We start from the raw sequence: 72,089 nt of genomic DNA, 5'->3' as shown, positions 1-72,089 counted from the left end.
TGTTTCTTTGGTTGAGCTTAAGACATTTAGAAACATTATGGCCTGTAATGAAGCTGTCCCCTCTTGCCCTCTTGTAGTAATTAGACAGGTAGTGTTCCTGTGCGCGCATTTGTGTCCCCACAGATGAGCACATTTCCCTGGGCTTGGAAATGGCACGTCTTGTCACGACTTCCGCCGAAGTCGGCTCCTCCCCTTTTTCGGGCGGCGTTCGGTGATCGTCGTCACAGGCTTTCTAGCCATCCCCGCTCCATTTTTCTTATTACCATTTGTTTTGTCTTGTTCCATACACACCTGGTTTTCATTATCTAATCACACTGATTGTATTTAGTCCTCTGTTCCCCTCCATGTCTTTGTGTGAAATTGTTTTGATGTTATGTGGGTATTGTTACGCGCCAGACTTTTGTTTATGTTCCGTGTTTTGGGCACGTTATATGTACTTATGTACTTTCGTTTGGACTGGAATAAAAAGTGCGCCTGTTAACTACACTCTGCTCTCCTGCACCTGACTTCGCCTCCAGTACACACCCGTAACACGTCTCTTGCTCAAGGGTGGTGAAGATCTCCTCTGAGTAATATGGGGATTCTGAGGGGTGGATATATATTGTTTAAAGGAACACATATTTTTCAGTTTTAACCAAATGCGAAATTTAAACATTTTGAGGGGATCAATTAGATTTTGTAGTTCGGATATGTACCAAATGATCAATCCTCCAGAGTCTCTGCCTCTATTGACGGGGCTGTGTTTCTGTGATGGCACATTTACCTCTCTGTAGCCTGTGGGACAGTGAGTGACAATGTCAGCCTTACACCATGTCTCCTGCAGAATGATGACGTCAACATCTTTAAGATTTTTGTTGAACTCCAGTGCTAAACTCTTCAGTCCAAAGGTTGATGAGTTTAGGCCCTGAATCGCCAGCAGCATACCACCCTGCATACCACTGTTGGCTTGCTTCTGAAGCTAAGCAGGGTCGGTCCTGGTCAGTCCCTGGATGGGAGACCAGATGCTGCTGGAAGTGGTGTTGGAGGGCCAGTAGGAGGCACTCTTTCCTCTGGTCTGAAAAATATCCCAATGCCCCAGGGCAGTGATTGGGGACACTGCCCTGTGTAGGGTGCCGTCTTTCGGATGGGACGTTAAACGGGTGTCCTGACTCTCTGAGGTCATTAAAGATCCCATGGCACTTATCGTAAGAGTAGGGGTGTTAACCCCGGTGTCCTGGCTAAATTCCCAATCTGGCCCTCAAACCATCATGGTCACCTAATAATCCCCAGTTTATAATAGTTTATAATTGGCTCATTCATCCCCCTCCTCTCCCCTGTAACTATTCCCCAGGTCGTTGCTGCAAATGAGAACGTGTTCTCAGTCAACTTACCTGGTAAAATAACGGTAAAATAAATAAATAAATAAAAAATGTTCCACATGCTAACTAATAGTGATTTCATGTTGCAAAAAGAAAGAATAGCATATTCAGAAATACAACTACTAACTTTTAAGTTGTTAAGAGTGAGATAAATATGTTAAAAGCAAAAAAAAAATATATTATATATTATATATATACAGTGGGGAGAACAAGTATTTGATACACTGCCGATTTTGCAGGTTTTCCTACTTACAAAGCATGTAGAGGTCTGTCATTTTTATCATAGGTACACTTCAACTATGAGAGACGGAATCTAAAACAAAAATCCAGAAAATCACATTGTATGATTTTTAAGTAATTCATTTGCATTTTATTGCATGACATAAGTATTTGATACATCAGAAAAGCAGAACTTAATATTTGGTACAGAAACCTTTGTTTGCAATTACAGAGATCATACGTTTCCTGTAGTTCTTGACTAGGTTTGCACACACTGCAGCAGGGATTTTGGCCCACTCCTCCCTACAGATCTTCTCCAGATCCTTCAGGTTTCGGGGCTGTCGCTGGGCAATACGGAGTTTCAGCTCCCTCCAAAGATTTTCTATTGGGTTCAGGTCTGGAGACTGGCTAGGCCACTCCAGGACCTTGAGATGCTTCTTACGGAGCCACTCCTTAGTTGCCATGGCTGTGTGCTTCGTGTCGTTGTCATGCTGGAAGACCCAGCCACGACCCATCTTCAATGCTCTTACTGAGGGAAGGAGGTTGTTGGCCAAGATCTCGCGATACATGGCCCCATCCATCCTCCCCTCAATACGGTGCAGTCGTCCTGTCCCCTTTGCAGAAAAGCATCCCCAAAGAATGATGTTTCCACCTCCATGCTTCACGGTTGGGATGGTGTTCTTGGGGTTGTACTCATCCTTCTTCTTCCTCCAAACACGGCGAGTGGAGTTAGACCAAAAAGCTCTATTTTTGTCTCATCAGACCACATGACCTTCTCCCATTCCTCCTCTGGATCATCCAGATGGTCATTGGCAAACTTCAGACAGGCCTGGACATGCACTGGCTTAAGCAGGGGGACCTTGCGTGCGCTGCAGGATTTTAATCCATGACGGCGTAGTGTGTTACTAATGGTTTTCTTTGAGACTGTGGTCCCAGCTCTCTTCAGGTCATTGACCAGGTCCTGCCGTGTAGTTCTGGGCTGATCCCTCACCTTCCTCATGATCATTGATGCCCCACGAGGTGAAATCTTGCATGGAGCCCCAGACCGAGGGTGATTGACCGTCATCTTGAATTTCTTCCATTTTCTAATAATTGCGCCAACAGTTGTTTCCTTCTCACTAAGCTGCTTGCCTATTGTCCTGTAGCCCATCCCAGCCTTGTGCAGGTCTACAATTTTATCCCTGATGTCCTTACACAGCTCTCTGGTCTTGGCCATTGTGGAGAGGTTGGAATCTGTTTGATTGAGTGTGTGGACAGGTGTCTTTTATACAGGTAACGAGTTCAAACAGGTGCAGTTAATACAGGTAATGAGTGGAGAACAGGAGGGCTTCTTAAAGAAAAACTAACAGGTCTGTGAGAGCCGGAATTCTTACTGGTTGGTAGGTGATCAAATACTTATGTCATGCAATAAAATGCAAATTAATTATTTAAAAATCATACAATGTGAGTTTCTGGATTTTTGTTTTAGATTCCGTCTCTCACAGTTGAAGTGTACCTATGATAAAAATTACAGACCTCTACATGCTTTGTAAGTAGGAAAACCTGCAAAATCGGCAGTGTATCAAATACTTGTTCTCCCCACTGTATATACACACTACCATTCAAAAGTTTGGGGTCACTTAGACATCTCCTTGTTTTTGAAAGAATAGCACATTTTTTGTCCATTGAAACAACATAAAATTGATCAGAAATACAGTGTAGACATTGATCATGTTGTAAATGACTATTGTAGTTGGAAACGGCAGATATTTAATGGAATATCTACATAGGCGTACAAAGGCCCATTACAGAAAACCCTTTTGCAATTATGTTAGCACAGCTGAAAACTGTTGATTTGATTAAAGAAGCAAAAATACTGGCCTTCTTTAGACTAGTTGAGTATCTGGGGAATCAGCATTTGTGGGTTCGATTACAGGCTCAAAATGTCCAGAAACAAAGAACTTTCTTCTGAAACTCGTCTGTCTATTCTTGTTCTGAGAAATGAAGGCTATGTGAGAAATTGCCAAAATACTGAATATCTGGTACAATGCTGTGTACTACTCCCTTCACTACTCCCTTCACAGAACAGCGCAAACTGTCTCTAACCTGAATAGAAAGAGTAGTGGGAGGCCCCGGTGCAAAACTAAGCAAGAGGACAAGTAAATTAGAGTGTCTAGTTTGAGAAACAGATGCCTCACAAGTCCTCAACTGGTACCCGCAAAACACCAGTCTCAACATCAACAGCGAAGAGGCAAATCCGGGATGCTGGCCTTTTAGGCAGAGTTCCTCTGTCCAGTGTTTCGGTTCTTCTGCCCATCTTAATCTTTTATTTTTATTGGCCAGTCTGAGATATGGCTTTTTCTTTGCAACTCTGCCTAGAAAGCCAGCATATTCCTATTAATTGAACATTTAAACGTTTAGTACAATAGGTGTGTGTGTGTGTTTGTGTGTGCTTGTGTCCGTGTGTGTGTGCGTGTTTAGTGCAGTCTAGTGCAGTTTAGTGTAGAAGTATTGAAGGAGCTGTTTAATCTCACTCAATGAGATTAAAGGGATGAAAGTCTTTGCGGGGCAGTAGAGTGGAGATGGTGATGTGGGAGTTGGGGAACTGCTCAGAGGCCCTCTCTGTTACTCTGTTGACCAGGCTGCCTACTCTCTCCTGCTCCTCTCTCTGTTACTCTGTTGACCAGGCTGCCTACTCTCTCCTGCTCCTCTCTCTGCTACTCTGTTGACCAGGCTGTCTACTCTCTCCTGCTCCTCTCTCTGTTACTCTGTTGCCCAGGCTGCCTACTCTCTCCTGCTCCTCTCGCAGGTTGTTGGTGCCGGTGTGAATAATAATGTGGCCTGGTGTGTCAAAGTCAGGCTGGGACAGGATGTGGAGTGCATCCTGCGTTTTTGGGCACCATATTTTGGACACCTTGTGGTCGGGGAAGAGTCTATCCTCTTGGATGAATTTCCCATTTGGGTCAATGAGGATGGCCACCTCAGTGGGTTTTACCAGAGTAGTTGGTTTACGGTCTGGGGTACACAGGGCTTGTGTAGAAGGAGGGGTGTGTGTGGGGGGCCGGAGAGCTTCTCTCTGTAGTAGGTGTCGCCATATGAGCCCCCTTGTTGACTGGGGGTGTGGTTAAAGGGTTGTCGGTATGGGGGGGGGGGGGGGGGGGTAAAGGTGGGTCAGTTAGGGTGTTAGGGGTGGTGAGGGGCTGCAGTTTCTCTCTCGGAGTCTCTACAGTCTGCTCTATCTGCTGCAGCACCCTCTTGATGACAGACAACTCCTTTGCCATCTCCTTCTTTACCCACACTAGCTCTCTCCTCATGGTGGCTTTTACCCCCTCAAGCGCTGTGGAAAGGCTCTCTCTCAGCTCCTGGACAGAGTTCTTCAGCTGGGACCTGCACTGGTTGATCTGGTCCTGTAGAAGCTCTGTGTCTGGGCTGGAGGTGGTGTAGCTGAGGGGCTGCTCCTTGAGCTCAGTAACCCGTACCTCTAACTCTAACAGAGAGAGCCTGTATCTCAACAGGCTGATTGTGGTCTTGGCTCTGGTGGTTGTAGGCAGGCAGGGGGGAGGATAGACCTGTTGTGTCGGAGTAGGTCTGGGCCAGGGCTCCTTCTGTTGGGGTGCCTGAGGAGAGATGTCGGGGGGCTGTCCTTGTCTTTTTGGATTTTGCTATCTTCCTTAGGGTGGGGTAGTCCTGCACAAAAGAGCTGAGTGCAGCCTCACTGCCCTGGACCATGACAGTGCCGTTCTGGTACATGTTTACCATCAGAAACATGTTTTCCTGGTCCTTCTCGCTGTCCTCAAAAATGTGTATTTGCCTTCCCTTGCAGATGCCTTTCTTTGTCGTATAGCTGAAATGCCTGGTTACAGCTGTATGCCAGGCAGTAGTGTGGTCTGTGTAAATTAACAGGTTTGTAACAGTCCTGTTGTGTGAGCAATCGGCAAAGAAAGTATCCGTGTTCTCCCTCAGAGTGCCGTGTTTAAAATTAATTCATCCCTTCTCTGATTTGATTTCTGCTGGAAATTCAAAAAAAGGGGGGAAAGTCTCAGTCTCTGCTGCTGCTGGTGTTGCTATGGTTACCACAAGTAAACAGTTGGAGTTAGATGGTAAGCTAGCTGACACATTTGAACTTGGCTAGCTAGCACGATTAAGATTGGTCTTTTAACTCACTCTCTGTCAGTCTTTTCCTCCTGTGTTGATCTTCAGTTGTCCAATTTGGTTATCTATACATTTATTGCTAATTTAAATGTGTTAATCTCACTCTTAACAACCAGAAAGTTATAAAATGTCAGGAGCTGTTCTTCTGCATGACTCTCTCTCTCTCTCTCTCTCTCTCTCTCTCTCTCTCTCTCTCTCTCTCTCTCACTCTCTACCCATCTCCTTAATCCATTTAGCCACAATTATTAAAATAATTTATAGTACAGTATGATGTAATATCTGTCTGAATGGATCCATCAGATGTTGTTGAAGAACAGATACTGTATCTCCTGTACTACACATTACCTTCAATAACATCACCCTCACAGGCTTCCTCCAATTACCCTCAATTACCTGCTCCCCAAGTTATCCTCCAATAACAAGTCCCAATTAACCCCCTCCTGCCCCTCCTTCCCTACAAGCACCCCCTGGTGGCCATGTGCTTGTTTTTTAGCCGGGGGCTCATTTCTCCCTATATCAGCAGCTCCCCTTCTCTCCTCTTCCTCTCCCTCTTTCACTCTCACACTCTCTGCAGGAGATGCCAGACTGACAGACACTCATCCTCTCTCTCTGTCTGTCTCTCTCACCAGGATAAGATTTACTGTTGCCAGGTAGGGCAGAGGTAGAACAAGGTTTTGTGTGTCAATCGCTGTTTTTTCACTTCTGGTTACAGGTGTCTGTGTTGTATGGTGTATCTCTTCATTGAAAGCAATTTTTGTTAATATCATTCTGTCTACAGAGTGTTCTGTCTGCAAGGTCTTGGTTTGGTCTCTCTCCAACAGGTGACGGAACTCTCCCAGTCTTCGGCCTTGTCTCTCTCCAGGTGATGAGCCTCTGGGGCTGGCTGTGGCTGCTCTACTGTCTCCATGTCCCTGGGTCTGTCTGGGGTCTGGATGGAGGTGGAGAGGGAGCTTGTCGGCTAATAGCTAAGCAGGTCTCCGGCAGTGTTTATCGGGCAGGAGATGTGGTCATTGGGGGCCTGTTCCCCATCCATGTGGAAGCCCCTCTGCCAGAGCAGGAGTTCAGGAGCATTAAGGGAAATTCTACCTGTACAATGTACGCAGCTTGTGTGATAACAGCTTTTTGTCATTGTGTTTTCACCTAACAGTAATGTGTATTCAGTTACCTCCTATTTCTCTGTTTTATCCTTTCTTCCGTCTGTCAGTTTCAAACAGCGTGCTTACCGTTGGCTCCAGACTATGATCTTTGCTGTGGAGGAGATTAACCGTGACCCAGCCCTCCTGCCTAACCTCACCCTGGGGTTCCTGGTTGCTGACACATGCCGGTCAGAGGGCACCACCCTGGGGGCAGCCCTAGCCATGGTGACCGGAAAAGAGGCCTCAGTGGTGGGCACAGAGTGTGGCACAACCCCCGAGGTTCCCGTCATCATCGGGGATGCCCACTCCTCAGCCTCCATGGTGGTGGCACAGACCCTTGGGCCATTTGATTTACCCATGGTGAGGCAGGGGTTGGATTACAGGTTGGGATGAGATGATGCCTCTTTTCACATTACATTTCAATCTCTATCTAGATTTCTCTCTCTCTAAAATTTACTTTCATTCTCCCTCTGCTCTCTGCCTCTTACAAGTTATAATTATCCATGACTCTCGCTCTCTCTCTCTCTGTCTCACTGTCTCTCTCACTCTCTGTCTCTCTCTCTGTCTCACTGTCTCTCTCACTCTCTGTCTCTCTCTCTCTCTCTCTCTCTCTCACTCTGTTCTCTGCCAGGTGAGTTACTTAGCCACCTGTGCGTGTTTGAGTGACAACTTGAGGTACCCCTCGTTCTTCCGTACGGTACCCAGCGATGCCTTCCAGGCTCGGGGCATGGCCAAGCTGCTGCGTCTGCTGAGATGGGTGTGGGTCGGGCTAGTGTCAGAGGATGATGACTATGGCAAGTTTGGGGTTCAGCTGCTTCTCCAAGAGCTCCAGGGATCTGGGGTGTGTGTCGCCTACTCTGAGGTCCTCCCCAAGGTACGACCTCACTCTGATGATCTGACAATATACTCTCTCTTTTGCTCTATCTTTCTCTCTCTCTTTCACTCTGACTCCCCCTCTCTTCTAATCTAACATAAATGCTCTCTCTGATATTCTCTGACTCTATTCCCTTTCTCTCACTAATGGTCATCCCCAAGTTACCGTCTAAGAGAAAGATCAGGCACATTGCGGACACCATCAGAGGATCTACTGCCAAAGTGGTGGTGGCATTTGTAGGATTCACGGGTCATGCAGAGGTGAGCAGTTACAGGTCAGAGTATTGTTAATGATTTGTAAAACAGTGTCCTTGTGTCTTACCATGTCTTGATGCCCTTTATAGACACAATCATTTCCTAATTGATAGTCATGCATTTCAGCTCGACTATCTTGATCTTTTTAACGATTTCATTCTCCAGGCCCTGATGGAAGAGGTTGTCCGTCAGAACATTACAGATAAGCAGTGGATTGCCTCAGAGGCCTGGGTCACCTACTCTACTATCGCCGCCCCGAAAAACCTGCCCTCTTTTGCCGGGACAATCGGTTTTGCCCTGAAGAAAGCTGACATTCCCGGCCTGGGGCCTTTCCTCACACGCCTCCATCCAGACGGGGACTACCAGAAGTCCGACCCCTTCCTGAGGGATTTGTGGGAGGAGATGTTTGTGTGTTCTCTGGGGGTTGACCTCAGCATGACGCTGTCGTCCAGGCGACAGTGTACTGGGTCAGAGGTCATACGTGAGGGAGACTTTACACCTAAATCTCTGTTTTTTGTCCAGATTCCCAATGTTATCTCAGTAAAATGAAGTGTCAATCCTAGGTGAGGGGGAGAGCCAGTATGCTGACGTGTCTCAGCTGAGAGCCAGCTATAATGTGTACAAGGCTGTGTACGCCATCGCCTACGCCATACAGGATATGGTGGCCTGTCGACCAGGGGACGGAGTCTTTAATGGTGGACAGTGCCCTGATATCAGGAAGCTTCAGCCCAGCCAGGTGAGAATAACATGTTGATCTGTTTTCAAGTTAACAACACTAATGTTTCCAGTCAGGATACAGTGAAACACTTTGTAAGGTTTGAATACTAAAGAACAAAAGCCACAACTGGTTCTAACCCTTAATCCTGTTCCAATGCCCTTTTCTCTTTGAGATTGTTCATTATCTGAGGGGAGTGAACTTCAGTACTCCTGTGGGGGAATCTTTCCACTTCGACATGAATGGTGATCCGCCTGCCTCTTATGACATCATCAACTGGCATGTGACCCCCGAGGGGACGGCAGAGTTTGTCCAGGTCGGACAGTTTCTGTCCTCTGAGGGATCGGAAGACCAGTTCCACATCGACATGGATAAAGTGGTGTGGGGTGGGGGCAGCGGAGATGAGGTGAGAACAGTTCAGATTAGTTTCATTGAGGCAGAGAGGAGTGTGTGTGTGTGTGTGTGTGTGTGTGTGTGTGTGTGTGTGTGTGTGTGTGTGTGTGTGTGTGTGTGTGTGTGTGTGTGTGTGTGTGTGTGTGTGTGTGTGTGTGTGTGTGTGTGTGTGTGTGTGTGTGTGTGTGTGAGTGATAGAGAGAGATTTATTGAGTTTATCACCCTGAAGCTGACATACAGAAAAGAGAAAGACATAAAGGACACCAAATAAATAACAGGGGAATGTTATCTCAGACAGAAAGTCAACATGACGCTGAACGGTATTTTTTTTAACTAGGCAAGTCAGTTAAGAACATATTCTCATTTACAATGACGGCCTACCCCAGCCAAACCCGGTAGACACTCTGAATCACTGCAGAATGTGAAACAGCCTGGATTCGAACCAGGGACAATAGTTACACCTCTTGCACTCATATGCAGTGTCTTAGACTGCAGCGCAACTCTGCAGTTAAATTACACTGAATGTGAGATATTTGTGTGGTCATATTCCTGACATAGTCCCTAGAGGGGCCCAGCGAGCCTGCCTGTGAAATAATGATGATAATAGCAATGATGATGATGATGATAACTTCCTCTCCCCTCTCTGGTAGGTCCCTGTGTCTGTATGCAGTGCTGACTGTCCCCCTGGTACCAGGCATGCGGTACAGAAGGGGAAGCCTGAGTGCTGCTTCGACTGTCTGTCCTGCGCTGAGGGAGAGATCAGCAACACAACAGGTAGTCTATCTAGGGTTCTGATTCCAATTCATATTTTTCCTCAATCCTGATTGGTCCTGATTTGTACTCCTCATTCTTCTTCCTTCTCTATCAGGGTCAGTTGAGTGTATTAGGTGTCCAGAGCGGTTCTGGTCCAACCCTGATCGTACGGCCTGCATCCCCCAGCTGGTGGACTTCCTCTCCTACAGCGACACCATGGGCGTCATCCTGTGTGTCATCTCAGTTTCCGGGGCAACACTCACAGCCGGTGCCCTGGCCACCTTCCTCTACTACCGTCACACGGCCCTGGTGAGTTGAATCATATGATCATATATAGAGGTACAGAGATGAGATTGTGTCATATAAGGATGTGATTTGTGACATCCCTCATTCTAATTTATCATTCTCTGTCTCTTTACAGGTGAAAGCCAACAACTCTGAGCTCAGCTTCCTGCTCCTGCTGTCGCTCAAGCTCTGCTTCCTGTGTGCGCTGGTTTTCATTGGCCAGCCAAAGCCATGGACGTGCATGCTGAGACACACCCTGTTTGGTATAAGCTTTGTGTTCTGCATCTCCTGTCTGCTCAGCAGGACTGTGGTGGTGCTGGTGGCCTTCAGGGCCACTCTGCCTGGAGAGAACCTGATGAGATACTTCAGCCCCACCCAGCAGAGGATGGGTATCTCACTCTGCACACTCATCCAGGTGAACATCTAGTTTTTACTCTTTGGGAATGTAATTGTTTCCTTCATTGACCAAATTATTTGTTATTATGGTAACTGTGCTTGCGTTTTCCTTCCACCTCCGTTCCCATCCACAGGTGTTGATCTGTGTACTGTGGCTGGCCTTAGCTCCACCCCGACCTGCTGAGAGGAGGGGCAGAGAGGGTCGGGGGCCGAGGGTTGTCCTGGAGTGTGAGGTGGGCTCTGTGGTTGGCTTCTCTCTGGTGCTGGGCTACATCGGCCTGCTGGCCTCCCTCTGTCTCCTCTTAGCCTTCCTGGCCAGGAAACTCCCAGACAACTTCAACGAGGCCAAGTACATCACCTTCAGCATGCTGATCTTCTGTGCCGTGTGGATCTCCTTCATCCCTGCCTACGTCAGCTCTCCTGGGAAGTACACTGTAGCTGTAGAGATCTTTGCCATCCTGGCCTCCAGCTTTGGGCTGCTGTTCTGTCTGTTTGCTCCAAAGTGTTACATCATCCTTCTGAGACCAGAGAGAAACACCAAGAAACACATGATGTCCAAATAGAAACCACCAAGAAACACATGATATCCAATTAGAAACCACCAAGAAACACATGATGTCCAATTAGAAACCACCAAGAAACACATGATGTCCAATTAGAAACCACCAAGAAACACATGATGTCCAATTAGAAACCACCAAGAAACACATGATGTCCAATTAGAAACCACCAAGAAACACATGATGTCCAATTAGAAACCACCAAGAAACACATGATGTCCAATTAGAAACCACCAAGAAACACATGATGTCCAATTAGAAACCACCAAGAAACACATGATGTCCAATTAGAAACCAACGAGAAACATATGATGGACAAATATTATCTTAAACATGCTCATATCGGGATTTAGGGCTCGTTGATCTTCATTTCAACAGGGGAATGTCAATTCTGTTTGTTAACATTAATTTCCTGCTTTACCGTCACTATATTACTTTGTTAATATTAGTATGTGTTCTTATAATGTGTCAGAATGAAATATGTCTATATGAACAATACCAATAAAGATTACGTAGTGTCTACTCATGCTGGAAGAGTTAGTATTGAGTCTGTCTGACAGAACTTAGACCTCCTACACATGATTCCTTCATCACCCAGTCAGTGTGTGTGTGTGTGTGTGTGTGTGTGTGTGTGTGTGTGTGTGTGTGTGTGTGTGTGTGTGTGTGTGTGTGTGTGTGTGTGTGTGTGTGTGTGTCCCTCTTCGTATACCAAAATGATAACAGAAACATTCCACTGTCTGCTTACCCACTGTGGGAACCTCTCCACTCCCCATCACTCCCTCTTTATACCCAAGAAGACTCAAGGCTGTAATCGCTGCCAATGGTGCTTCAACACAATACTGAGTAAAGGGTCTGAATACTTATGTAAATGTGATATTTCAGTTTCTTTATTTTATATACATTTACATAAGAGGAAAAAAAAGGAAAAAAAAGACGTTTTTGTCTTTGAGCTCCAGTCATGAAACCTATGCAGCCTACTCAATCACTTTTTATAGATACTGTTTACAGGCCTCCTGGGCCATATACAGCTTTCTTCACTGAGTTCCCTGAATGCCTATCGGACCTTGTAGTCATAGCATAAATATTCAAATTGTTGGTGATTTTAATATTCACATGGAAAAGTCCACAGACCCACTCCAAAAGGCTTTCGCAGCCATCATCGACTCAGTGGGTTTTGTCCAACATGTCTCTGGACCTACTCACTGTCACAGGCATACTCTGGACCTAGTTTTGTCCCATGGAATAAATGTTGTGGATCTTAATGTTTTTCCTCATAATCCTGGACTATCGAACCACCATTTTATTACGTTTGCATTCACCACAAATAATCTGCTCAGACCCCAACCAAGGACCTTTAAAAGTCGTGCTATAAATTCTCAGACAACCCAAAGATTCCTTGATGCCCTTCCAGACTCCCTCTGCCTACCCAAGGACGTCAGAAGACAAAAATCAGTTAACCACCTAACTGAGGAACTCAATTTAACCTTGCGCAATACCCTAGGTGCAGTTGCACCCCTAAAAACTAAAAACATTTGTCATAAGAAACTAGCTCCCTGGTATACAGGAAATACCCGAGCTCTGAAGCAAGCTTCCAGAAAATTGGAATGGAAATGGCGCCACACCAAACTGGAAGTCTTCTGACTAGCTTGGAAAGACAGTACCGTGCAGTATCGAAGAGCCCTCATTGCTGCTCGATCATCCTATTTTTCCAACTTAATTTAGGAAAATAAGAACAATCCAAAATTTATTTTTGATACTGCCGCAAAGCTAACTAAAAAGCAGCATTTCCCAAGAGAGGATGGCTTTCACTTCAACAGTAATAAATTCATGAACTTCTGTGAGGAATTGATCATGATCATTAGATAGCAAATTACGGACTCCTCTTTAATAAATCTGCGTATTCCTCCAAAGCTCAGTTGTCCTGAGTCTGCACAACTCTGCCAGGACCTAGGATCAAGAGAGACACTCAAGTGTTTTAGTACTATATCTCTTGACACAATGATGAAAATAATCATGGCCTCTAAACCTTCAAGCTGCATACTGGACCCTATTTTAACTAAACTATTGAAAGAGCTGCTTCCTGTGCTTGGCCCCTATGTTGAACATAATAAACGGCTCTCTATCCACCGGATATGTACCAAACTCACTTAAAGGGGCAGTAATAAAGCCTCTCTTGAAAAAGCCAAACCTTTACCCAAAAAATATAAAAAACTATCGGCCTATATCGAATCTTTCATTCCTCTCAAAAAAATGTGAAAAAGCTGTTGCGCAGAAACTCACTGTCTTCCTGAAGACAAACAATGTATACGAAATGCTTCAGTCTGGGTTTAGACCCCATCATAGCACTGAGACTGCACTTGTGACGGTGGTAAATGCCTTTTTAACCTCTCTGGGATATGTGGGACGCTAGCACCACCGGCCAACATCCAGTAAAAATGCAGAGCGCCAAATTCAAATAAATTACTATAAAAATTTTACTTTCATGAAATCACACATGCAATACACCAAATTAAAGCTACACTTGTTGTGAATCCAGCCAACATGTCAGATTTCAAAAAGGCTTTACGGCGAAAGCAAACGATGCTATTATCTGAGGACAGCACCCCAGTAAACAAACACAGACAATCCTATTTCAACCCTCCAAGCACGACACAAAACGCAGAAATAAAGATATAATTCACGCCTTATCTTTGACGAGCTTCTTCTGTTGGCACTCCAATATGTCCCATAAACATCACAAATGGTCCTTTTGTTCGATTAATTCCGTCGATATATATCCAAAATGTCAATTTATTTGGCGCGTTTGATCCAGAAAATAACACCGGTACCAACTTGCACAACGTGATTACAAAATATCTCATAAGTTACCTGTAAGCTTTGTCCAAACATTTCAAACTACTTTTGTAATACAATTTTTTTTTTTTTTACGTAAATAATCGTTCAAATTTAAGACGGGATGATCTGTGTTCAATACCGGAGTAAAACAAAGTGTAGCTAGCTTTCAGGTCACGCGCCTCTAACAAAGAGTACACTTCCCTCAAGCCTCATTCTAAACAGTGCTACTTCTTCAATCTCAAAGGAAAAACCTCAACCAATTTCTAAAGACTGTTGACATCCAGTGGAAGCGATAGGAACTGCAAGAAGGTCCCTTAGAAATCTGGATTCCCAATGAAATTAACTTCTCTGCACTACGAATCCCGTTTGCGGGATCACTTTCCTAAACAACTGCTAGAATTGCAGGGCGCCAAATGCATAAATATTACTAAAAATATTTATAATCATGCAATCACAAGTGAAATATACCGAAACACAGCTTAGCTTGTTGTTAATCCACCTATCGTGACAGATTTTGAAAATATGCTTTACAGTGAAAGAAATCCAAGCTTTTGTGAGTGTATCAATCAGTGCTAGAACAGTTAGCCTTATATTAGCTTGGTTAGCTTGGTCACGAAAGTCAGAAAAGCAATAAAATTTAACGCTTACCTTTGATAATCTTCGGATGTTTGCACTCACGAGACTCCCAGTTACACAACAAATGTTATTTTTGTTCGATAAATATTACTTTTATAACAAAAAAACGCCATTTGGGTTGCGCGTTATGTTCAGAAAATCAAAGCCTCGTTCCATTCGACGAAAATTCCAAAAAGTATCCGTAATGGTCGTAGAAACATGTCAAATGTTTTTTATAATCAATCCTCAGGTTGTTTTTAACAAACATAATCGATAATATTTCAACCGGACCGTAACCTATTCAATAAGAGAGAAAAAGAAAATGGAGAGCTACCTCTCTCGCGCGCAGGAACTATTCAGAGGACACCTGACCACTTTTGAAAAATCTCTCTAAATTTTCAAAATAAAAGCCTAAAACTATGTCTAAAGCCTGGTCACAATCTGAGGAAGCCATTGGAAAAGGAATCTGGTTGATACCCCTTTAAATGGAAGAAAGACGGTCCAGGAAACACAGATTAACTTCTTGTCAATAGGGGGGCGCTGTTTTCACTTTGGAAAAAATCGTGCCCAAATTAAACTGCCTCGTACTCTATTCTAGATCGTACAATATGCATATTATTATTACTATTGAAAAGAAAACACTCTCAAGTTTCTAAAACTGTTTGAATTATATCTGTGAGTAAAACAGAACTCATTTTGCAGCAAACTTCCAGACAGGAAGTGAAAAATCTGAAAACGAGGCTCCGTTTCAGTGGAATGGGGTGTCTAGCTTGATCTGAGGTCGAACACGAGCTTTTTGAGTGGCAGGTCAGGAATTTCCTTTCTCTACCTAGGCGCGCGAAGCACCTCCATATTGTCTTCTGATAATATAATATAATATAAATTGTTCTTACTTTTGCTGAGCTTCCATCAGAATTTATTCCTAGGTCCAGAATAAATCGTTGTTTGGTTTTAGAATGTCCTTTTCTCCTGTCGAATTAGCAACCTTAGCTAGCCATGTGGCGCGAACATGCCCATCTTCTCTATACGCAAAGAACGGAAAACTCCAAAAGTCCCAATAAAATTTGAATAAACTGATAAAACTCGGTTGAAAAAACCTACTTTACGATGTTATTATCACATGTATCAAATAAAATCAGAGCCGGAGATATTCGCCGTGTAAACCGAACGCTTATCAGAAGACAATATCGAGGGTCTTCGCGCGCCTTGGTAGACAAAGGAAATTCCTGACCTGCCACTCCAAAAGCTCTTGTTCGACCTCAGATCAAGCTAGACACCCCATTCCACCTTCCACTGCCTGTTGACATCTAGTGGAAGGCGTATGAAGTGCATGCATATCGATAAATATAAGGCAATTGAATAGGCAGGCCCTGAAACAGAGCCTCGTTTTCAGATTTTTCACTTCCTGCATGGAAGTTTGCTGCAAAATGAGTTCTGTTTTACTCACATACATAATTCAAACAGTTTTAGAAACTTCTGAGTATTTTATATCCAATAGTAATAATAATATGCATATTGTATGATCTAGAAAAGAGTACGAGGCCGTTTCATTTGGGTACGATTTTTTCCAAAGTGAAAACAGCGCCCCCCTATTGACAAGAAGATAACAAAGTATTGAGATAAACTTTTGTTATTGACCAAATACTTATTTTCCACCATAATTTGCAAAAAAAATCATAAAAAATCCTACAATGTGATTTTCTGGATTTTTTTTCCTCATTTTGTCTGTCATAGTTGAAGTGTACCTATGATGAAAATTACAGGCCTCTCTCAAATATTTTTAAGTGGGAGAACTTGCACAATTGGTGACTGACTAAATACTTTTTTGCCCCACTGTATATGATAACAACATCCTGAAGATTGATTCTCTACTTAGTTTGACCAGTTTATTCGACCTGTTATATAACTATTTGAAGTTTTCGTCCGAGTTCGCCTGTATCTGCGCAAGCGTTTGGACATGTGCACTAAACATGCTTATTAAAAGTAGCTACTTAGACATAAGTAATGGACATTATCGAACAGAACAACGATTTATTGTGGAGCTATGATTTCTGGGACTGCATTCTGATGAAGATGATCAAAGGTAAGGGATTATTTATGATGTAATTTTGTAATTTTGTATTTCTGTTGACTCCAACATGGCGGAGAAATGTTGTTATTTTTGAGTGCCGTCTCAGATTATTGCATGGTGTGCTTTTTTCGTAAAGTTTTTTTAAAATCTGACACAGCGGTTGCATTAAGAACAAGTGTATCTTTAATTATATGTAAAACATCTATCTTTCATCACATTTACATTTACATTTAAGTCATTTAGCAGACGCTCTTATCCAGAGCGACTTACTTCAAAGTTTATGATGAGTATTTCTGTTATTTGACGTGGCCCTCTGTAATTTCTCAGGATATTTTGGAGGCATTTCTGAACATGGCGCCAACGTAAACCAAGATTTGTGGATATAAATATGCACATTATCGAACAAAACATAAATGTATTGTGTAACATGATGTCCTATGAGTGTCATCTGATGAAGATCATCAAAGGTTAGTGATTCATTTTATCTCTATTTCTGCTTTTTGTGACTACTATCTTTTGCTGGGAAAATGGCTGCGTTTTTCTGTGGCTATGTACTGAGCTAACATAATCGTTTGGTGTGATTTCGCCGTAAATCCTTTTTGGCTGGATCCTTTTTGGCTGGATTCACAACATGTGTAGCTTTAATTTGATGTCTTTCACGTGTGATTTCATGAAAGATTGATTTTTATAGTAATATATTTGAATTTGGCGCGCTACATTTTTTCTGGCTTTTGACCAAGTGGGACGTTAGCGTCCCACATATCCTAGAGAAGTTAATTGAAAAGAGAGTGACCTCAAAAACATAAATTCTGAATGGTTTGTCCTCGGGGTTTCGCCTGCCAAATAAGTTATGTTATACTCACAGACATGATTCAAACAGTTGTAGAAACTTCAGAGTGATTTCTATCCAAATCTACTAATAATATGCATATCTTAGCTTCTGGGCCTGAGTAGCAGGCAGTTTACTTTGAACACGCTTTTCATCCGACGTGAAAATACTGCCACCTATCCCAGAGAAGTTAATGGCGTCAGACCAAGGCTCTGCATCTGTCCTCGTGCTCCTAGACCTTAGTGCTGCTTTTGATACCATCGATCACCACATTCTTTTGGAGACATTTGACACCCAAATTGGTGTACATGGACAAGTTCTGGCCTGGTTTAGATCTTATCTTTCGGAAAGATATCAGTTTGTCTCTGTGAATGGTTTGTCCTCTGACAAATCAACTGTAAATTTCGGTGTTCCTCAAAGTTCCGTTTTAGGACCACTATTGTTTTCACTATATATTTTCCCTTTTGGGGATGTCATTCGGAAACATAATGTTAACTTTCACTGCTATGCGGATAACACACAGCTGTACATTTCAATGAAACATGGTGAAGCCCCAAAATTGCCCTCGCTAGAAGCCTGTGTTTCAGACACAAGGAAGTGGATGGCGTTCTACTTTTAAACTCGGACAAAACAGAGGTGCTTGTTCTAGGTTCCAAGAAACAAAGAGATCTTTTGTTGAATCTGACAATTAATCTTGATGGTTGTACAGTCGTCTCAAATAAAACTGTGAAGGACATCTGCGTTACTCTGGACCCTGATCTCTCTTTTGACGAACATTTCAAGACTGTTTCGAGGACAGCTTTTTTCCATCTACGTAACATTGCAAAAATCAGAAACTTTCTGTCTAAAAATTATGCAGAAAAATAAATACATGCTTTTGTTACTGCTAGGTTAGACTACTGCAATGCTCTACTTTCCGGCTACCCGGATAAAGCACTAATTAAACTTCAGTAAGTGCTAAATATGGCTGCTAGAATCCTGACTAGAACCCCAAAATATGATCATATTACTCATATTACTCCAGCCTCTCTACACTGGCTTCCTGTTAAGGCAAGGGCTGATTTCAAAGTTTTATTGCGAACCTACAAAGCATTACATGGGCTTGCTCCTACCTATCTTTCCGATTTGGTCCTGCCGTACATACCTACACATACGCTACGGTCACAAGACGCAGGCCTCCAAATTGTCCCTAGAATTTCTAAGCAAACAGCTGGAGGCAGGGCTTTCTCCTATAGAGCTCCATTTTTATGGAATGGTGTGCCTACCCATGTGAGAGACGCAGACTCGGTCTCAACTTTTAAGTCTTTACTGAAGACTCATCTCTTCAGTAGGTCATATGTTTGAGTGTAGTGTGGGCCAGGAGTGTGAAAGTGAATGGAAAGGCTCTGGAGCAACGAACCGCCCTTGCTGTCTCTGCCTGGCCGGTTCCCCTCTCTCCACTGGGATTCTCTGCCTCTAACCCTATTACAGGGGCTGAGTCACTGGCTTGCTGGTGCTCTTCCATGCCGTCCCTAGGAGGGATGCGTCACTTGAGTGGGTTGAGTCACTGACGTGATCTTCCTATCTGGGTTGGCACTCCCCCTTGGGTTTTGCCGTGGCGGAGATCTTTGTGGGCTATACTCGGCCTTGTCTCAGGATGGTAAGTTGGTGGTTGAAGATATCCCTCTAGTGGTGTGGGGCTGTGCTTTGGCAAAGTGGGTGGGGTTATATCCTTCCTGTTTGGCCCTGTCCGGGGGTATCATCAGATGGGGCCACAGTATTCCTTGACCCCTCCTGTCTCAGCCTTCAGTATTTATGCTGCAGCAGTTTATGTGTCGGGGGGCTAGGGTCAGTCTGTTATATCTGGAGTATTTCTCCTGTCTTATCCGGTGTCCTGTGTGAATTTAAGTATGCTCTCTCTAATTCTCTTTCTTTCTTTCTTTCTTTCTTTCTTTCTTTCTTTCTTTCTTTCTTTCTTTCTTTCTTTCTTTCTTTCTTTCTTTCTTTCTTTCTTTCTTTCTTTCTCTCTCTCAGATGACCTGAGCCCTATGACCATGCCTCAGGACTACCTGGCATGATGACTCCTTGCTCTCCCCAGTCCACCTGGCCGTGCTGCTGTTCCAGTTTCAACTGTTCTGCCTGCGGCTTTGGAACCCTGACCCGTTCACCGGACGTGCTACATGTCCCAGACCTGCTGTTTTCAACTCTCTGGAAACAGCAGGAGCGGTAGAGATACTCTTAATGATCGGCTATGAAAAGCCAACTGACATTTACTCCTGAGATGCTGACTTCTTGCACCCTCGACAACTACTGTGATTATTATTATTTGACCATGCTGGTCATTTATGAACATTTGAACATCTTGGCCATGTTCTGTTATAATCTCCACCCGGCACAGCCAGAAGAGGACTGGCCACCCCTCATAGCCTGGTTCCTCTCTAGGTTTCTTCCTAGGTTTTGGCCTTTCTAGGGAGTTTTTCCTAGCCACCGTGCTTCTACAACTGCATTGCTTGCTGTTTTGGGTTTTAGGCTGGGTTTCTGTACAGCACTTTGAGATATCAGCTGATTTGAAAGCGCGAACCACTGCTTTTAATCAGGGCAAGGTGACCGGAAACATGACCGAATACAAACAGTGTAGCTATTCCCTCCACAAGGCAATCAAACAAGCTAAGAGTCAGTATAGAAACAAAGTAGTCGCAATTAAACGGCTCAGACACAAAAGGTATGAAGCAGGGTCTACAGTCAATCACGGATTACAAGTAGAAAACCAGCCCCGTCGCGGACCAGGATGTCTTGCTCCCAGACAGACTAAACAACTTCTTTGCTCGCTTTGAGGACAATACAGTGCCACTGACAGAGCCCGCTACAAAAACCTCTCCTTCACTGCAGCCGACGTGAGTAAAACATTTAAATGTGTTAACCCTCGCAAGGTTGCAGGCCCAGACGGCATCCCTAGCCGCGTCCTCAGAGCATGCGCAGACCAGCTGCCTGGTGTATTTACGGACAAATTCAATCAAACCATATCCCAGTCTGCTGTTCCCACATGCTTCAAGAGGGCCACCAAAGTTTCTGTTCCCAAGAAAGCTATGGTAACTATGACTACCGCCCCATAGCACTCACTTCCGTCATCATGAAGTCCTTTGAGAGACTAGTCAAGGACCATATCACCTCCACCCTACCTGACACCCTAGACCCACTCCAATTTGCTTACCGCACCAATAGGTCCACAGACGACGCAATCGCAACCACACTGCACACTGCCCTAACCCATCTGGACAAGAGGATTACCTATGTGAGAATGCTGTTCATCGACTACAGCTCAGCATTTAACACCATAGTACCCTCCAAACTCGTCATCCAGCTCGAGACCCTGGGTCTCAACCCTGCCCTGTGCAACTGGGTACTGGACTTCCTGACGGGCCGACCCCCAGGTGGTGAGGGTAGATAACAACATCTCCACCTCAACACTGGGGCCCCACAAGGGTGCGTTCTGAGCCCTCTTCTCTACTCCCTGTTCACCCACGACTGCGTGGCCATGCACGCCTCCAACTCAATCATAGAGTTTGCAGACGACACTACAGTGGTAGGCTTGATTACCAACAACAACGAGATGGCCTACAGGGAGGAGGTGAGGGCCCTCGGAGTGTGGTGTCAGGAAAATAACCTCACACTTAATGTCAACAAAGCAAAGGAGATGATCGTGGACTTCAGGAAACAGCAGAGGGAGCACCCCCCTATCCACATCGACAGGATAGTAGTGGACAGGGTAGTAAGTTTTAAGTTCCTCGGCGTACACATCACGGACAAACACAGACAGCGTGGTGAAGAAGGCGCAGCATCGCCTCTTCAACCTCAGGAGGCTGAAGAAATTCGGCTTGTCACCAAAAGCACTCACAAACTTTTACAGATGCAAAATCGAGAGCATCCTGTCGGGCTGTATCACCGGCTGGTACGGCAACTGCTCCGCCCACAACTGTAAGGCTCTCCAGAGGGTAGTGAGGTCTTTACAACGCATCCCCAGGGCAAACTACCTGCCCTCCAGGACACCTACACCACCCGATGTCACAGGAAGGACAAAGAGATCATCAAGGACAACAACCACCCGAGCCACTGCCTGTTTACCCCGCTATCATCCAGATGGCGAGGTCAGTACAGGTGCATCAAAGCAGGGACCGAGAGACTGAAAAACAGCTTCTATCTCAAGGCCATCAGACTGTTAAACAGCCACCACTAACATTGAGTGGCTGCTGCCAACATACTGACTCAACTCCAGCCACTTTAATAATGTAAAAATGTATGTAAAAAATGTATCACCAGCATCTTAAAACAATGCCACTTTTATATGTTTACATACCCTACATTATTTATCTCATGTGTATATACTGTACTCGATACTATCTACTGCATCTTGCCTATGCCGCTCTATACCATCACTCATTCATATATTTTTATGTACAGATTCTTTCATTCCTTTACACTGAGTGTATAAGGTAGTTAGGTTAGATTATTCGTTGGTTATTACTGCATTGTCGAAACTAGAAGCACAAGCATTTCGCTACCCTCGCATTAACATCTGCTAACCATGTGTATGTGACAAATACAATTTGATTTGATTTGATTTGAGGTGATCTAGAGTTGCAATCCTGGAGTGGCATTGGATGCGTGTCCATCACATCCGCCAGTGTCACACTTCCGCATCTGCGGTGAAAGGTGGCAGAGCTAGAGCGGTGTTTGTCAGACCATGAGACATCCCAAAAATCTGTCTTCTCAGGTAAAGGTCTGTAGCGTCTAATCGGTTTGACCTACAAACTACAACTTCTTGGAAAGAGGAGACTCTCGCGAACAAGTTGGTGTTCTCCGTTTTGCTCTACGACCCCCACAAGAATCAGGAGACACGTCTGAAGCCGGTACCGTCGACGTGCCAATTTCTGCTTCTTATGACAATTTTTTTTGACGGTCCCTTTTGTTATTTATGAATGTGTTATTCAATGCGTTTCTATGGGCAAAATCTATATTTTATCAATAGATTTGTTATAAAGACCACCAAAAACTCAGAAATCTCCATCCCTAACTACAACAATTTCAGACAGCTGCAGTCTACTGCAGAGATAGCCTGCAGAGTTCTGTCCTACTATCCAGGTCTGTACCCAAACTATTTGAACTTCTACTTTTAAAAATCCACCTCTCTAAAAACCAAGTCTCTCACCGTTGCCGCCTGCTATAGACCACCCTATAGACCACACCCCCAGCTGTGCTCTGGACACCATATGTGAACTGATTGCCCCCATCTATCTTCAGAGCTCGTGCTGCTAGGTGACCTAAACTGGAACATGCTTAACACCCCAGCCACCCTACAATCTAAGCTTGATGCCCTCAATCTCACACAAATTATCAATGAAACTACAAGGTACCACTCCAAAGCCGTAAACACGGTCACCCTCATATATATCCTCCTAACCAACTTGCCCTCTAAATACACCTCTGCTGTTTTCAACCAAGATCTCAGCAATCACTGCCTCATTGCCTGCATCCGTAATAGGTCAGCGGTCAAACGAACTCAACTCATCAATGTCAAACACTCCCTGAAACAATTCAGCGATCAGGCCTTTCTAATCGACCTGGCCCGGGTATCCTGGAAGGATATTGACCTCATCCCGTCAGTAGAGGATGCCAGGTTATTTTTTTTAAATGCCTTCCTCACCATCTTAAATAAGCATGCCCTATTCAAGAAATTTAGAACCAGGAGCAGATATAGCCCTTGGTTCTCTCCAGACCTGACTGCCCTTAACTTCTTATGGCTGCAGGGGCAGTATTGAGTAGCTTGGATGAAAGGTGCACAGAGGTGCCCAGAGTAAACGCCTGCTCCTCAGTCATAGTTGCTAATATTTGCATATTATTATTAGTATTGGATATAAAACACTCTGAAGTTTCTAAAACTGTTTGAATTATGTCTGTGAGTATAACAGAACTCATATGGCAGGCAAAAACCTGAGAAGTTCCACTTCCTGTTTGGATTTTTTCTGGGGGTGGCAGATTTTCAACCAAGCTCTCATTGAAATTACAGCGAGATATGGATGAGTTTTCACTTCCTACGGTTTCCACTAGATGTCAACAGTCAATAGAACTTTGTCTGATGACTCTAATGTGAAGGGGGTGGGGGGGGCGAAGGAGACAGGAATTAGTCACCACTGCCACGAGCCGGCCATGCTTTCACCATGCGCGTTCACATGAGGAGGAACTCCGTTCCACCGCTCATCTAAAGTCAATCTAATTCTCCGGTTGGAACGTTATTCAAGATGTATGTTAACAACATTCTAAAGATTGATTCAGTACATCGTTTGACATGTTTCTACTGACTGTTACGGAACTTTTGGACATTTCGTCACGTTATAGTGGACGCGCTTTGTGACTTTGGAATTGTTTGGTTAGCGCCCACGTTATAGTGGGCGCTAACCAAAGTAGCTCATCGGACATAAATAACGGACATTATCGAACAAATCAAGCATTTATTGTGGACCTGGGATTCCTAGGACTGCATTCTGATGAATTTCATCATAGGTAAGGAAACATTTATCATGTATTTTCTGGTTTCTGTTGACTCCAAAATGGCGGCTAATTTTATTATATTTCTGAGCGCTGTCTCAGATTATTGCATGGGTTGCTTTATTCGTAAAGTTTTTTAGAAATCGGAGACTGCGGTTGCATTAAGGAGAGGTATATCTATAATTCCATGTGTATAACTTATATTATCATCTACATTTATGATGAGTATTTCTGTTGAAACGATGTGGCTATGCAAAATCGCTTGATCTTTTTGGAACTAGTGAATGTAACGCGCCAATGTAAACTCAGATATTTTGATATAAATATGAACTTTATCAAACAAAACATGCATGTATTGTGTAACATGAAGTCCTATGAGTGTCATGTGATGAAGATAATCAAAGGTTAGTGATTAATTTTATCTCTATTTCTGCTTTTTGTGATTATTATATTTCGCTGGAAAAATGTCTGTGCTTATTGTGGTTTGGTGGTGACCTAACATAATCGTTTGTAGTGCTTTCGCTGAAAAGCATATTTGAAATCGGACACTTTGGTGGGATTAACAACAAGATTACCTTTAAAATGATATAAAACACATGTATGTTTGAGGAATTTTAATTATGAGATTTCTGTTGTTTGAATTTGGCGACCTGCACTTTCACTGGCTGTTGTCATATCGATCCCGGTAGCGGGATGCAGCCATAAAAGGTTTTAACCAACACAAAAACATCCTATGGCGTTCTGCATTAGCATCGAACAGCCCCTGTGATTTGCAACTTTTCAGGCAAGTTAGAAACCAATATACACAGGCAGTTAGAAAAGCCAGGACTAGCTTTTTCAAGCAGAAATTTGCCTCCTGGAACACAAACTCAAAAAAGTTCTGGGACACTGTAAAGTCCATGGAGAATAAGAACACCTCCTCCCAGCTGCCCACTGCACTGAGGATAGGAAACACCGATAAATCCACTATAATTGAGAATTTCAATAAGCATTTTTCTACGGCTGGCCATGCTTTCCGTCTGGTTATCCTTACCCCGGTCAACAGCCCTGCACCCCCCACAGCAACTTGCCCAAGCCTCCCCCATTTCTCCTTCACCCAAATCCAGATAGCTGATGTTCTGAAATAACTGAAAAATCTGGACCCCTACAAATCAGACGGGCTATACAATCTGGACCCTTTCTTTCTAAAATGATCTGCCGAAATATTTGCAACCCCTATTACTAGCCTGTTCAACCTCTCTTTCGTATCGTCTGAGATCCCCAAAGATTGGAAATCTGCCACGGTCATCCCCAACTTCAAAGGGGGAGACACTCTAGACCCAAACTGCTACAGACCTATATCTATTCTACCCTGCCTTTCTAAGGTCTTCGAAACAGATTACCGACCATTTCGAATCCCACCGCACCTTCTCCGCTATGCAATCTGGTTTCAGAGCTGGTTATGGGTGCACCTCAGCCACGCTCAAGGTCCTAAACGATATCTTAACCGCCATCGATAAGAAACAATACTGTGCAGCCGTATTCATTGACCTGGCCAAGGCTTTCGACTCTGTCAATCACCACATCCTCATCAGCAGACTCGATAGCCTTTGTTTCTCAAATTTTCTGGTTCACCAACTACTTCTCAGACAGAATTCAGTGTGTCAAATCGGAGGGCCTGTTTTCCGGGCCTCTGGCAGTCTCTATGGGGGTGCCACAGGGATACATTTTTGGGCCGACTCTCTTCTCTGTATACATCAATGATGTCGCTCTTGCTGCTGGTGAGTCTCTGATCCACCTCTATGCAGAAGACACCATTCTGTATACTTCTGGGTCTTCTTTGGATACTGTGTTAACAATCCTCCAGACGAGCTTCAATGACAATAACTCGCCGACCGTGGCCTCCAACTGCTCTTAAACACAAAGTAAAACTAAATGCATGCTCTTTAACTGATCGCTGCCTGCACCTGCCCGCCCATCCAGCATCACTACTCTGGACGGTTCTGACTTAGAAAATGTGGACAACTACAAATACCTAGATGTCTGGTTAGACTGTAAACTCTCCTTCCAGACTCACAATAAGCATCTCCAGTCCAAAATTAAATCTAGAATCGGCTTCCTATTTCTCAACAAAGCATCCTTCACTCATGCTGCCAAACATTCCTTCGTAAAACTGACTATCCTACGGATCCTTGACTTCGGCGATGTCATTTACAAAATAGCCTCCAACAATCTACTCAGCAAATTGGATGCAGTCTATCACAGTGCCATCCGTTTTGTCACCAAAGCCACATATACTACCCACCACTGCGACCTGTATGCTCTCATTGGCTGGACCTTGCTTCATATTCGTCGCCAAACCCACGGGCTCCAGGTCATCTATATGTCTTTGCTAGGTAAAGCCCCGCCTTATCTCAGCTCACTGGTCACCATAGCAGCACCCACCTGCAGCACGCGCTCCAGCAGGTATATCTCTCTGCTCACCCCCAAACCCAATTCCTCCTTTGGCCGCCTCTCCTTCCAGTTCTCTGCTGCCAATGACTGGAACGAACTGCAAAAATCACTGAAGCTGGAGACTCATATCTCCCTCACGAACTTTGAGCACCAGCTGTCAAAGCAGCTCACAGATCACTGCACCTGTACATAGCTCATCTGTAAATAGCCCATCCAACTACCTCATCCCCATACTGTTATGTATTTAATGTATTTTTTCTCCATTGCACCCTAGTATCTCTACTTGCACACGCATCTTCTTCACATCTATCAGTCCAGTGTTTAATTAACATATTGTAATTATTTTGCCACTACTGTCTGTTTATTGCCTTACCTCCCTTATCCTACCTCATTTGCACACATTGTAAATATACTTTTTCTATTGTATTATTGACGGGTATGTTTGTTTATTCCGTGTGTAACTCTGTGTTGTTGTTTGTGTCGCACTGCTTTGCTTTAACTTGGCCAGGTCGCAGTTGTAAATGAGAACTTGTTCTCAACTAGCCTACCTGGTTAAATTAATTAAAATAAATTAAACATGCCAGGGTTGTATGTCAGGGTTACATGCCAGGGTTTCATGCCAGGGTTGCATGCCAGGGTTAACATGTCCTCGGTTTTACTGTAAATTGGGCTACTTTTGACAATTATGTCACGGTTGACAATGTATTGGTCGCGGCTTGTGGGTTTGTGGGCTACTTCCAAGTTGAGTGGTGTGAAGGGAGTTTCACATACAGTCATTGGGATGGTACAGAGTGGTGTGTGTGTGTACTACTGAGACAGAGAGCGCTGCAGCTGATGCAGGCAGATGAGTCACGTCAGTGCGAGGAGACCAGCACGTCGTGAAAAGTGACGTGAGATTCAACAACCAACACTAGCTAGCTACATACTCCTCCCTCAAAAATATTTGTTGCCTCTTTTCTTTGTTTCCTGAATGCTCCCAGTCCTACCAATCACTACAGCCAACACAGCAAGGGGAGAGAAACTGAGAAATTATCTTCCAACAGTTTCAGAGAAAGTGAAGAGAGGAAGGAACAATGTTCTTTCTCTCTGGGTATGTAGCTAGCTAGCTAACATTTGCCTGAAAGTTGAAGTCAGAGGAGAGAGAGAGAGAGCTATGCGCAGTGGTGCAGAGTTGAGGACAGAGGAACCGATTGGATACGCTAGCTTACTGGCTAGACACAATTCTACCATCAGAATGCCAGGTAAATGCTAGACACAATTCTACCGTCAGAATGCCAGGTAAATGGGCAAAATATTGCCGAAAATACAGCAAAGACTGGGAAGGAGAACAGGGTATAATGTAATGAATTCAGAGCATCCCAGGAGATGACAGAAAAGCTTCGCGGAGGCAAATCAGAAATCCAAGTCCACCACCCAGATCTTATTTCTCATTCACAAATGGAGAAACACAATAGAAATGCTGCTTTGTTTTCTAATGCCAGGACATCGTTTGACACAGGAACTGCAAATGGAAAAGGGGCAGCATTTTCACGTTTGGATGAAAAGCGTGCCCAGAGTAAACTGCATCCTACTCAGTCCCAGATGCTAATATACGCATATTATTAGTATTGGATAGAAAACACTCTGAAGTTTCTAAAACTGTTTGAATCATGTCTGTGACTATAACAGAACTTATTTGGCTGGCAAAACCCTGAGGACAAACCATTTAGAATTTTTTTTTTTGAGGTTGAGGTCACTCTCTTTTCAATGATATTTCATTGGGAATCCAGATTTCTAAGGGACCTTCTTGCAGTCCCTATCGCTTCCACTGGATGTCAACAGTCTTTAGAAATTGGTTGAGGTTTTTCCTTTGAGAAATGAAGAAGTAGCCATGTTCAGAATGAGGCTCCAGTGAAGTGTACTGTTTGTTAGAGGCGTGTGACCAGAAAGCATGCTACACATTGTTTTCCTCCGGTATTGAACACAGATCATCCCGTCTTCAATTTATCAATTATTTACGTAAAAAAATATCTAAAGTTGTTGTTATGCTGGTGAATGAGGACCCAAAAGCGACTTAATAGAAACAGAGTCTTTATTCCAGTCTTAAACAAAAACGATACTCCTGGATATTATCTTAGGTAAATCCAAAACAGGAAAACTGAAATCCTCTCGTCAGTAGAGAGGAACGACTGGAGACGCGACCACAGACTGCAGGTCGCTTCGGGAAGGCACAGGTCGTAGCTGACATAGACACCTGCTCACACGCAGCATCTGAAGAAGGCAAAAACACGACAGGGCGGAACAAGGACACAGAACAGCAAACATCAATAGGGACTCTAATCAGAGGGCAAAATAGGGGACAGGTGTGAAAGAGTAAATGAGGTAGTTAGGAGAATGAGGAACAGCTGGGAGCAGGAACGGAACGATAGAGAGAGAGAGCGAGAGAGGAAGAGAGGGAGGGGGAGAGAGAGGGATAGAAAGAGGGAAAGAACCTAATAAGACCAGCAGAGGGAAACGAATAGAAGGGAAGCACAGGGACAAGACATGATAATCAATGACAAAACATGACAGTACCCCCCCACTCACCGAGCGCCTCCTGGCGCACTCGAGGAGGAACCCTGGCGGCAACGGAGGAAATCATCAATCAACGAACGGTCCAGCACGTCCCGAGATGGAACCCAACTCCTCTCCTCAGGACCGTAACCCTCCCAATCCACTAAGTACTGGTGACCACGTCCCCGAGAACGCATGTCCATGATCTTCCGTACCTTGTAAATAGGTGCGCCCTCGACAAGGACGGGGGGGGGGGAGGGAAGACGAACGGGGGCGCGAAGAAAAGGCTTGACACAGGAGACATGGAAGACAGGGTGGACGCGACGAAGATGTCGCGGAAGAAGCAGTCGCACAGCGACAGGATTGACGACCTGAGAGACACGGAACGGACCAATGAACCGCGGAGTCAACTTGCGAGAAGCTGTCGTAAGGGGAAGGTTACGAGTGGAAAGCCACACTCTCTGACCGCGACAATACCTAGGACTCTTAATCCTACGTTTATTGGCGGCTCTCACAGTCTGCGCCCTGTAACGGCAAAGTGCAGACCTGACCCTCCTCCAGGTGCGCTCACAACGTTGGACAAAAGCCTGAGCGGAGGGAACGCTGGACTCGGCGAGCTGGGACGAGAACAGAGGAGGCTGGTACCCAAGACTACTCTGAAACGGAGATAGCCCGGTAGCAGACGAAGGAAGAGAGTTGTGAGCGTATTCTGCCCAGGGGAGCTGTTCTGCCCAAGACGCAGGGTTTCGAAAAGAAAGGCTGCGTAATATGCGACCAATCGACTGATTGGCCCTTTCTGCTTGACCGTTAGACTGGGGATGAAACCCGGAAGAGAGACTGACGGAAGCACCAATCAAACGACAGAACTCCCTCCAAAACTGTGACGTGAATTGCGGGCCTCTGTCTGAAACGGCGTCTAACGGGAGGCCATGAATTCTGAACACATTCTCAATGATGATTTGTGCCGTCTCCTTAGCGGAAGGAAGCTTAGCGAGGGGAATGAAATGTGCCGCCTTAGAGAACCTATCGACAACCGTAAGAATCACAGTCTTCCCCGCAGACGAAGGCAGACCGGTAATAAAGTCTAAGGCGATGTGAGACCATGGTCGAGAAGGAATGGGAAGCGGTCTGAGACGACCGGCAGGAGGAGAGTTACCTGACTTAGTCTGCGCGCAGTCCGAACAAGCAGCCACGAAACGGCGCGTGTCACGCTCCTGAGTAGGCCACCAAAACCGCTGGCGAATAGAAGCAAGCGTACCTTGAACGCCGGGGTGGCCAGCTAACTTGGCAGAGTGAGCCCACTGAAGAACAGCCAGACGAGTAGAGACAGGAACGAACAGAAGGTTACTAGGACAAGCGCGCGGCGACGCAGTGTGAGTGAGTGCTTGCTTTACCTGTCTCTCAATTCCCCAGACAGTCAACCCGACAACACGCCCTTCAGGGAGAATCCCCTCGGGGTCGGTAGAAGCCACAGAAGAACTAAAGAGACGGGATAAGGCATCAGGCTTGGTGTTCTTATTTCCCGGGCGATAAGAAATCACGAACTCGAAACGAGCGAAAAACAACGCCCAACGAGCTTGACGTGCATTAAGTCGTTTGGCAGAACGGATGTACTCAAGGTTCTTATGGTCAGTCCAAACGACAAAAGGGACGGTCGCCCCCTCCAACCACTGTCGCCATTCGCCTATGGCTAAGCGGATGGCGAGCAGTTCGCGGTTACCCACATCATAGTTGCGTTCCGATGGCGACAGGCGATGAGAAAAATAAGCGCAAGGATGGACCTTATCGTCAGAATGGAAGCGCTGGGACAGAATGGCTCCCACGCCCACCTCTGAAGCGTCAACCTCGACAATGAATTGTTTAGTGACGTCAGGAGTAACAAGGATAGGAGCGGATGTAAAACGCTTCTTGAGGAGATCAAAAGCTCCCTGGGCGGAACCGGACCACTTAAAGCACGTCTTGACAGAAGTCAGAGCTGTGAGAGGGGCAGCCACTTGACCGAAATTACGAATGAAACGCCGATAGAAATTAGCGAAACCGAGAAAGCGCTGCAACTCGACACGTGACTTAGGAACGGGCCAATCGCTGACAGCCTGGACCTTAGCGGGATCCATCTGAATGCCTTCAGCGGAAATAACAGAACCGAGAAATGTGACAGAGGAGACATGAAAGGCGCACTTCTCAGCCTTCACGTAGAGACAATTCTCTAAAAGGCGCTGGAGTACACGTCGAACGTGCTGAACATGAATCTCGAGTGACGGTGAAAAAATCAGGATATCGTCAAGGTAAACGAAAACAAAGATGTTCAGCATGTCTCTCAGTACATCATTAACTAATGCCTGAAAGACAGCTGGAGCATTAGCGAGACCGAACGGCAGAACCCGGTATTCAAAATGCCCTAACGGAGTGTTAAACGCCGTTTTCCACTCGTCCCCCTCTCTGATGCGCACGAGATGGTAAGCGTTACGAAGGTCCAACTTAGTAAAGAACCTGGCTCCCTGCAGAATCTCAAAGGCTGACGACATAAGGGGAAGCGGATAACGATTCTTAACCGTTATGTCATTCAGCCCTCGATAATCCACGCAGGGGCGCAGAGTACCGTCCTTCTTCTTAACAAAAAAAACCCCCGCTCCGGCGGGAGAGGAAGAAGGCACCACGGTACCGGCGTCGAGAGAAACAGACAGATAATCCTCGAGAGCCTTACGTTCGGGAGCCGACAGAGAGTATAGTCTACCCCGAGGGGGAGTGGTCCCCGGAAGGAGATCAATACAACAATCATACGACCGGTGAGGAGGAAGAGAGTTGGCTCTGGACCGACTGAAGACCGTGCGCAGATCATGATATTCCTCCGGCACTCCTGTCAAATCACCAGGTTCCTCCTGAGAAGAGGGGACAGAAGAAACAGGAGGGATAGCAGACATTAAACACTTCACATGACAAGAAACGTTCCAGGATAGGATAGAATTACTAGACCAATTAATAGAAGGATTATGACATACTAGCCATGGATGACCCAAAACAACAGGTGTAAAAGGTGAACGAAAAATCAAAAAGGAAATGGTCTCACTGTGGTTACCAGATACTGTGAGGGTTAAAGGTAGTGTCTCACATCTGATACTGGGGAGAAGACTACCATCTAAGGCGAACATGGGCGTGGGCTTCCCTAACTGTCTGAGAGGAATGTCATGTTTCCGAGCCCATGCTTCGTCCATAAAACAACCCTCAGCCCCAGAGTCTATCAAGGCACTGCAGGAAGCAGCCGAACCGGTCCAGCGTAGATGGACCGACAAGGTAGTACAGGATCTTGATGGAGAGACCTGAGTAGTAGCGCTCACCAGTAGCCCTCCGCTTACTGATGAGCTCTGGCTTTTACTGGACATGACATGACAAAATGTCCAGCAGAACCGCAATAGAGGCAAAGGCGGTTGGTGATTCTCCGTTCCCTCTCCTTAGTCGAGATGCGAATACCTCCCAGCTGCATGGGCTCAGTCTCTGAGCCGGTGGGAGGAGATGGTCGAGATGCGGAGAGGGGGAACACCGTTAACGCGAGCTCTCTTCCACGAGCTCGGTGACGAAGATCTACCCGTCGTTCTATGCAGATGGCGAGTGCAATCAAAGAGTCCACGCTGGAAGGAACCTCCCGGGAGAGAATCTCATCCTTAACCTCAGCGTGGAGTCCCTCCAGAAAACGAGCGAGCAACGCCGGCTCGTTCCAGTCACTGGTGGCAGCAAGAGTGCGAAACTCTATAGAGTACATCCGTTATGGATCGATCACCTTGACATAGGGAAGCCAGGGCCCTGGAAGCCTCCTTCCCAAAAACTGAACGATCAAAAACCCGTATCATCTCCTCTTTAAAGTTCTGATAATCGTTAGAACACTCAGCCCTTGCCTCCCAGATAGCTGTGCCCCACTCCCGAGCCCGACCAGTAAGGAGTGATATGACGTAAGCGATCCGAGCTCTCTCTCTTGAGTATGTGTTGGGCTGGAGAGAGAACACAATATCACACTGGGTGAGAAAGGAGCGACACTCAGTGGGCTGCCCAGAGTAACATGGTGGGTTATTAACCCTAGGTTCCGGAGACTTGGAAGACCAAGAAGTAGCTGGTGGCACGAGACGAAGACTCTGAAACTGTCCTGAGAGGTCGGAGACCTGAGCGGCCAGGGTCTCAACGGCATGACGAGCAGCAGACAATTCCTGCTCGTGTCTGCCGAGCATTGCTCCCTGGAACTCGACGGCAGTGTTGCGAGAATCCGTAGTCGCTGGGTCCATTCTGGGTCGGATCCTTCTGTTATGCTGGTGAATGAGGACCCAAAAGCGACTTAATAGAAACAGAGTCTTTATTCCAGTCTTAAACAAAAACGATACTCCTGGATATTATCTTAGGTAAATCCAAAACAGGAAAACTGAAATCCTCTCGTCAGTAGAGAGGAACGACTGGAGACGCGACCACAGACTGCAGGTCGCTTCGGGAAGGCACAGGCCGTAGCTGACATAGACACCTGCTCACACGCAGCATCTGAAGAAGGCAAAAACACGACAGGGCGGAACAAGGACACAGAACAGCAAACATCAAACAAGGATCCGACAAGGACAGAAGCGGAAAACAGAGGGGAAAATAGGGACTCTAATCAGAGGGCAAAATAGGGGACAGGTGTGAAAGAGTAAATGAGGTAGTTAGGAGAATGAGGAACAGCTGGGAGCAGGAACGGAACGATAGAGAGAGAGAGCGAGAGAGGAAGAGAGGGAGGAGGAGAGAGAGGGATAGAAAGAGGGAAAGAACCTAATAAGACCAGCAGAGGGAAACGAATAGAAGGGAAGCACAGGGACAAGACATGATAATCATGTCTTGACAAAACAAAACATGACAGTTGTATTACAAAAGTAGTTTGAAATGTTTGGACAAAGCTTACAGGTAACTTTTGAGATATTTTGTAGTCACGTTGTGCAAGTTGGAACCGGCGTTTTTCTGGATCAAATGTGCCAAATAAATGGACATTTTGGATATACATCGACGGAATTAATCGAACAAAAGGCCCATTTGTGATGTTTATGGGGCATATTGGAGTGCCAACAGAAGAAGCTCGTCAAAGGTAAGGCATGAATTATATCTTTATTTCTGCGTTTTGTGTCGCGCCGGGAGGGTTGAAATATGATGGTATGTGATTGTTAGCTGGGGTGCTATCCTCAGATAATAGCATTGTTTTCTTTCGCCATAAAGCATTTTTGAAATCTGACACGTTGGCTGGATTCACAACAAGTGTAGCTTTAATTTGGTATATTGAATGTGTGATTTCATGAAAGTTAAATTTTTATAGTAATTTATTTGAATTTGGCGCTCTGCATTTTCACTGGATGTTGGCCAGGTGGGATGCTACCGCCCCACATATCCCAGATTAAGCATGTTCCTATTTAGGTCACCTAACAGCATAAGCTCTGAAGATAGATGGGTGGCAATCAATTCACATATGGTGTCCAGGGCACAGCTGGGGGCAGAATGTGGTCTATAGCAAGTGGCAACAGTGAGAGACTTGTTTCTGGAAAGCTGGATTTTTTAAGGTAGAAGCTCAAATTGTTTGGGCACAGACCTGTCTTACTATCCAGATCTGTGCCCAAACAATTTGAGCTTCTACCTTAAAAAATCCACCTTTCCAGAAACAAGTCTCTCACATGCTGTCACCAAGGAGCTACAGTATGTGTCTGCACTGTGGGATACAGGGAGAAAGGATCGCTCACTGGCTGTGAACTGCTGTCTTTTAGGGAGTCCATGTAATTTACCTGTGAACAATCAAGAGCGGAAAGAGAGGCAAGCATTGCTACCTATTACATAGTGCTGCTACCCATTAGACTACCTTAAAGCACTGCTACCTATTAGACTACCTACAAGCATTGCTTCCTATTAGATATCTCTGAGAATTTAGAATATGCTTAATATGTAGCCATGAGAATTTAGAACATGCTTAATAAATAGCACTGAGAATTTAGAACATGCTTAATAAATAGCACTGAGAATTTAGAACATGCTTAATAAATAGCACTGAGAATTTACAACATGCTTAATAAATAGCACTGAGAATGTAGAACATGCTTAATAAATAGCACTGAGAATTTACAACATGCTTAATAAATAGCACTGAGAATTTACAACATGCTTAATTAATAAATAGCACTGAGAATGTAGAACATGCTTAATAAATAGCACTGAGAATTTACAACATGCTTAATAAATAGCACTGAGAATTTACAACATGCTTAATAAATAGCACTGAGAATTTAGAACATGCTTAATATGTAGCACTGAGAATTTAGAACAATGTTTCTTTGTTTGAGATTAAGACATTTAGAAACAGTATGGCCTGTAATAAAGTAATCATTAGACAGGTAGTGTTCCTGTGTGCACATTTGTGTCCCCACAGATGAGCACATTTCCCTGGGCCTGGAAATGGCATGTCTCCTGCTCAAAGGTGGGGAAGATCTCTGTAACGGCAGCCTTCCTCCTCTTCGTCTGAAGAGGAGGTATAGCAGGGATCGGACCAAGACGCAGCGTAGTTCGTGTTCAACATGTTTAATAAAAGACGATAACGTGAACACTACACAAATACAAAATAACAAACGTGGCAAAACCCGAAACAGTCCTATCTGGTGCAGAGAACACAAAGACAGGAAACAACCACCCACAAACCCCAACACAAAACAAGCTACCTAAATATGGTTCCCAATCAGAGACAATGACTAACACCTGCCTCTGATTGAGAACCATATCAGGCCATACATAGAAACGGACAAACTAGACACACAGCATAGAATGCCCCGTCAGTCAGGAGCCGCCAGAGCCGAGGGTCTGGGTGGGCAGGGGAGGGGGGAGGGTCTGGGTGGGCATATGTCCGCGGTGGCGGCTCTGGCACTGGACGTGGACCCCACTCCACCATTGTCTTTGTCCACCTCCTTAGCGTCCTTTGAGTGGCGACCCTTGCCGCCGACCTTGGCCTAGGAACCCTAACAAAGGGCCCCACTGGACTGAGGGGTACCTCATGACTGAGGAAACTCCTCCGGACTGAGGGACAGCTCCGGACTGAAGGGCAGCTCATGACTGAGAGGTAGCTCATGACTGAGAGGTAGCTCATGACCGAGGGGTAACTCATGACCGAGGGGTAGCTCATGACCAAGGGGTAGCTCATGACCGAGGGGTAGCTCATGACTGAGAGGTAGCTCAGGACTGAGAGGTAGCTCAAGACTGAGAGGTAGCTCCGGACTGAAGGACAGCTCCGTACTGAATGGCAGCTCTGGACTGAATGGCAGCTCATGACTGGAGGGCAGCTCATGACTGGAGGGCAGCTCATGACTGGAGGGCAGCTCATGACTGAAGGGTAGCTCATGACTGGCGGCCAGCTCATGACTGGCGGGCAGCTCATGACTGGCGGGCAGCTCTGGCAGCTCCTGACTGGCGGGCGGCTCTGGCGGCTCCTGACTGGCGGGCGGCTCCGGTGGCTCCTGACTGGCGGGCGGCTCTGGCGGCTTCTGACTGGCGGGCGGCTCTCGCGGCTCCTGACTGGCGTGCGGCTCTGGCGGCTCCTGACTGGCGGACGGCTCTGGCGGCTCCTGACTGACGGACGGCTCTAGCGGCTCAGGACAGACGGGCGGCTCAGATGGCGCTGGACAGACGGGCGGCTCAGATGGCGCTGGGCAGACGGGCGGTTCAGATGGCGCTGGGCAGACGGGCAGCTCAGATGGCGCTGGGCAGACGGGCAGCTCAGATGGCGCTGGGCAGACGGGCAACTCAGATGGCGCTGGGCAGACGGGCAGCTCAGATGGCGCTGGGCAGACGGGCAGCGCCGGCGGCGCTGGGCAGATGGCAGACTCTGACCTGCTGAGGCGCACAGTAGGCCTGGTGCGTGATGCCGGAACTGGTGGTACCGGGCTGAGGACACGCACCTCAAGGCTAGTGCGGGGAGCAGCAACAGGGCGTACAGGGTTCTGGAGACGCACAGGAGGCTTGGTGCGTGGTGCCGGAACTGGTGGTACCGGGCTGGAGACACGCACCTCAGGGCGAGTGCATGGAGGAGGAACAGGGCTCTGAAGACGCACAGGAAGCCTGGTGCGTGGTGTTGGCACCGGATATACCGGACCGTGAAGGCATACTGGAGCTCTTGAGCACCGAGCCTGCCCAACCTTACCTGGTTGAATGCTCCCCGTAGCCAGGCCAGTGCGGGGAGGTGGAATAACCCGCACTGGGCTGTGCTGGCAAACCGGGGACACCATGCGTAAGGCTGGTGCCATGTACACCGGCCCAAGGAGACGCACTGGAGACCAAATGCGTTGAGCCGGCTTCATGGCACCTGGCTCGATGCCCACTCTAGCCCGGCCGATACGAGGATCTGGGATGTACCGCACCGGGCTATACACACGTACAGGAGACACCGTGCGCTGTTCCGCATAACACGGTGTCTGCCCGTACTCTCGCTCTCCACGGTAAGCACGGGAAGTTGGCGCAGGTCTCCTACCTGACTTCGCCACACTCCCCTTTAGCTGCCTCTCTGGCTTCCAGCCACGCTTCCGTGCTGCCTCCTCATACCACCGCCTCTCGGCTTTAGCTGCCTCCAGCTCTTCACGAGAGCGGCGATATTCTCCAGCTTTAGCCCAGGGTCCCTTACCGTCCAGAATTTCCTCCCATGTCCAGGAGTGCTGTGTACTAGGCCGTTGCTGCTGCTGTCCCTTACCACGCTGCTTGGTCCTTTTTTGGTGGGTGGTTCTGTAACAGCAGCCTTCCTCCTCTTCGTCTGAAGAGGAGGTGTAGCAGGGAAAAGCAATTTTTTTGTCCATTGAAACAACTTAAAAATGATCAGAAATACAGTGTAGACATTGATCATGTTGTAAATGACTATTGTAGCTGGAAACGGCAGATTTTTTATGGAATATCTACGTAGGCATACAAAGGTCCATTATCAGCAACCATCACACCATCACTCCTGTGTTCCAATGGCACGTTGTGTTAGCTAATCCAAGTCTAACATTTTAAAATACTAATTGATCATTAGAAAACCCTAATTGATCATTAGAAAATTGATGTTGCACAGCTGAAAACTGTTGTTTTGATTAAAGAAGCAAGAATACTGGCCTTCTTTAGACTAGTTGAGTATCTGGGGAATCAGCATTTGTGGGTTCGATTATAGGCTCAAAATGTCCAGAAACAAAGAACTTTCATCTGAAACTCGTCTGTCTATTCTTGTTCTGAGAAATGAAGGCTATGTGAGAAATTGCCAAAACACTGAAGATCTGGTACAATGCTGTGTACTACTTCCTTCACTACTCCCTTCACAGAACAGCGCAAACTGGCTCTAACCTGAATAGAAAGAGTAGTGGGAGACCCCGGTGCAAAACTGAGCAAGAGGACAAGTACATTAGAGTGTCTAGTTTGAGAAACAGATGCCTCACAAGTCGTCAACTGGTACCCGCAAAACACCAGTCTCAACATCAACAGTGAAGAGGCGAATCCGGGATGCTGGCCTTCTAGGCAGAGTTCCTCTGTCCAGTGTCTCTGTTCTTTTGCCCATCTTAATCTTTTATTTTTATTGGCCAGTCTGAGATATGGCTTTTTCTTTGCAACTCTGCCTAGAAGCCCAGCAGAGTGGAGATGATGATGTGGGAGTTGGGGAACTGCTCAGAGGCCCTCTCTGTTACTCTGTTGACCAGGCTGCCTACTCTCTCCTGCTCCTCTCTCTGCTACTCTGTTGACCAGGCTGCCTACTCTCTCCTGCTCCTCTCTCTGTTACTCTGTTGCCCAGGCTGCCTACTCTCTCCTGCTCCTCTCGCAGGTTGTTGGTACTGGTGTGAATAATAATGTGGCCTGGTGTGTCAAAGTCAGGCTGGGACAGGATGTGGAGTGCATCCTGTGTTTGTGGGCACCATGTTTTGGACACCTTGTGGTCGGGGAAGAGTCTATCCTCTTGGATGAATTTCCCATTTGGGTCAATGAGGATGGCCACCTCAGTGGGTTTTACCAGAGTAGTTGGTTTACGGTCTGGGGTACACAGGGCTTGTGTAGAAGGAGGGGTGTGTGTGGGGGGCCGGAGAGCTTCTCTCTGTAGTAGGTGTCGCCATATGAGCCCCCTTGTTGACTGGGGGTGTGGTTAAAGGGTTGTCGGTATGGGGGGGTTAAAGGTGGGTCTGTTGGGGTGTTAGGGGTGGTGAGGGGCTGCAGTTTCTCTCTCGGAGTCTCTACAGTCTGCTCTATCTGCTGCAGCACCCTCTTGATGACAGACAACTCCTTTGCCATCTCCTTCTTTACCCACACTAGCTCTCTCCTCATGGTGGCTTTTACCCCCTCAAGCGCTGTGGAAAGGCTCTCTCTCAGCTCCTGGACAGAGTTCTTCAGCTGGGACCTGCACTGGTTGATCTGGTCCTGTAGAAGCTCTGTGTCTGGCCTGGAGGTGGTGTAGCTGAGGGGCTGCTCCTTTAGCTCAGTAACCCGTACCTCTAACTCTAACAGAGAGAGCCTGTATCTCAACAGGCTGATGGTGGTCTTGGCTCTGGTGGTTGGCAGGGGGGAGGAAAGACCTGTTGTGTGGGTGTAGGTCTGGGCCAGGGCTCCTTCTGTTGGGTGCCTGAGGAGAGATGTCGGGGGGCTGTCCTTGTCTTTATGGATTTTGCTATCTTCCTTAGGGTGGGGAAGTCCTGCACAAAAGAGCTGAGTGCAGCCTCACTGCCCTGTACCATGACAGTGCCGTTCTGGTACATGTTTACCATCAGAAACATGTTTTCCTGGTACTTCTCGCTGTCCTCAAAAATGTGTATTTGCCTTCCCTTGCAGATGCCTTTCTTTGTCGTATAGCTGAAATACCTGGTTACAGCTGTATGCCAGGCAGTAGTGTGGTCTGTGTAAATTAACAGGTTTGTAACAGTCCTGTTGTGTGAGCAATCGGCAAAGAAAGTGTCCGTGTTCTCCCTCAGAGTGCCGTGTTTAAAATTAATTCATCCCTTCTCTGATTTGATTTCTGCTGGAAATTCAAAAAAAGGGGGGAAAGTCTCAGTCTCTGCTGCTGCTGGTGTTGCTATGGTTACCACAAGTAAACAGTTGGAGTTAGATGGTAAGCTAGCTGACACATTTGAACTTGGCTAGCTAGCACGATTAAGATTGGTCTTTTAACTCACTCTCTGTCAGTCTTTTCCTCCTGTGTTGATCTTCAGTTGTCCAATTTGGTTATCTATACATTTATTGCTAATTTAAATGTGTTAATCTCACTCTTAACAACCAGAAAGTTATAAAATGTCAGGAGCTGTTCTTCTGCATGACTCTCTCTCTCTCTCTCTCTCTCTCTCTCTCTCTCTCTCTCTCTCTCTCTCTCTCTCTCTCTCTCTCTCTCTCTCTCTCACTCTCTACCCATCTCCTTAATCCATTTAGCCACAATTATTAAAATAATTTATAGTACAGTATGATGTAATATCTGTCTGAATGGATCCATCAGATGTTGTTGAAGAACAGATACTGTATCTCCTGTACTACACATTACCTTCAATAACATCACCCTCACAGGCTTCCTCCAATTACCCTCAATTACCTGCTCCCCAAGTTATCCTCGAATAACAAGTCCCAATTAACCCCCTCCTGCCCCTCCTTCCCTACAAGCACCCCCTGGTGGCCGTGTGCTTGTTTTTTAGCCGGGGGCTCATTTCTCCCTATATCAGCAGCTCCCCTTCTCTCCTCTTCCTCTCCCTCTTTCACTCTCACACTGCAGGAGATGCCAGACTGACAGACACTCATCCTCTCTCTCTCTGTCTGTCTGTCTGTCTGTCTCACCAGGATAAGATTTACTGTTGCTAGGTAGGGAGGAGGTAGAACAAGGTTTTGTGTGTCAATTGCTGTTTTTTCACGTCTGGTTACAGGTGTCTGTGTTGTATGGTGTATCTCTTCATTGAAAGCAATTTTTGTTAATATCATTCTGTCTACAGAGTGTTCTGTCTGCAAGGTCTTGGTTTGGTCTCTCTCCAACAGGTGACGGAACTCTCCCAGTCTTCGGCCTTGTCTCTCTCCAGGTTATGTGCCTCTGGGGCTGGCTGTGGCTGCTCTACTGTCTCCATGTCCCTGGGTCTGTCTGGGGTCTGGATGGAGGTGGAGAGGGGGCTTGTCGGCTGATAGCTAAGCCCGTCTCCGGCAGTGTTTTTCGGGCAGGAGATGTGGTCATTGGGGGCCTGTTCCCCATCCATGTGGAAGCCCCTCTGCCAGAGCAGGAGTTCAGGAGCATTAAGGGAAATTCTACCTGTACAATGTATGGAGCATGTTGTGTGATAACAGCTTTTTGTCATTGTGTTTTCACTTGAAGGTAATGTGTATTAAGTTACCTCCTTTCTCTCCATTTCTTCCTTTCTTCCGTCTGTCAGTTTCAACCAGCGTGCTTACCGTTGGCTCCAGACTATGATCTTTGCTGTGGAGGAGATTAACCGTGACCCAGCCCTCCTGCCTAACCTCACCCTGGGGTTCCTGGCTGCTGACACATGCTTGTCAGAGGGTACCACCCTGGGGGCAGCCCTAGCCATGGTGACCGGAAAAGAGGCCTCCGTGGTGGGCACAGAGTGTGGCACAACCCCCGAGGTTCCCGTCATCATCGGGGATGCCCGCTCCTCAGCTTCCATCGTGGTGGCACAGACCCTCGGGCCGTTTGATTTACCTATGGTGAGGCAGGGGTTGGATTACAGGTTGGGATGAGATGATGCCTCTTTTCACATTACATTTCAATCTCTTTCTAGATTTCTCTCTCTCTCTAACGTTTACCTTCCTTCTCCCTCTACTCTCTGTCTCTTACAAATTATAATTATCCTTGACTCTCTCTCTCTCTCTCTCTCTCTCTCTCTCTCTCTCTCTCTCTCTCTCTCTCTCTCTCTCTCTCTCTCTCTCTCTCTCTCTCTCTCTCTCTCTCTCTCTCTCTCTCTCTCTCATGCTCTCTCTCTCACGCTCTCTCTCTCTCTCTCTTCCCTCCCAGGTGAGTTACTTTGCCACCTGTGCGTGTTTGAGTGACACCTGGAGGTACCCCTCATTCTTCCGTACGGTACCCAGCGATGCCTTCCAGGCTCGGGGCATGGCCAAGCTGCTGCGTCAGCTGGGCTGGGTGTGGGTGGGACTGTTGTCAGGGGATGGTGACTATGGCAAGTTTGGGGTTCAGCTGCTTCTCCAAGAGCTCCAGGGATCTGGGGTGTGTGTCGCCTACTCTGAGGTCATCCCCAAGGTACGACCTCACTCTGATGATCTGACAGTATACTCTCTCTTTTGCTCTGTTTTTCTCTCTCTCTTTCACTCTGACTCCTCTCTTCTAATCTAATAGAAACTCTCTCTCTGATATTCTCTGACTCTATTCCCTTTCTCTCACTGATGGTCATCCCCAAGGTTCCGTCTAAGAGACAGATCAGGCACATTGCGGACACCATCAGAGGATCTACTGCCAGAGTGGTGGTGGCATTTGTAGGATTCACGGGTCATTCAGGGGTGAGTAGTTACCGGTCAGAGTATTGTTAATGATTTGTAACACAGCTGTAGCAGTGTCCTTGTGTCTTACCATGTCTTGATGCCCTTTATAGACACAATCATTTCCTAATTGATAATCATGCATTTCAGCTCGACTATCTTGATCTTTTTAACGTTTTCATTCTCCAGGCCCTGATGGAAGAGGTTGTCCGCCAGAACATTACAGATAAGCAGTGGATTGCCTCAGAGGCCTGGGTCACTTACTCTACTATCGCCGCCCCGAAAAACCTGCCCTCTCTTGCCGGGACAATCGGTTTTGCCCTGAAGAAAGCTGACATTCCCGGCTTGGGGACTTTCCTAACACGCCTCCATCCAGACGGGAACTACCAGAAGTCCGACCCCTTCCTGTGGGAATTGTGGGAAGAGATGTTTGGGTGTTCTCTGGGGGTTGACCTCAGCGTGGCGCTGTCGTCCAGGCGACAGTGTACTGGGTCAGAGGTCATACGTGAGGGAGACTTTACACCTAAATCTCTGTTTTTTGTCCTGATTCCCAATGTTATCTCAGTAAAATGAAGTGTCAATCCTAGGTGAGGGGGAGAGCCAGTATGCTGACGTGTCTCAGCTGAGAGCCAGCTATAATGTGTACAAGGCTGTGTACGCCATCGCCTACGCCATACAGGATATGGTGGCCTGTCGACCAGGGGACGGAGTCTTTAATGGTGGACAGTGCCCTGATATCAGGAAGCTTCAGCCCAGCCAGGTGAGAATAACATGTTGATCTGTTTTCAAGTTAACAACACTAATGTTTCCAGTCAGGATACAGTGAAACACTTTGTAAGGTTTGAATACTAAAGAACGAAAGCCACAACTGGTTCTAACCCTTAATCCTGTTCCAATGCCCTTTTCTCTTTGAGATTGTTCATTATCTGAGGGGAGTGAACTTCAGTACTCCTGTGGGGGAATCTTTCCACTTCGACATGAATGGTGATCCGCCTGCCTCTTATGACATCATCAACTGGCATGTGACCCCCGAGGGGACGGCAGAGTTTGTCCAGGTCGGACATTTTCTGTCCTCTGAGGGATCGGAAGACCAGTTCCACATCGACATGGATAAAGTGGTGTGGGGTGGGGGCAGCGGAGATGAGGTTAGAACAGTTCAGATTAGTTTCACTGTGTGTGTGTGTGTGTGTGTGTGTGTGTGTGTGTGTGTGTGTGTGTGTGTGTGTGTGTGTGTGTGTGTGTGTGTGTGTGTGTGTGTGTGTGTGTGTGTGTGTGTGTGTGTGTGTGTGTGTGTGTGTGTGTGTGTGTGTGTGTGTGTGAGAGATTGATTGATTGATTGATTGATTGATTGATTTTATCACCCGGAGGAAGACATACAGAAAAGAGAAAGACATAAAGAAGACCAACAGACAGAAAGCTCTGTCATCAACATCTTTTATGAAAAAAAAAATAATAATTTAACCTTTATTTAATGAGGCAAGTCAGTTAAGAACAAATGTTATTTACAATGACGGACAACCCCGGCATGATGCTGGGCATATTGTGCACCGCCCTATGGGAATCTGAATCACTGCCGAATGTGATACAGCCTGTATTCGAACCAGGGACAGTAGTTACACCTCTTGCACTCATGTGCAGTGCCTTAGACTGCAGCGCAACTCTGCAGTTAAATTACACTGAATGTGAGATATTTGTGTGGTCATATTCCTGACATAGTCCCTAGAGGAGCCCAGCGAGCCTGCCTGTGAAATAATGATGATAATAGCAATGATGATGATAACTTCCTCTCCCCTCTCTGGTAGGTCCCTGTGTCTGTATGCAGTGCTGACTGTCCCCCTGGTACCAGGCATGCGGTACAGAAGGGGAAGTCTGTTTGCTGCTTCGACTGTCTGTCCTGTGCTGAGGGAGAGATCAGCAACACAACAGGTAGTCTATCTAGGGTTCTGATTCCAACTCATATTTTTCCTCAATCCTGATTGGTCCTGATTTGGACTCCTCATTCTTCTTCCTTCTCTATCAGGGTCAGCTGAGTGTATTAGGTGTCCAGAGCGGTTCTGGTCCAATCCTGATCGTACGGCCTGCATCCCCCAGCTGGTGGACTTCCTCTCCTACAGCGACACCATGGGTGTCATCCTGTCTGTCATCTCAGTTTCCGGGGCAACACTCACAGCCGGTGCCCTGGCCACCTTCCTCTACCACCGTCACACGGCCCTGGTGAGTTGAATCATATGATCATATATAGAGGTACAGAGATTAGATTGTGTCATATAAGGATGTGATTTCTGACATCACTCAGTCTAATTTATCTTTCTCTGTCTCGTTCCAGGTGAAAGCCAATAACTCTGAGCTCAGCTTCCTGCTCCTGCTGTCACTCAAGATCTGCTTCCTGTGCGCGCTGGTTTTCATTGGCCAGCCAAAGCCATGGACGTGCATGCTGAGACACACCCTCTTTGGTATAAGCTTTGTGTTCTGCATCTCCTGTCTGCTCAGCAGGACTGTGGTGGTGCTGGTGGCCTTCAGGGCCACTCTGCCTGGAGAGAACCTGATGAGATACTTCAGCCCCACCCAGCAGAGGATGGGTATCTCACTCTGCACACTCATCCAGGTGAACATCTAGTTTTTACTATATTCTCTGGGAATGTAATTGTTTCCTTCATTGACCATATTATTTGTTATTATGGTAACTGTGCTTGAGTTTTCCTTCCACCTCCGTTCCCTTCCACAGGTGCTGATCTGTGTACTGTGGCTGGCCTTAGCTCCACCCCGGCCGGCTGAGAGGGGGAACAGAGAAGGTCGGGGGCCGAGGGTCGTCCTGGAGTGTGAGGTGGGCTCTGTGGTTGGCTTCTCTCTGGTGCTGGGCTACATCGGCCTGCTGGCCTCCCTCTGTCTCCTCTTAGCCTTCCTGGCCAGGAAACTCCCAGACAACTTCAACGAGGCCAAGCTCATCACCTTCAGCATGCTGATCTTCTGTGCCGTGTGGATCTCCTTCATCCCTGCCTACGTCAGCTCTCCTGGGAAGTACACAGTAGCTGTAGAGATCTTTGCCATCCTGGCCTCCAGCTTTGGGCTGCTGTTCTGTCTGTTTGCTCCAAAGTGTTACATCATCCTTCTGAGACCAGAGAGAAACACCAAGAAACACATGATGTCCAAATAGAAACCACCAAGAAACACATGATGTCCAATTAGAAACCACCAAGAAACACATTATGTCCAATTAGAAACCACCAAGAAACACATGATGTCCAATTAGAAACCACCAAGAAACACATTATGTCCAATTAGAAACCACCAAGAAACACATGATGTCCAATTAGAAACCACCAAGAAACACATTATGTCCAATTAGAAACCACCAAGAAACACATGATGTCCAATTAGAAACCACCAAGAAACACATGATGTCCAATTAGAAACCACCAAGAAACACATGATGTCCAATTAGAAACCACCAAGAAACACATGATGGACAAATATTATCTTAAACATACTCATATCGTGATTTAGGGCTCGTTGATCTTCATTTCAACAGGGGAATGTCAATTCTGTTTGGAAACATTAATTTCCTGCTTTACCTTCACTATATGACTTTGTTAATATTAGTATGTGTTCTTATAATGTGTCAGACTGAAACACGTCTATATGAACAATACCAATAAAGATTACGTAGTGTCTACTCATGCTGGAAGAGTTAGTATTGAGTCAGACAGTCTGACAGCACTTACAGACCCCCTACACACAATTCCTTCATCACCCAGTCAGTGTGTGTGTGTGAGTGTGTTTATGTGTGTGTGTTTGTCTCTCTCTCTCTCTGTCTCTCTCTCCCTCCTCTCCCCTCTCTCCCCACCGCTCCCTCCTACATCTATCCTTTCCTCCTCTCTCCATCTCTCCCTGCCTTTCAACCACAGAGTCCCCCAGAGACACAAGCACTCCCCTTGTCCCACTACCTCGGTACACATTCACACCACATTCTACATCAGGTAGAAAGCACTACCTGGTAGCACCACCACAACAGGTAGCGTGACCACCACCACAGGTAGAGTTACTACCTGGTAGCACCAAATCAAATCAAATGTATTTATATAGCCCTTCGTACATCAGCTGACATCTCAAAGTGCTGTACAGAAACCCAGCCTAAAACCCCAAACAGCAAGCATTGCAGGTGTAGAAGCACGGTGGCTAGGAAAAACTCCCTAGAAAGGCCAAAACCTAGGAAGAAACCTAGAGAGGAACCAGGCTATGAGGGGTGGCCAGTCCTCTTCTGGCTGTGCCGGGTGGAGATTATAACAGAACATGGCCAAGATGTTCAAATGTTCATAAATGACCAGCATGGTCAAATAATAATAATCACAGTAGTTATTGAGGGTGCATTAAGTCAGCACTTCAGGAGTAAATGTCAGTTGGCTTTTCATAGCCGATCATTAAGAGTATCTCTACCGCTCCTGCGGTCTCCAGAGAGTTGAAAACAGCAGGTCTGGGACAGGTAGCACGTCCGGTGAACGGGTCAGGGTTTCATAGCCGCAGGCAGAACAGTTGAACCTGGAGCAGCAGCACGGCCAGGTGGACTGGGGACAGCAAGGAGTCATCATGCCAGGTCGTCCTGAGGCATGGTCCTAGGGCTCAGGTCCTCCGAGAGAGAGAAAGAAAGAGAGAAAGAGAGAATTAGAGAGAGCATACTTAAATTCACACAGGACACCGGATAAGAGAGGAGAAGAACTCCAGATATAACAAACTGACCCTAGCCCCCCGACACATAAACTACTGCAGCATAAATACTTGAGGCTGAGACAGGAGGGGTCAGGAGATACTGTGGCCCCATCCAATGATACCCCCGCTTTGCTAACCACGTTAGCAAAAGACACCAGTTTTTTTACTCCACCAGTTTTTTACTCCATCAGTAACTATCACTAATTCGACTAAATAAAGATATATATAGCCACTAACCAAGAAACAAATTCATAAGATGACAGTCTGATAACATATTTATGGTATAGCATATGTTTTTTTAGAAAAATGTGCATTTTTCAGGTATAAATCACAGTTTACCATTGCAGCCACTATCACAAAACTCACCCAAAGCGACTAGAATAACTACAGAGAGCAACGTGTATTACCTAATTACTCATCTTAAAACATTTCTGAAAAATACACAGCGTACAGCAAATGAAAGCCCAACATCTTGTGAATCCAGACAATATTTCAGATTTTCTAAGTGTTTTACAGCGAAAACACAATGTATCGTTATATTAGCATACCACATGAGCTAACATCACCCCAGCATTGATTCGAGGCAAAAAGCGCGATAACGTTATCACCACCAAAATATATTAATTTTTTCACTAACCTTCTCAGAATTCTTCAGATGACAGTCCTGTAACATCATATTACACAATGCATATAGAGTTTGTTTGAAAATGTGCATATTTAGCATCACAAATCGTGGTTATGCTATGTAATCAGTCAAAACATGGCATGCATTCTGGCCGGCGCCATCTTGGAAGGGCACCTAAGTTTACGATTATTTATCGATTAGATTGACAAAAAAAATACAGGTTGGACAGCTAATGAAAGATGCATTGGTTATTAATGCAACCGCTGATTTAGATTTTTAAAATTAACGTTACTAGACATACAGTGTGCGTTACAGCCAGACTAGTGCCGCAATAATGGCCGAAAAATGCGTTTACATTTTTCCACATAAATACGGAATAAAATCATAAATAGTTCTTACTTTTGGACGAGCTTCCATCAGAATCTTGGGCAAGGTGTCCTTTTGTCCAAAATAATCGTTGCTTTGTTGTAAAACGTCCACTTCAACTTCGGAACTAGCAGCTAACAGTAGCTACCTGGCACACACATGTCCAAATCCTCAAACGCAATACTACGAAAATTCCGAAAATAGCAATATACTCGCATAAACTGATATAAATCGGTTTCAAATAACTTCGTTATGATGTTTCTAACACCTATACCGAATTAAATTACAGACGGACATATCTAAGGCCGATAACTGAGCGTTTCAAAATGCTATCCTGGGGTCTTGCGTTGCGTAATGGCGGAAGTCGAAAAGGGAGCGCACCTCGTTCCTTGCCCTTTTATAAGCTCTGAGAAATACGTAGAAACACCATTCCACTTCTCATTGGTTACTGACATCCAGTGGAAGGCGGGTGCAGTTCATTTCGATCCATAGGGCACACACAGAGTTTTAAACTGATCCGAGATCAGAGCCTAGTTTTCAGACCTTCGCATGTCCTGTCATGATTTTCGCTGTAGAAAGAGTTCTGGTTCACCCACAGACATAATTCAAACGGTTTTAGAAACTAGAGATTGTTTTCTATCCAATAGTAATAATAATATGCATATTGTACGAGCAAGAATTGAGTACGAGGCAGTTTAATTTGGAGACGCAAAATGTCGAAGTTGAAACAGCACCCCCTGTAGTGACAAGAAGTTTAATGACTCCGACCTAAGTGTATGTAAACTTCCGACTTCAACTGTATTAGTGTCAAATTGACGTTTCTAGCTATAAGTTAAACCTGATCAATCAAATGGATAGGTGTAAGCAATAATGGTAATTCCATATGCTCCTAACTAGGTGTCTTTGCTAGACAGACACAGCAAGAGTGGGAAAGAAAGGATGAAAGTGAGAGTGAGAGCGAGAGAGGTGTGAAGAGAGTGGAAGACAGAGAGAGATAAATGGGCAGAGAGAAAAAGAGAGAGAAAGACAGAAGTGCAAATTTATTTAGTAGTAGTTGTTGAGTAGTTCAACAACTCATTCAGCAATCACATGTACCTACGGGTTGAGGATGGCCAGCCACACAGGAGGGTGATTTTTACTAAGGAGGAGAAGGAGGCCGTGCTGATCTAGATGCATGCTGGCCATTTCGGAGCGCATATTTACCAAAATCAATCTACGCTTCTTCTGTTGGGGAATTGTCAAGGAGGTGGGTAATTTTGGGGCTTCACCATGTTTCATTGAAATGTACAGCTGTGTGTCCTCCGCATAGCAGTGAAAGTTAACATTATGTTTTTGAATGACATCCCCAAGAGGTAAAATATATAGTGAAAACAATAGTGGTCCTAAAACGGAACCTTGAGGAACACCGAAATGTACAGTAGATTTGTCAGAGGACAGACCATTCAGAGACAAACTGATATCTTTCCGACAGATAAGATCTAAACCAGGCCAGAACTTGTCCGTGTAGACCAATTTGTGTTTCCAATCTCTCCAAAAGAATGTGGTGATCGATGGTATCAAAAGCAGCACTAAGGTCTAGGAGCACGAGGACAGATGCAGAGCCTCGGTCTTACGCCATTAAAAGGTAATTTACCACCTTCACAAGTGCAGTCTCAGTGCTATGATGGGGTCTAAAACCAGACTGAAGCATTTCGTATACATTGTTTGTCTTCAGGAAGGCAGTGAGTTGCTGCGCAACAGCTTTTTCAATTTTTTTTGAGAGGAATGGAAGAATCGATATAGGCCGATAGTTTTTTATATTTTCTGGGTCAAGGTTTGGCTTTTTCAAGAGAGGCTTTATTACTGCCACTTTTAGTGAGTTTGGTACACATCCGGTGGATAGAGAGCCATTTATTATGTTCAACATAGGAGGGCCAAGCACATGAAGCAGCTCTTTAAGTAGTTTAGTTGGAATAGGGTCCAGTATGCAGCTTGAAGGTTTAGAGGCCATGATTATTTTCATCATTGTGTCAAGAGATATAGTACTAAAACACTTAAGTGTCTCTCTTGATCCTAGGTCCTGGCAGAGTTGTGCAGACTCAGGACAGCTGAGCTTTGGAGGACTATGCAGATTTAAAGAGGAGTCCGTAATTTGCTTTCTAATGATCATGATCTTTTCCTCAAAGAAGTTCATGAATTTATTACTGCTGAAGTGAAAGCCATCCTCACTTGGGGAATGCTACCACGACAACAGGTAGAGGTACTACCGGGTAGCACCACCACAACAGGTAGAGTTACTACCTGGTAGCACCACCACAACGGGTAGAGTTACTACCTGGTAGCACCACCACAACAGGTAGAGTTACTACCTGGTAGCACCACCACAACAGGTAGAGTTACTACCTGGTAGCACCACCACAACAGGTAGAGTTACTACCTGGTAGCACCACCACAACAGGTAGAGTTACTACCTGGTAGCACCACCACAACGGGTGGAGTTACTACCTGGTAGCACCACCACAACAGGTAGAGTTACTACCTGGTAGCACCACCACAACGGGTAGAGTTACTACCTAGTAGCACCACCACAACGGGTGGAGTTACTACCTGGTAGCACCATCACAACAGGTGATGGTGGTAGCTACCTGGTAGCACCACCACAACAGGTAGAGTTACTACCTGGTAGCACCACCACAACGGGTAGAGTTACCACCACAGTCCAGTAAGCTATCTGGGCCTCAGTAGCAGCATTCTGGGTCCATTAAGCTATCAGGGCCTCAGGTCATTATCAAGGAAGTCTCTCTATGCCACCAGAAGATCATCAGTGACCCATTTAGAGGACCCATCAGAAGCCCAATTAGAGGCCCCATCAGAGTCCCAATTAGAGGCCCCATTTAATGCCTGATCAGAGGCCCAATTAGAGGACCCACCAGAGGCCACATTAGAGGGACAATTAGAGGTCCCATCAGAGGCACAATTAGAGACCAATTAGAGGACAAATTAGAGTCCCCATCATAGGCCCAATTAGAGGCCCAATTAGAGTCCCCATTAGAGGACCCATCAGAGGTCCCCTTTGTAGGCCATAGTATCACTCTCAGTCCTTCAGGGGGAACAGTAGAAACTGAGCCCAGGTGAATGGTCTTATTGTCTTTCACCATAGTGAACAGGTGAAAGACAGGATTTATTAAAGTGGCCAGTGATTGGGTCTCAATGTAGGCAGCAGCCTCTCTGAGTTAGTGATGGCTGTTTAGCAGTCTGATGGCCTTGAGATAGAAACTGTTTTTCAGTCTCTCGGTCCCAACTGAAGCATCTGTACTGACCTCACCTTCTGGGTGGTAGCAGTGTGAAAAGGCAGTGGCTCGAGTGGTTGTTGTCCTTGATGATCTTTTTGGCCTTCCTGTGACATTGGGTGCTGTCGGTGTCATGGAGGGCAGGTAGTTTGCCCCCGGTGATGGTTTCCGTACCAGGCTGTGATACAGCTCGACAGGATGGTCTCGATTGTGCATCTGTAAAAGTTTGTCAGGGTTTTGGGTGACAAACCAAATTTCTTCAGCCTCCTGAGGTTTAAGAGGCGCTGTTGAGCCTTCTTCACCACACTGTCTGTGTGGGTGGACCATTTCAGTTTGTCTGTGCTGTGTACGCCAAGGAACTTAAAACATTCCACCTTCTCCACTGCTGCCCCTTCGATGTGGATAGGGGGGTGCTCCCTCTGCTGTTTCCTGAAGTCCACGATCATCTCCTTTGTTTTGTTGACGTCAGAAAGTCCAGGACCAAGTTGCACAGGTTGGCTAGAGACCCAGGGCTTCCAGCTTGATGATGAGCTTGTAGGGTACTATGGTGTTTAAAGCTGACCTGTATTCAATGAACAGCATTCTTACATAGGTATTCTTCTTATCCAGATGGGATAGGGCAGTGTGCAGTGTGATGGCGATTGCATCGTCTGTGGACCTGTTGGGGCGGTATGCAAACTGAAGTGGGTCTAGGGTGGCCGGTAAGGTGGAGGTGACATGATCCTTGGCTAGTCTCTCAAAGCACTTCATGATAACAGAAGTGAGTGCTACGGGGCGGTAGTCATTTTGTTCAGATATCTTTGCCTTCTTGGGTACAGGAACAATGGTGGCCATGTTGAAGAATGTAGGGACAGCAGACTGGGATAGGGATTGATTGAATGTGTCCGTAAACACACCAGCCAGCTGGCCTGTGCATGCTCTGAGGACTAGGGATGCCGTCTGGGCCAGCAGCCTTGCGAGGGTTAACACGTTCTAATGTTTTACTCATGTCGGCCAAGGAGGGGGGGAGGGGGGCGCAGTCGTTGTTAGTGGTCCGCAACGGTGGCACTGTATTATACTCAAAGCGGGCAAAGAAGGTGTTTAGTTTGTCTGGAAGTGTGACGTCGGTGTCCGTGACTTGGCTGGTTTTCGTTTTGTAGCTTGTGATTTCTTGTAGACCCTGCCACATACATCTCGTGTCTGAGCTGTTGAATTACTGAGCCGTTGAATTACACTCAGTACAGACCTCAGAATGTTTACTGTATTACAGGCCTGGCTGGTAGACCCCTCAGAATGTTTACTATATTACAGGCCTGGCTGGTGCGCCCCTCAGAATGTTTACTGTATTACAGGCCTGGCTGGTACGCCACTCAGAAAGTTTACTGTATTATAGGCCTGGCTGGTAGACCCCTCAGAATGTTTACTGTGTTACAGGCCTGGCTGGTACGCCCCTCAGAATGTTTACTGTATTACAGGCCTGGCTGGTAGACCCCTCAGAATGTTTACTATATTACAGGCCTGGCTGGTGCGCCCCTCAGAATGTTTACTGTATTACAGGCCTGGCTGGTACGCCACTCAGAATGTTTACTGTATTATAGGCCTGGCTGGTAGACCCCTCAGAATGTTTACTGTATTACAGGCCTGGCTGGTAGACCCCTCAGAATGTTTACTATATTACAGGCCTGGCTGGTGCGCCCCTCAGAATGTTTACTGTATTACAGGCCTGGCTGGTACGCCACTCAGAATGTTTACTGTATTATAGGCCTGGCTGGTAGACCCCTCAGAATGTTTACTGTGTTACAGGCCTGGCTGGTACGCCCCTCAGAATGTTTACTGTATTACAGGCCTGGCTGGTAGGCCACTCAGAATGTTTACTGTGTTACAGGCCTGGCTGGTACGCCCCTCAGAATGTTTACTGTGTTACAGGCCTGGCTGGTATGCCCCTCAGAATGTTTACTGTATTATAGGCCTGGCTGGTAGACCCCTCAGAATGTTTACTGTATTACAGGCCTGGCTGGTAGACCCCTCAGAATGTTTACTGTATTATAGGCCTGGCTGGTACTCCCCCCGGGTAGTTTACTGTTTCACAGTGTATGAAACATCTGGCAGCACATTAGAGGTTTGAGATGATGTTCCCTTCCACTCTCCTCATCTGAATCAAACCAGCTCTAGGGTAGATGATCTTCCCTTCCCCTCTCCTCGTCTGAATTAAACCAGCTCTCTCACTATTTCTCCCTCCTCCTCTTATCCCTCTCCTCTGGAAACAACCAAACTAAGGGATAACAACCAAACTAAGAGCTAACAACCAAACTAAGGGCTAACAACCAAACTACGGGCTAACTACCAAACTAAGGGCTAACAACCAAACTAAGGGCTAACAACCAAACTAAGAGCTAACAACCAAACTAAGGGCTAACTACCAAACTAAGGGCTAACTACCAAACTAAGGGCTAACAACCAAACTAAGGGCTAACAACCAAACTAAGGGCTAACAACCAAACTAAGGGCTAACTACCAAACTAAGGGCTAACAACCAAACTAAGGTCTAACAACCAAACTACGGGTTAACTACCAAACTAAGGGCTAACAACCAAACTAACGACTAACAACCAAACTAAGGGCTAACAACCAAACTAAGGGCTAACAACCAAACTAAGGGCTAAGAACCAAACTAAGGGCTAACTACCAAACTAAGGGCTAACAACCAAACTAAGGGCTAACTACCAAACTAAGGGCTAACTACCAAACTAACGGCTAACAACGTAACTAAGGTTTGGTTACAGCACAGACCTGCTCTACAAGGACACTACAGTATAGACCTCCTCTACAAGGACACTACAGTATAGGCCTCCTCTACAAGGACACTACAGTATAGACCTCATCTACAAGGACACTACAGCACAGACCTGCTCTACAAGGACACTACAGTATAGGCCTCCTCTACAAGGACACTACAGTATAGACCTCCTCTACAAGGACACTACAGCACAGACCTGCTCTACAAGGACACTACAGTATAGACCTCCTCTACAAGGACACTACATTACAGACCTGCTCTACAAGGACATTACAGTACAGACCTCCTCTACAAGGACACTACAGTACAGACCTCCTCTATAGGGACACTACAGTTCAAACCTCCTCTACAAGGACACTACAGTACAGACCTCATCTACAAGGACACTACAGCACAGACCTGCTCTACAAGGACACTACAGTATAGACCTCCTCTACAAGGACACTACATTACAGACCTGCTCTACAAGGACACTACAGTATAGACCTCCTCTACAAGGACACTACAGCACAGACCTCCTCTACAAGGACACTACATTACAGACCTGCTCTACAAGGACACTACAGTATAGACCTCCTCTACAAGGACACTACAGCACAGACCTGCTCTACAAGGACACTACAATATAGACCTCCTCTACAAGGACACTACAGCACAGATCTGCTCTACAAGGACACTACAGTATAGACCTCCTCTACAAGGACACTACAGTATAGACCTCCTCTACAAGGACACTACAGTATAGACCTCCTCTACAAGGACACTACAGTATAGGCCTCCTCTACAAGGACACTACATTACAGACCTCCTCTACAAGGACACTACAGCACAGACCTGCTCTACAAGGACACTACAATATAGACCTCCTCTACAAGGACACTACAGCACAGACCTGCTCTACAAGGACACTACAGTATAGACCTCCTCTACAAGGACACTACAGTATAGACCTCCTCTACAAGGACACTACAGTATAGACCTCCTCTACAAGGACACTACAGTATAGACCTCCTCTACAAGGACACTACAGTATAGACCTCCTCTACAAGGACACTACAGCACAGACCTCCTCTACAAGGAAACTACATTACAGACCTCCTCTTTAGGGACACTACAGTTCAGACCTCCTCTACAAGGACAGTACAGACCTCCTCTACAAGGACACTACAGTACAGACCTCCTCTACAAGGACACTACAGTACAGACCTCCTCTACAAGGACACTACAGTACAGACCTCCTCTATAGGGACACTACAGTTCAGACCTCCTCTACAAGGACACTACAGTACAGACCTCCTCTATAGGGACACTACAGTTCAGACCTCCTCTACAAGGACACTACAGCACAGACCTCTACAAGGACACTACATGACATACCTCCTCTGTAAGGACACTACAGTATAGACCTCCTCTACAAGGACACTACAGTACAGTTCTCCTCTACAAGGGCACTACAGTAAATACCTCCTATATAAGGACACTACAGTACAGACCTCCTCTACAAGGACACTACAGTACAGACCTCCTCTACAACGACACTACATTACAGACCTCCTCCATAAGGACACTACAGTATAGACCTCCTCTACAAGGACACTACAGTACAGACCTCCTCTACAACGACACTACAGTAAATACCTCCTATATAAGGACACTACAGTACAGACCTCCTCTACAAGGACACTACAGTAAATACCTCCTATATAAGGACACTACAGTACAGACCTCCTCTACAAGGACACTACAGTACAGACCTCCTCTACAACGACACTACATTACAGACCTCCTCCATAAGGACACTACAGTATAGACCTCCTCTACAAGGACACTACAGTACAGACCTCCTCTACAACGACACTACATTACAGACCTCCTCCATTAGGACACCACAGTATAGACCTCCTATATAAGGACACTACAGTACAGACCTCCTCTATAGGGACACTACATTACAGACCTCCTCCATAAGGACACTACAGTACAGACCTCCTCTGTATGGACACTACTGTACATACCTCTACAAGGATATTACACTACAGACCACCTCTGTATGGACACTACTGTACATACCTCTACAAGGATATTACACTACAGACCACCTCTACAAGGACACTACGGTACATACCCCCTCTATATGGACACTACAGTCACAGCTGATTCGCACCGCTAATTGCATTTATTATATTTGCCTGTGACTACATTTGCTACTGTTGGCTTTACACAATTTAACATCTTGGAACAAAGCCAATCCTTGACAACGTCTTATGTGACTCCTTATAGATAAAATTATATATATATATTTTTTTTTGTTGTACATAATTAGATGCCAATAATGGTTGGTATTTTCTCATGGTTTAGACAATACATTTTCAATGTTTGTGTCCTATTAAGTTAGGGTGCTGCACTGATCATACCTTCTAGTTCAGGTTAGGAACCTGGAAGGGTTTATAGTTCCAGTATGGTATAGTACTGTATGTGTTGATGTATTACTGTAAAGCCAGGTCACACTGGGAAATCACTGCCCCCTGCTGGAGAGATAGATGCTACTGTAAGGCCAGGTCACACTGAGACATCACTGCCCCCTGCTGGAGAGATAGATGCTACTGTAAGGCCAGGTCACACTGAGACATCACTGCCCCCTGCTGGAGAGATAGATGCTACTGTAAGGCCAGGTAACACTGAGCCATCACTGCCCCCTGCTGGAGAGATAGATGCTACTGCAAGGCCAGGTCACACTGGGAAATCACTGCCCACTGCTGGAGAGATAGATGCTACTGTAAGGCCAGGTCACACTGAGACATCACTGCCCCCTGCTGGAGAGATAGATGCTACTGTAAGGCCAGGTCACACTGGGAAATCACTGCCCCCTGCTGGAGAGATAGATGCTACTGTAAGGCCAGGTCACACTGAGACATCACTGCCCCCTGCTGGAGAGATAGATGCTACTGTAAGGCCAGGTCACACTGGGACATCACTGCCCCCTGCTGGAGAGATAGATTTTACTGTAAGGCCAGGTCACACTGGGACATCACTGCACCCTCCTGGAGAGATAGATATTACTGTTCCCTGGTGGTAAATATACAGTTGAAGTCGAAAGTTTACATACACCTTAGCCAAATACATTTAAACTCATTTTTTTCACAATTCCTGACTTTTAATCCTAGTAAAAACTCCCTGTTTTAGGTCAGTTAGGATCACCACTTTATTTTAAGAATGTGAAATGTCAGAATAATAGTAGAGAGAATAATTTATTTAAGATTTTATTTCTTTCATCACATTCCCAGTGGGTCAGAAGTTTACATACACTCAATTAGCATTTGGTAGCATTGCCTTTAAATTGTTTAACTTGGGTCAAATATTCAGGGTACCTTTCCACAAGCTCCCCACAATACGTTGGGTGAGTTTTTGCCCATTCCTCCTGACGGAGCTGGTGTAACAGAGCCTTCTTGTTCGCACACACTTTTTCAGTTCTGCTCACAAATTTTCTATAGGATTGAGGTCAGGGTTTTGTGATGGCCACTCCAATACCTTGACTTTGTTGTCCTTAAGCCATTTTGCCACAACTTTGGAAGTATGCTTGGGGTCATTGTCCATTTGGAAGACCCATTTGCGACCAAACTTTAACTTCCAGACTGATGTCTTGAGATGTTGCTTCAATATATCCACATAATTTTCCTGCCTCATGATGTCATCTATATTGTGACGTGCAACAGCCCCTTCTGCAGCAAGCACCGCCACAACATGATGCTGCCACCCCCGTGTTTCACGGCTGGGATGGTGTTCTTCGGCTTGCAAGCCTCCCCCTTTATCCTCCAAACAGAGCGATGGTCATTATGGTCAAACAGTTCTATTTTTGTTTCATCAGACCAGAGGACTTTTCTACAAAAAATATGATCTTTGTCCCCATGTGCAGTTGCAAACCGTATTCTGGATTTTTTATGGCGGTTTTGGAGCAGTGGCTTCTTCCTTGCTAAGTTGCCTTTAAGGTTATGTCGATATAGAACTTGTTTTACTGTGGATATAAATACTTTTGTACCTGTTTCCTCCAGCATATTCACAAGGTCATTTGCTGTTGTTCTGGGATTAATTAGCACTTTTTGCACCAAAGTATGTTAATCTCTAGGAGACAGAACACGTCTCCTTCCTGAGCGGTATGACGGCTGCATGGTCTCATGGTGTTTATACTTGCGTACAATTGTTTGTACAGATGAACGTGGTACCTTCAGGCATTTGGAAATTACCTCCCAAGGATGAACCAGACTTGTGGAGGTCTACAATTTTTTTCTGAGGTCTTGGCTAATTTCTTATGATTTTCCCATGATGTCAAGCAAAGAGGCACTGAGTTTGAAGGTAGGCCTTGAAATACATCCACAGGTACACCTCCAATTGACTCAAATAATGTCAATTAGCCTATCAGAAGCTTCTAAAGCCATGACATCATTTTCTGGAATTTTCCAAGCTGTTTAAAGACACAGTCAACTTAGTGTATGTAAACTTCTGACCCACTGGAATTGTGATACAGTGAATTATAAGTGAAATAATCTGTCTGTGAACAATTGTTGGAATAATGACTTGTGTCATGCACAAAGTAGATGTCCTAACCGACTTGCCAAAACTATAGTTTGTTAACAAGACATTTGTGGAGTGGTTGAAAAACGAGTTTTAACCTTTCACTGCTACCAAACCCAGATCCGGGAGCACCCCCCACAGTAAAAAAGCTGACTAGCATAGCCTAGCATAGCGTCACAAGTAAATACAAGCATCTAAATATCATTAAATCACAAGTCCAAGACACCAGATGAAAGATACAGATCTTGTGAATCCAGCCATCATTTCTGATTTTTAAAATGTTTTACAGGGAAGACACAATATGTAAATCTATTAGCTAACCACGTTAGCAAAAGACACCACTTTTTTTACTCCACCAGTTTTTTCCTGCATGGGCAGCTATCACAATTTCGACTAATAAAGATATATATAGCCACTAACCAAGAAACAACTTCATAAGATGACAGTCTGATAACATATTTATGGTATAGCATATGTTTTTTTAGAAAAATGTGCATATTTCAGGTATAAATCACAGTTCTACATTGCAGCTGCAATCTGAAATAGCGTTGGAAGCAGCCGGAATAATTACAGAGACCGACGTCAATTACCAAAATACTCATCCTAAAACATTTCTGAAAAATACACAGCATACAGCAAATGAAAGCCCAACATCTTGTGAATCCAGCCATCATTTCTGATTTTTAAAATGTTTTACAGGGAAGACACAATATGTAAATCTATTAGCTAACCACGTTAGCAAAAGACACCACTTTTTTTACTCCACCAGTTTTTTACTCCATCAGTAACTATCACTAATTCGACTAAATAAAGATATATATAGCCACTAACCAAGAAACAAATTCATAAGATGACAGTCTGATAACATATTTATGGTATAGCATATGTTTTTTTAGAAAAATGTGCATTTTTCAGGTATAAATCACAGTTTACCATTGCAGCCACTATCACAAAACTCACCCAAAGCGACTAGAATAACTACAGAGAGCAACGTGTATTACCTAATTACTCATCTTAAAACATTTCTGAAAAATACACAGCGTACAGCAAATGAAAGCCCAACATCTTGTGAATCCAGACAATATTTCAGATTTTCTAAGTGTTTTACAGCGAAAACACAATGTATCGTTATATTAGCATACCACATGAGCTAACATCACCCCAGCATTGATTCGAGGCAAAAAGCGCGATAACGTTATCACCACCAAAATATATTAATTTTTTCACTAACCTTCTCAGAATTCTTCAGATGACAGTCCTGTAACATCATATTACACAATGCATATAGAGTTTGTTTGAAAATGTGCATATTTAGCATCACAAATCGTGGTTATGCTATGTAATCAGTCAAAACATGGCATGCATTCTGGCCGGCGCCATCTTGGAAGGGCACCTAAGTTTACGATTATTTATCGATTAGATTGACAAAAAAAATACAGGTTGGACAGCTAATGAAAGATGCATTGGTTATTAATGCAACCGCTGATTTAGATTTTTAAAATTAACGTTACTAGACATACAGTGTGCGTTACAGCCAGACTAGTGCCGCAATAATGGCCGAAAAATGCGTTTACATTTTTCCACATAAATACGGAATAAAATCATAAATAGTTCTTACTTTTGGACGAGCTTCCATCAGAATCTTGGGCAAGGTGTCCTTTTGTCCAAAATAATCGTTGCTTTGTTGTAAAACGTCCACTTCAACTTCGGAACTAGCAGCTAACAGTAGCTACCTGGCACACACATGTCCAAATCCTCAAACGCAATACTACGAAAATTCCGAAAATAGCAATATACTCGCATAAACTGATATAAATCGGTTTCAAATAACTTCGTTATGATGTTTCTAACACCTATACCGAATTAAATTACAGACGGACATATCTAAGGCCGATAACTGAGCGTTTCAAAATGCTATCCTGGGGTCTTGCGTTGCGTAATGGCGGAAGTCGAAAAGGGAGCGCACCTCGTTCCTTGCCCTTTTATAAGCTCTGAGAAATACGTAGAAACACCATTCCACTTCTCATTGGTTACTGACATCCAGTGGAAGGCGGGTGCAGTTCATTTCGATCCATAGGGCACACACAGAGTTTTAAACTGATCCGAGATCAGAGCCTAGTTTTCAGACCTTCGCATGTCCTGTCATGATTTTCGCTGTAGAAAGAGTTCTGGTTCACCCACAGACATAATTCAAACGGTTTTAGAAACTAGAGATTGTTTTCTATCCAATAGTAATAATAATATGCATATTGTACGAGCAAGAATTGAGTACGAGGCAGTTTAATTTGGAGACGCAAAATGTCGAAGTTGAAACAGCACCCCCTGTAGTGACAAGAAGTTTAATGACTCCGACCTAAGTGTATGTAAACTTCCGACTTCAACTGTATTAGTGTCAAATTGACGTTTCTAGCTATAAGTTAAACCTGATCAATCAAATGGATAGGTGTAAGCAATAATGGTAATTCCATATGCTCCTAACTAGGTGTCTTTGCTAGACAGACACAGCAAGAGTGGGAAAGAAAGGATGAAAGTGAGAGTGAGAGCGAGAGAGGTGTGAAGAGAGTGGAAGACAGAGAGAGATAAATGGGCAGAGAGAAAAAGAGAGAGAAAGACAGAAGTGCAAATTTATTTAGTAGTAGTTGTTGAGTAGTTCAACAACTCATTCAGCAATCACATGTACCTACGGGTTGAGGATGGCCAGCCACACAGGAGGGTGATTTTTACTAAGGAGGAGAAGGAGGCCGTGCTGATCTAGATGCATGCTGGCCATTTCGGAGCGCATATTTACCAAAATCAATCTACGCTTCTTCTGTTGGGGAATTGTCAAGGAGGTGGGTAATTTTGGGGCTTCACCATGTTTCATTGAAATGTACAGCTGTGTGTCCTCCGCATAGCAGTGAAAGTTAACATTATGTTTTTGAATGACATCCCCAAGAGGTAAAATATATAGTGAAAACAATAGTGGTCCTAAAACGGAACCTTGAGGAACACCGAAATGTACAGTAGATTTGTCAGAGGACAGACCATTCAGAGACAAACTGATATCTTTCCGACAGATAAGATCTAAACCAGGCCAGAACTTGTCCGTGTAGACCAATTTGTGTTTCCAATCTCTCCAAAAGAATGTGGTGATCGATGGTATCAAAAGCAGCACTAAGGTCTAGGAGCACGAGGACAGATGCAGAGCCTCGGTCTTACGCCATTAAAAGGTAATTTACCACCTTCACAAGTGCAGTCTCAGTGCTATGATGGGGTCTAAAACCAGACTGAAGCATTTCGTATACATTGTTTGTCTTCAGGAAGGCAGTGAGTTGCTGCGCAACAGCTTTTTCAATTTTTTTTGAGAGGAATGGAAGAATCGATATAGGCCGATAGTTTTTTATATTTTCTGGGTCAAGGTTTGGCTTTTTCAAGAGAGGCTTTATTACTGCCACTTTTAGTGAGTTTGGTACACATCCGGTGGATAGAGAGCCATTTATTATGTTCAACATAGGAGGGCCAAGCACATGAAGCAGCTCTTTAAGTAGTTTAGTTGGAATAGGGTCCAGTATGCAGCTTGAAGGTTTAGAGGCCATGATTATTTTCATCATTGTGTCAAGAGATATAGTACTAAAACACTTAAGTGTCTCTCTTGATCCTAGGTCCTGGCAGAGTTGTGCAGACTCAGGACAGCTGAGCTTTGGAGGACTATGCAGATTTAAAGAGGAGTCCGTAATTTGCTTTCTAATGATCATGATCTTTTCCTCAAAGAAGTTCATGAATTTATTACTGCTGAAGTGAAAGCCATCCTCACTTGGGGAATGCTACCACGACAACAGGTAGAGGTACTACCGGGTAGCACCACCACAACAGGTAGAGTTACTACCTGGTAGCACCACCACAACGGGTAGAGTTACTACCTGGTAGCACCACCACAACAGGTAGAGTTACTACCTGGTAGCACCACCACAACAGGTAGAGTTACTACCTGGTAGCACCACCACAACAGGTAGAGTTACTACCTGGTAGCACCACCACAACAGGTAGAGTTACTACCTGGTAGCACCACCACAACGGGTGGAGTTACTACCTGGTAGCACCACCACAACAGGTAGAGTTACTACCTGGTAGCACCACCACAACGGGTAGAGTTACTACCTAGTAGCACCACCACAACGGGTGGAGTTACTACCTGGTAGCACCATCACAACAGGTGATGGTGGTAGCTACCTGGTAGCACCACCACAACAGGTAGAGTTACTACCTGGTAGCACCACCACAACGGGTAGAGTTACCACCACAGTCCAGTAAGCTATCTGGGCCTCAGTAGCAGCATTCTGGGTCCATTAAGCTATCAGGGCCTCAGGTCATTATCAAGGAAGTCTCTCTATGCCACCAGAAGATCATCAGTGACCCATTTAGAGGACCCATCAGAAGCCCAATTAGAGGCCCCATCAGAGTCCCAATTAGAGGCCCCATTTAATGCCTGATCAGAGGCCCAATTAGAGGACCCACCAGAGGCCACATTAGAGGGACAATTAGAGGTCCCATCAGAGGCACAATTAGAGACCAATTAGAGGACAAATTAGAGTCCCCATCATAGGCCCAATTAGAGGCCCAATTAGAGTCCCCATTAGAGGACCCATCAGAGGTCCCCTTTGTAGGCCATAGTATCACTCTCAGTCCTTCAGGGGGAACAGTAGAAACTGAGCCCAGGTGAATGGTCTTATTGTCTTTCACCATAGTGAACAGGTGAAAGACAGGATTTATTAAAGTGGCCAGTGATTGGGTCTCAATGTAGGCAGCAGCCTCTCTGAGTTAGTGATGGCTGTTTAGCAGTCTGATGGCCTTGAGATAGAAACTGTTTTTCAGTCTCTCGGTCCCAACTGAAGCATCTGTACTGACCTCACCTTCTGGGTGGTAGCAGTGTGAAAAGGCAGTGGCTCGAGTGGTTGTTGTCCTTGATGATCTTTTTGGCCTTCCTGTGACATTGGGTGCTGTCGGTGTCATGGAGGGCAGGTAGTTTGCCCCCGGTGATGGTTTCCGTACCAGGCTGTGATACAGCTCGACAGGATGGTCTCGATTGTGCATCTGTAAAAGTTTGTCAGGGTTTTGGGTGACAAACCAAATTTCTTCAGCCTCCTGAGGTTTAAGAGGCGCTGTTGAGCCTTCTTCACCACACTGTCTGTGTGGGTGGACCATTTCAGTTTGTCTGTGCTGTGTACGCCAAGGAACTTAAAACTTTCCACCTTCTCCACTGCTGCCCCTTCGATGTGGATAGGGGGGTGCTCCCTCTGCTGTTTCCTGAAGTCCACGATCATCTCCTTTGTTTTGTTGACGTCAGAAAGTCCAGGACCAAGTTGCACAGGTTGGCTAGAGACCCAGGGCTTCCAGCTTGATGATGAGCTTGTAGGGTACTATGGTGTTTAAAGCTGACCTGTATTCAATGAACAGCATTCTTACATAGGTATTCTTCTTATCCAGATGGGATAGGGCAGTGTGCAGTGTGATGGCGATTGCATCGTCTGTGGACCTGTTGGGGCGGTATGCAAACTGAAGTGGGTCTAGGGTGGCCGGTAAGGTGGAGGTGACATGATCCTTGGCTAGTCTCTCAAAGCACTTCATGATAACAGAAGTGAGTGCTACGGGGCGGTAGTCATTTTGTTCAGATATCTTTGCCTTCTTGGGTACAGGAACAATGGTGGCCATGTTGAAGAATGTAGGGACAGCAGACTGGGATAGGGATTGATTGAATGTGTCCGTAAACACACCAGCCAGCTGGCCTGTGCATGCTCTGAGGACTAGGGATGCCGTCTGGGCCAGCAGCCTTGCGAGGGTTAACACGTTCTAATGTTTTACTCATGTCGGCCAAGGAGGGGGGGAGGGGGGCGCAGTCGTTGTTAGTGGTCCGCAACGGTGGCACTGTATTATACTCAAAGCGGGCAAAGAAGGTGTTTAGTTTGTCTGGAAGTGTGACGTCGGTGTCCGTGACTTGGCTGGTTTTCGTTTTGTAGCTTGTGATTTCTTGTAGACCCTGCCACATACATCTCGTGTCTGAGCTGTTGAATTACTGAGCCGTTGAATTACACTCAGTACAGACCTCAGAATGTTTACTGTATTACAGGCCTGGCTGGTAGACCCCTCAGAATGTTTACTATATTACAGGCCTGGCTGGTGCGCCCCTCAGAATGTTTACTGTATTACAGGCCTGGCTGGTACGCCACTCAGAAAGTTTACTGTATTATAGGCCTGGCTGGTAGACCCCTCAGAATGTTTACTGTGTTACAGGCCTGGCTGGTACGCCCCTCAGAATGTTTACTGTATTACAGGCCTGGCTGGTAGACCCCTCAGAATGTTTACTATATTACAGGCCTGGCTGGTGCGCCCCTCAGAATGTTTACTGTATTACAGGCCTGGCTGGTACGCCACTCAGAATGTTTACTGTATTATAGGCCTGGCTGGTAGACCCCTCAGAATGTTTACTGTATTACAGGCCTGGCTGGTAGACCCCTCAGAATGTTTACTATATTACAGGCCTGGCTGGTGCGCCCCTCAGAATGTTTACTGTATTACAGGCCTGGCTGGTACGCCACTCAGAATGTTTACTGTATTATAGGCCTGGCTGGTAGACCCCTCAGAATGTTTACTGTGTTACAGGCCTGGCTGGTACGCCCCTCAGAATGTTTACTGTATTACAGGCCTGGCTGGTAGGCCACTCAGAATGTTTACTGTGTTACAGGCCTGGCTGGTACGCCCCTCAGAATGTTTACTGTGTTACAGGCCTGGCTGGTATGCCCCTCAGAATGTTTACTGTATTATAGGCCTGGCTGGTAGACCCCTCAGAATGTTTACTGTATTACAGGCCTGGCTGGTAGACCCCTCAGAATGTTTACTGTATTATAGGCCTGGCTGGTACTCCCCCCGGGTAGTTTACTGTTTCACAGTGTATGAAACATCTGGCAGCACATTAGAGGTTTGAGATGATGTTCCCTTCCACTCTCCTCATCTGAATCAAACCAGCTCTAGGGTAGATGATCTTCCCTTCCCCTCTCCTCGTCTGAATTAAACCAGCTCTCTCACTATTTCTCCCTCCTCCTCTTATCCCTCTCCTCTGGAAACAACCAAACTAAGGGATAACAACCAAACTAAGAGCTAACAACCAAACTAAGGGCTAACAACCAAACTAAGGGCTAACAACCAAACTACGGGCTAACTACCAAACTAAGGGCTAACAACCAAACTAAGGGCTAACAACCAAACTAAGAGCTAACAACCAAACTAAGGTCTAACTACCAAACTAAGGGCTAACTACCAAACTAAGGGCTAACAACCAAACTAAGGGCTAACAACCAAACTAAGGGCTAACAACCAAACTAAGGGCTAACTACCAAACTAAGGGCTAACAACCAAACTAAGGTCTAACAACCAAACTACGGGTTAACTACCAAACTAAGGGCTAACAACCAAACTAACGACTAACAACCAAACTAAGGGCTAACAACCAAACTAAGGGCTAACTACCAAACTAAGGGCTAAGAACCAAACTAAGGGCTAACTACCAAACTAAGGGCTAACAACCAAACTAAGGGCTAACTACCAAACTAAGGGCTAACTACCAAACTAACGGCTAACAACGTAACTAAGGTTTGGTTACAGCACAGACCTGCTCTACAAGGACACTACAGTATAGACCTCCTCTACAAGGACACTACAGTATAGGCCTCCTCTACAAGGACACTACAGTATAGACCTCATCTACAAGGACACTACAGCACAGACCTGCTCTACAAGGACACTACAGTATAGGCCTCCTCTACAAGGACACTACAGTATAGACCTCCTCTACAAGGACACTACAGCACAGACCTGCTCTACAAGGACACTACAGTAGAGACCTCCTCTACAAGGACACTACATTACAGACCTGCTCTACAAGGACATTACAGTACAGACCTCCTCTACAAGGACACTACAGTACAGACCTCCTCTATAGGGACACTACAGTTCAAACCTCCTCTACAAGGACACTACAGTACAGACCTCATCTACAAGGACACTACAGCACAGACCTGCTCTACAAGGACACTACAGTATAGACCTCCTCTACAAGGACACTACATTACAGACCTGCTCTACAAGGACACTACAGTATAGACCTCCTCTACAAGGACACTACAGCACAGACCTCCTCTACAAGGACACTACATTACAGACCTGCTCTACAAGGACACTACAGTATAGACCTCCTCTACAAGGACACTACAGCACAGACCTGCTCTACAAGGACACTACAATATAGACCTCCTCTACAAGGACACTACAGCACAGACCTGCTCTACAAGGACACTACAGTATAGACCTCCTCTACAAGGACACTACAGTATAGACCTCCTCTACAAGGACACTACAGTATAGACCTCCTCTACAAGGACACTACAGTATAGGCCTCCTCTACAAGGACACTACATTACAGACCTCCTCTACAAGGACACTACAGCACAGACCTGCTCTACAAGGACACTACAATATAGACCTCCTCTACAAGGACACTACAGCACAGACCTGCTCTACAAGGACACTACAGTATAGACCTCCTCTACAAGGACACTACAGTATAGACCTCCTCTACAAGGACACTACAGTATAGACCTCCTCTACAAGGACACTACAGTATAGACCTCCTCTACAAGGACACTACAGTATAGACCTCCTCTACAAGGACACTACAGCACAGACCTCCTCTACAAGGAAACTACATTACAGACCTCCTCTTTAGGGACACTACAGTTCAGACCTCCTCTACAAGGACAGTACAGACCTCCTCTACAAGGACACTACAGTACAGACCTCCTCTACAAGGACACTACAGTACAGACCTCCTCTACAAGGACACTACAGTACAGACCTCCTCTATAGGGACACTACAGTTCAGACCTCCTCTACAAGGACACTACAGTACAGACCTCCTCTATAGGGACACTACAGTTCAGACCTCCTCTACAAGGACACTACAGCACAGACCTCTACAAGGACACTACATGACATACCTCCTCTGTAAGGACACTACAGTATAGACCTCCTCTACAAGGACACTACAGTACAGTTCTCCTCTACAAGGGCACTACAGTAAATACCTCCTATATAAGGACACTACAGTACAGACCTCCTCTACAAGGACACTACAGTACAGACCTCCTCTACAACGACACTACATTACAGACCTCCTCCATAAGGACACTACAGTATAGACCTCCTCTACAAGGACACTACAGTACAGACCTCCTCTACAACGACACTACAGTAAATACCTCCTATATAAGGACACTACAGTACAGACCTCCTCTACAAGGACACTACAGTAAATACCTCCTATATAAGGACACTACAGTACAGACCTCCTCTACAAGGACACTACAGTACAGACCTCCTCTACAACGACACTACATTACAGACCTCCTCCATAAGGACACTACAGTATAGACCTCCTCTACAAGGACACTACAGTACAGACCTCCTCTACAACGACACTACATTACAGACCTCCTCCATTAGGACACCACAGTATAGACCTCCTATATAAGGACACTACAGTACAGACCTCCTCTATAGGGACACTACATTACAGACCTCCTCCATAAGGACACTACAGTACAGACCTCCTCTGTATGGACACTACTGTACATACCTCTACAAGGATATTACACTACAGACCACCTCTGTATGGACACTACTGTACATACCTCTACAAGGATATTACACTACAGACCACCTCTACAAGGACACTACGGTACATACCCCCTCTATATGGACACTACAGTCACAGCTGATTCGCACCGCTAATTGCATTTATTATATTTGCCTGTGACTACATTTGCTACTGTTGGCTTTACACAATTTAACATCTTGGAACAAAGCCAATCCTTGACAACGTCTTATGTGACTCCTTATAGATAAAATTATATATATATATATTTTTGTTGTTGTACATAATTAGATGCCAATAATGGTTGGTATTTTCTCATGGTTTAGACAATACATTTTCAATGTTTGTGTCCTATTAAGTTAGGGTGCTGCACTGATCATACCTTCTAGTTCAGGTTAGGAACCTGGAAGGGTTTATAGTTCCAGTATGGTATAGTACTGTATGTGTTGATGTATTACTGTAAAGCCAGGTCACACTGGGAAATCACTGCCCCCTGCTGGAGAGATAGATGCTACTGTAAGGCCAGGTCACACTGAGACATCACTGCCCCCTGCTGGAGAGATAGATGCTACTGTAAGGCCAGGTCACACTGAGACATCACTGCCCCCTGCTGGAGAGATAGATGCTACTGTAAGGCCAGGTAACACTGAGCCATCACTGCCCCCTGCTGGAGAGATAGATGCTACTGTAAGGCCAGGTCACACTGGGAAATCACTGCCCACTGCTGGAGAGATAGATGCTACTGTAAGGCCAGGTCACACTGAGACATCACTGCCCCCTGCTGGAGAGATAGATGCTACTGTAAGGCCAGGTCACACTGGGAAATCACTGCCCCCTGCTGGAGAGATAGATGCTACTGTAAGGCCAGGTCACACTGAGACATCACTGCCCCCTGCTGGAGAGATAGATGCTACTGTAAGGCCAGGTCACACTGGGACATCACTGCCCCCTGCTGGAGAGATAGATTTTACTGTAAGGCCAGGTCACACTGGGACATCACTGCACCCTCCTGGAGAGATAGATATTACTGTTCCCTGGTGGTAAATATACAGTTGAAGTCGAAAGTTTACATACACCTTAGCCAAATACATTTAAACTCAGTTTTTTCACAATTCCTGACTTTTAATCCTAGTAAAAACTCCCTGTTTTAGGTCAGTTAGGATCACCACTTTATTTTAAGAATGTGAAATGTCAGAATAATAGTAGAGAGAATAATTTATTTAAGATTTTATTTCTTTCATCACATTCCCAGTGGGTCAGAAGTTTACATACACTCAATTAGCATTTGGTAGCATTGCCTTTAAATTGTTTAACTTGGGTCAAATATTCAGGGTACCTTTCCACAAGCTCCCCACAATACGTTGGGTGAGTTTTTGCCCATTCCTCCTGACGGAGCTGGTGTAACAGAGCCTTCTTGTTCGCACACACTTTTTCAGTTCTGCTCACAAATTTTCTATAGGATTGAGGTCAGGGTTTTGTGATGGCCACTCCAATACCTTGACTTTGTTGTCCTTAAGCCATTTTGCCACAACTTTGGAAGTATGCTTGGGGTCATTGTCCATTTGGAAGACCCATTTGCGACCAAACTTTAACTTCCAGACTGATGTCTTGAGATGTTGCTTCAATATATCCACATAATTTTCCTGCCTCATGATGTCATCTATATTGTGACGTGCACCAGCCCCTTCTGCAGCAAGCACCGCCACAACATGATGCTGCCACCCCCGTGTTTCACGGCTGGGATGGTGTTCTTCGGCTTGCAAGCCTCCCCCTTTATCCTCCAAACAGAGCGATGGTCATTATGGTCAAACAGTTCTATTTTTGTTTCATCAGACCAGAGGACTTTTCTACAAAAAATATGATCTTTGTCCCCATGTGCAGTTGCAAACCGTATTCTGGATTTTTTATGGCGGTTTTGGAGCAGTGGCTTCTTCCTTGCTAAGTTGCCTTTAAGGTTATGTCGATATAGAACTTGTTTTACTGTGGATATAAATACTTTTGTACCTGTTTCCTCCAGCATATTCACAAGGTCATTTGCTGTTGTTCTGGGATTAATTAGCACTTTTTGCACCAAAGTATGTTAATCTCTAGGAGACAGAACACGTCTCCTTCCTGAGCGGTATGACGGCTGCATGGTCTCATGGTGTTTATACTTGCGTACAATTGTTTGTACAGATGAACGTGGTACCTTCAGGCATTTGGAAATTACCTCCCAAGGATGAACCAGACTTGTGGAGGTCTACAATTTTTTTCTGAGGTCTTGGCTAATTTCTTATGATTTTCCCATGATGTCAAGCAAAGAGGCACTGAGTTTGAAGGTAGGCCTTGAAATACATCCACAGGTACACCTCCAATTGACTCAAATAATGTCAATTAGCCTATCAGAAGCTTCTAAAGCCATGACATCATTTTCTGGAATTTTCCAAGCTGTTTAAAGACACAGTCAACTTAGTGTATGTAAACTTCTGACCCACTGGAATTGTGATACAGTGAATTATAAGTGAAATAATCTGTCTGTGAACAATTGTTGGAATAATGACTTGTGTCATGCACAAAGTAGATGTCCTAACCGACTTGCCAAAACTATAGTTTGTTAACAAGACATTTGTGGAGTGGTTGAAAAACGAGTTTTAACCTTTCACTGCTACCAAACCCAGATCCGGGAGCACCCCCCACAGTAAAAAAGCTGACTAGCATAGCCTAGCATAGCGTCACAAGTAAATACAAGCATCTAAATATCATTAAATCACAAGTCCAAGACACCAGATGAAAGATACAGATCTTGTGAATCCAGCCATCATTTCTGATTTTTAAAATGTTTTACAGGGAAGACACAATATGTAAATCTATTAGCTAACCACGTTAGCAAAAGACACCACTTTTTTTACTCCACCAGTTTTTTCCTGCATGGGCAGCTATCACAATTTCGACTAATAAAGATATATATAGCCACTAACCAAGAAACAACTTCATAAGATGACAGTCTGATAACATATTTATGGTATAGCATATGTTTTTTTAGAAAAATGTGCATATTTCAGGTATAAATCACAGTTCTACATTGCAGCTGCAATCTGAAATAGCGTTGGAAGCAGCCGGAATAATTACAGAGACCGACGTCAATTACCAAAATACTCATCCTAAAACATTTCTGAAAAATACACAGCATACAGCAAATGAAAGCCCAACATCTTGTGAATCCAGCCATCATTTCTGATTTTTAAAATGTTTTACAGGGAAGACACAATATGTAAATCTATTAGCTAACCACGTTAGCAAAAGACACCACTTTTTTTACTCCACCAGTTTTTTACTCCATCAGTAGCTATCACTAATTCGACTAAATAAAGATATATATAGCCACTAACCAAGAAACAAATTCATAAGATGACAGTCTGATAACATATTTATGGTATAGCATATGTTTTTTTAGAAAAATGTGCATTTTTCAGGTATAAATCACAGTTTACCATTGCAGCCACTATCACAAAACTCACCCAAAGCGACTAGAATAACTACAGAGAGCAACGTGTATTACCTAATTACTCATCTTAAAACATTTCTGAAAAATACACAGCGTACAGCAAATGAAAGCCCAACATCTTGTGAATCCAGACAATATTTCAGATTTTCTAAGTGTTTTACAGCGAAAACACAATGTATCGTTATATTAGCATACCACATGAGCTAACATCACCCCAGCATTGATTCGAGGCAAAAAGCGCGATAACGTTA

At 45.4% G+C, this 72,089-nt stretch overlaps 2 protein-coding genes across 2 annotated transcripts; both read left to right on the top strand.

Moving 5' to 3' along the window:
• Positions 1-6,573: 6,573 nt before the first annotated feature.
• On the top strand, positions 6,574-11,105 carry LOC139548647 (extracellular calcium-sensing receptor-like). Its single transcript, XM_071358420.1, has 11 exons — positions 6,574-6,803; positions 6,913-7,204; positions 7,476-7,718; positions 7,880-7,978; positions 8,138-8,453; positions 8,536-8,708; positions 8,863-9,093; positions 9,731-9,854; positions 9,949-10,142; positions 10,255-10,533; positions 10,649-11,105. The coding sequence occupies exons 1-11, from the start codon at positions 6,574-6,576 to the stop codon at positions 11,075-11,077; spliced, it is 2,610 nt and encodes an 869-aa protein (XP_071214521.1). The 3' UTR covers positions 11,078-11,105.
• Positions 11,106-40,943: 29,838 nt separating this feature from the next.
• Positions 40,944-45,543, top strand: LOC139548645 (extracellular calcium-sensing receptor-like). The gene is made up of 11 exons (XM_071358419.1): positions 40,944-41,173; positions 41,286-41,577; positions 41,885-42,127; positions 42,286-42,384; positions 42,553-42,868; positions 42,951-43,123; positions 43,278-43,508; positions 44,166-44,289; positions 44,384-44,577; positions 44,690-44,968; positions 45,089-45,543. Exons 1-11 carry the CDS (start codon positions 40,944-40,946, stop codon positions 45,515-45,517), a joined length of 2,610 nt encoding a protein of 869 aa, XP_071214520.1. The 3' UTR covers positions 45,518-45,543.
• Positions 45,544-72,089: the final 26,546 nt, after the last annotated feature.

This window comes from Salvelinus alpinus, chromosome 21, assembly GCF_045679555.1.
Source record: "Salvelinus alpinus chromosome 21, SLU_Salpinus.1, whole genome shotgun sequence".
NCBI classification, from domain to species: Eukaryota; Metazoa; Chordata; class Actinopteri; order Salmoniformes; family Salmonidae; genus Salvelinus; species Salvelinus alpinus.
The sequence above is the reverse complement of the archived record's forward strand: the minus strand, read 5'-3'. Positions and strand labels throughout refer to the sequence as shown.

Coding starts and splice junctions, on each gene's coding strand:
- LOC139548647 (XM_071358420.1), top strand. CDS start 6,574: ATGAGCCTCTGGGGCTGGCTGTGGCTGCTCTACTGTCTCCATGTCCCT. Junction 7,205..7,475: donor GGCCATTTGATTTACCCATG/GTGAGGCAGGGG, acceptor GTTCTCTGCCAG/GTGAGTTACTTAGCCACCTG. Junction 10,143..10,254: donor ACTACCGTCACACGGCCCTG/GTGAGTTGAATC, acceptor GTCTCTTTACAG/GTGAAAGCCAACAACTCTGA.
- LOC139548645 (XM_071358419.1), top strand. CDS start 40,944: ATGTGCCTCTGGGGCTGGCTGTGGCTGCTCTACTGTCTCCATGTCCCT. Junction 42,385..42,552: donor GATTCACGGGTCATTCAGGG/GTGAGTAGTTAC, acceptor TTCATTCTCCAG/GCCCTGATGGAAGAGGTTGT. Junction 43,509..44,165: donor GTGGGGGCAGCGGAGATGAG/GTTAGAACAGTT, acceptor CCTCTCTGGTAG/GTCCCTGTGTCTGTATGCAG.